Genomic DNA, 55,538 nt, shown 5'->3' on the forward strand with positions numbered 1-55,538 from the left:
ATTAGACATTCCCATACAAAATAAATCATTCTAAGTTTTATTGCCACAAACTAATAGAAATATGGTAGATGGCTCGTTGACTCATCACCCCAACAAGCTAATAGAATTTGAATTAGGCCAAATTCATATGCCATATAGGCCAAAATGAGTTAGAGCGCACTTAGGCTAGCTTATTTTTTGCGGGTATTTTTTACCCGCGGGTAGGCTGGTATGGGTAGTATACATCCATATCCGTACCCGCCATACCCGATGGGTAGAAGATTTTACCCAATAACATACCCACGGGTAGAAAACTCGTTCCATACCCGTCTTCTTATCGGGTAAAACCCATCGGGTACTCGGATTTCGGGTACCCATTACCATGTTGAATCGGATGGGCATGGTCCGAGCTAATCCATCAAAAGCAAAAGCATCGGATAGGGCCTGCTCGGATTAGCTTTTTTTTTTAGAAACCGGGAATATATTTCATATAAATTTCTGGTAGTTTACATCCCACAACTTACAAAGACAACTCTGAAAATAAAATAAATTACAACTAAGTCCTTGTAAGATCCTCCCGGTTGTCCCCGTCGCCGACGGTCGAAACTGCCGCCCGTGAAGCCGACCACCTTCCCGACAAAGTATATAAGAGATTTTCAATGGCACCATAAATAGCACATTGGGGACACCAACATGCCCTATCAACGCTGAATGAACAGGCCTAACAAGATGACCAATGGCCATCACATCGCCGGACAGCAAGGGATCTGGCGCTTCAATCACCAACAACCCCGGCACACCGGACGACGAGCCACCCCAGGCGGTGGGTGAGAAACCACCAGCAGTGGGAAATGAAAACCAACCCGATTTCTCGTGTTGGTAAACTAAACTCCAAAGATCGACGCCGGCGAGGTCCGCGACGAAGACAAAGGAGTAACAAAAGAACCCAACAAGCCTCCTCTGACCAACCGCCATGTCATTGGTGCTCCAACAAGGACAACAGACACGCCATCGATGCCGTCGCTAGACCCCGTCGTTCCCGCCAAGGAGTTGAGAAGGGGGCCCAAGATTTGAAGCCTCCGCAGCCGCGAAACCCACCAGGAGCAGCATCGGCCGCCTCCGGCGAGCGCAGCGCCAGCACAAAAGCTTCCCGCCACCGTAAAACCCAATGACGTGGGAAGAACTAACCCTAACCCGCCTACCTAATCCTAAGAAAACAGGAACATGAATATACACCGCACGGCAATTCCACCGCTCCCACCCACCTCCGACGCCGAACTGGCCGCCGGAGGCAAGGGGGAGACGATGAAATCGCCGCCGGAACTCTCGTCGCCCTCCAGTCGCCCTTTATGTACTGTAGCAGGAGAGAAAGGTCTTTGCTGCCCTGGCTTGCACAGTCGCAGTTGACGACAGGATGAGGCTACCGATCACTTCACTTCCGAACGTGAAATTGAGGACCGAGCAACAAAACGGATAAGAACGAACAAAGCTCATACCGTGGGCCGTCCTAAGCTGATTGAGGGTCTTACAGGCCCACGCTAGCCCATTTTGGACGTGGCAGAGTGGAAGCAACCGACAATATGGGCCCCAGCACGTGCTTTCACGCACAGGATCAGGACAGCGCGCGGTCGGCAGTCCGCGGCGGGGGCCAACGTGTCGAGGCGGTCCACCACCACCACCCACGGAACTCCCGAGGCGCCTAGAAATTTCCCGGTTCGCGCCCGCGCGCTCCCGCCACGTGAAACGCGCGGATATCTCCGCGTTGCCGACGCGCCAGCCACGAACCTCCCCGAGCCGACCGGCCGGCCAATTAAAAAAAAAAACAACCGCCCTGATAAGACACGACCGATTCAACCGCCTTCGCCGCCGCCCGCTCGTCCGGCCCCGAACCGACCCCAGCCTTGCGTTGCCGAGCGGCCAACGTTCCCGCGCACGCCAGCGCAGGAGAGCCGTGTCCGGGAAGGATTCCCGCCCCTGCTGGAGCCAGACCAGCGGCCCCTCCACGGCCTCTCGTCCTCAATAAATAGCGCCCACGGGACGGCCTCCTCCCCTTGCGCTCTGGCTTTTCTTCTCTACGGTGTTCGGCGCCTTGCCCTTCTCGTCGCCTCGTCGCGCTTGCGTTTTTCGCTCTCCTCGCTCTTCGTTCCGTTTCTTCTTCTACTACGGTTGATTGATTCGTTTCGCCGCCTTTGCCCTTCGGTGCTCTCAGATTGCTCGGGGCGGTCGCGCGCGCCCCTCCGTGCGGGTGTGGCGCGGGGAACGAGCCGAGTTTGGTCGAGTTGTTCGGTTTCCGGTTTAATTTTTCCAGTGATTCGATCCTCCAGTATTTTCGTTTCGATAATCGTTTTCCGCCATCTTCGCCTTCTCAGCGTGTGGGTTGCAGGGTTACCCGTCCCGATTGGGGAGTGGAGGCGGGGGTTCCTCATGGCGTCGTGTGGCAAGGAGGTCGAGGCAGGTCAGTCTCTCGTCAGATCCGGCGGTTCATTGGTTTTATCACCCGGAGGATCGGTGGTTTCAGGCTTAATCGTCCCGGTGTGATCTCGTCCTATGGCCTCGGGTTACCGAGCGGTCTTCTCCGGTAGTCTAATGGGTCAAGGTGGATTCGAGACCTCGGTCGATTCTTATTTTAACGGCTGATCTCGTTTGTGGTGGGGTGCTTGTCCTGCTTTTAGATGCAGAAAGAGGAGGGGTCCTTGCTGGTTCAGGAGAGATTAGTTGAAGGGTGGAGGTTTGCTTATGGTTTCCTTCGTCGATTTTGATTTGTTATGGTCGATTTCGTATCATGGTGGCTTGAAGGTCGCCACCTATGAACTTAACCCGTATGGGAATTGCTGTTAGCTGGATCTGCAGAGGAAACAAACAGAGGTGTAAGTTTTGGAGCCTGATTGAGGCGTTGTCTGGAGTTTATATCGCCGCGAGAACATCACCGTTTGGATATCTCTACCCCAGTTCCTTCTTATTGGTCCTTACTCTTATGTCTGTCTGCTGCAATTCTGATATCTGGGCTGCTGGTTCTTCTCCAGCAATTGGATTGTATGGACGGATGGATTGGAGGCGGGTTTGATTCTGCTTGAGTAATCGGAACTGAGAAGTGTTCCGTGTGTTTGTTCACTGATTTTTCTCTCCTGTCAACATTTTTCGGCAATTAACTTTCCCCATAGGCTACCATTGATGCTTCGTTAGTAATTCTGCAGTTTGCGGAGGCACACAAATAGAACTGTCAGCTGGATTAGTCAACGATCGACCAGGCTTTATCCCTATTCCTGCATTTTGATGATAGATTTGTTTAAGGTTCAAATTGATGGTTATCATAGAGTGGCCTCTCACTAATTGCAGATCGCTTGGTGATTGCACAGGAGCTATAGGAAGCCCACTGAATCTCTGCAGCTTTTCAAAACTATTCTCATCTTGTTTGTTGAGTGGATTCTACCTCAAAAGTAGATAATGATCATAGCATGGTCATTATTGCAGGTCACCAGCTGATATTTTTGCAAGAGTTGTTGGTGCCGATTGGAATGTGTTGGGAGTGCCTCTTAACCTATTCTAATTTAGAGAACCTGCCATATTTTTTGGAATTATGATAATTTCTCAGTTTAAAATTTGGATACTATGATGATCAACATGCAGTGGTAGAAGGTTCCGAGCATATTTGGGGGATTCAAGCGACGTGGGGGAATTTTATGGCTACAACATACTTACACTCATTTCTAAACTTTGCTCTGTTTCATCATGTTATGCTTTGAACATAGCTTTAATCCGGTGTTGCTTCTCTATGTTCGCAGATCATTTAGCCCAACTAGTTGCTAGTTCATCCATCTGATTTGGTCATAAAATGTTCGGTTTGGGATTTCTCTCTGGTTTGATTTGCTCTATCTATATTTTTGTGCGTGCTTCTTCATGTGGTGGCTGCAGGATTAGTTTGGCATTGGGAACTTCCTGCATCTAAGAACTGGTACTTGAAATTGGGGGCAGGTCAGAGTCTAGTGCACGATTTTGGTTAGTATTGGTTCCATTACTTGTATTCAGTCTTTTCAGATCTGAATGGTTGGATGATATTTTGCCTCTCCAATGGGATGATGACGAGGTTTGAGACTCTGAATTTATTCAGTATTGTATAAGCTGATCTTTGTTCTGGTGTGTTTTGTGTCATTCAGAGATGCAGGTGGGGCATTGGTTGTGGAGGTTGGTTGATGTAGAAGGTTTGGTTATGGTTGACAGTAGTTTTGCTATTTCTGTGTCATATTATGATGATATTAGACATTACATCTTTAATGCCAGCGCTTCAATTGTGATCGATGTTCAAATCTATAGAATGCTTGGAAGCAACACTTTGACTGGAAAAAAAATTATTACTTTGGATTGGCATCAATGTTCAAATCTGTAGGATGCCTGTAATTATGTGGATGAGTTCTTTTGTGCCGTAACAATTGAAATTATAAGGAGGATTCTAGTACTTGTCATATAATTTCTGCATCCATCTGTTATCTGTTATTATGATCAATCACTTAAATTATATGGATGCTTAGGAATTCATATGTGCTTCCTATCCAGTTAGTTTTTTCAACCAGTAAGGCTTTCAAGTTATTGCAGATGTGACACACTTGTTGAGCTATAATTTTCTGATCATTTGTTGCATGTCTCATGCCTCTTCTCTACCAAGCCAGGCCTATCACTATCCTAGGAACTCACCATGATTCTAAGGAACCTAAAAGAGTCCTTTGGTAATTTCAGGCTTAGAAAGTTCAATTTTTGCAAGTTAAATCCGATATATCTTCCAAATTCCACTGCCTTCTTTACTTCTGTTGACCAGAGAACTTATGGATAGTGTACATTGATGATTATTTGGGGACCTGCGGAGTACATTCTGAAGCTGTTTGAATGCACCATGGTTGCTTGATGATCAACATCTGCAAGAAAGATCCCTCTGCCCAGAGTCTGCCCAAACTATTTCCTCTGTTGTTGACTACACATTACTTTCCAGCTTGCTCGTTCAACTTCGTTTGATGGTTGTTTGGTTGGTTTCCAGTTATCTGAGAATATGGATGCTTGGTTTCGAGTAATGGAGCACTTTATAAGATTCTTCCTTCTAACCAGAGTTCACTCCTAATATCTGGAACTTCTGTTTTGGATCCACTTTGACAGCTGTTTGGTTGGTTTATAATAACTGCTAAGGCATCCCGAGAGGCTATTTTCATCTATGGATTCTTCTAGTCATTTACAATCCTTTCACAAGCTTATTGATGGTTCTGAAACAGTCCTTACCCTAGATGTCTCATCCAATGGTGCAGGTTCACTGTTTGAGTTGATTTCCAGTAAGAACTCAATTGATTTTGCAAGAAGCAGCGTAAACCATGTTTGCAGACACCTAATATCTACGCCTGACTAGTAATTTATTTGCTTTAGCTTTTTGAAAAATAATCATGAGTGTTTCTTCTACGATATTTTACAGAATGTGCAGAGTCATAGTATTACCTTAAAGAGTCCTAATTTCAAATTAGGTGATGCCTACTAACATGCAATCTGGAAATTAGGGGATGCCTCTTAACATGCAATCCGGTTCCTGATTTCATTCTACTCACTTCCTTTGGTATAACCCTTAGCCCGCTTACTATTTAATTCGTGGCTATCAAATTTAATTGTCTTGATATGGGTTGTTAATTCATTCACTAATTAATCAGTTATAAATAAATTCATCGTATCACAGTATGCTCTAGCCATTAGTTTTTTTTAGTAATCTAGTTACCACATAAGATCAGCACTATAAAGTTTTTTGTAACTGGAGATAATTGTCCCTATAGCTTCTTTGATTAGCTATATTCTCTTCTTCCTTTTTCGGTTATCGATCTCTTGGAGAGAAGCATTTCCTTCACTGCACCCTTTATGCCTTATCTTCACTTTATGCAGACTCGACTCTTCTGAACTTTGTTCTGTTATTCCCACATTTGGAGTCACATCAGTTCATTTTATCTTTATGGATCAATGGATCAAAACCAAGGATTGCTCTCGGCCAAAGAGAATCTATCTGAACTAACATGTTTGGTTGAACGATTGCTGCATTTGAGCCTATACACCATTTGGTTTCGCACTTTCTGCTTTGTGGCAAGCTTCTCTAATACTCTAAGATGGAACTGGAGTCTTCTGTTTGCTTCTTGCGTGGTGGTCATTTTTATGGCGGAGGTCAGATTTACTGGACAGTGTTAGAGGAATGAAGTCATCCTGGTTCAGATTGATGTGCTGATTTGCTGGGCTTGAAGTCGAAGAGCTTTAGGATTGAGCTGTAGAGTGAAGTTTACCTCAGAAGCTTAGGTGCTTGCTTTAAGTAACCTACTGGATTTTCCCACCCTGACTTGTATTGGTGAACTTGAATCGTGTGCTTGGTTCCATTTGTGTGTTAGTTGTTCAGATTTGTTGGAGAGTCTGTTTGGTGAAGCTCTGTTATGTTGACAATATGTTATGTGGTTGGTTGAATAGTGTTCTTAGGTTAGCTACAGACTAGGATGTTAGACTTGCAATTTTGGTTAGGCAACAGACTTCTTGTTCAAGTGGTTCAAGCGACGACATAGCAAAAGTATGCTGACATTTTAAGTAAAGTACTATGATGGCATTATTTGCACTTATTGGATCTGAGATATGAGGATGCTAAAATGAAGAATATTATTATTAGCCAAAAACAATCACCAACTTCTGAATTGGTTTGCCGGACCTGAAAAAAATATCTGGAACAGTTAGTAGGACACTACTTTTAGTCTTGAGCTGCTGCCTGTTTGTTTTCTATCAGTGGTCATGAAGCTTACCGATGATGTCAGTTTTTTGTGATAAGGTGAAACTGTACAAGATGAGGATTGCCCAATGTTGTGTGCTTGTGGACTTCTCTAGCTCTTTGTAGTGCTGTTGGTTTGGACTCTGCACTTCGAGGTGTTCTCTCCTGTGAGCCAAGTTCTGAATTGGGTTCTTGATCATGGAGTGATTTTTTTCTGAAGCTGGTCGTTGTGGCAATTGAATTTGTTCACATGGAATTGTAGAATCTGCATTGGCCACCTCGATAACTCTTAATTTTCTTGAATAAGATTTGCTAAAACCGTGTTACAGTCCACACCTTTTTCATCCTCCAGATCCAGTTATCTGTTCTTGTACCTTGGTGCCAACTGACCTGAAGTCTTACTTTTTTCCTGATTGTTAAATCAAATAAACTGCAAATGGGGACACTATTTGCCAGAGCAAACTGACTAGGCTGCGACACTCTGGATGTCTTGCTGATGTTCACAGCATGTGTCTTTTCTTGCAAGTTTAATTTAAGTTCACATTTCACAGCATGTTTTTCTCTTGCATGTTTAATTTGACTTTTCACATGTCAAAGATATGCCTTGTTTAGGCTCGAAGAATCTTTTTCATATAATTTTTTCCAAACTAGTCAGCTTTTTGTAAGCTAGGCCCTTTTTATATATGCTTATATGCGCAAGTCTTTGCATGTTGGTTGCTTGTGTTTGAGCTTAGGACCGTGGTTTGTTGTTTGTTTGTCTTTTTGATTTGTGGTTGCTTGTTTGTTTGCGGTTTAACACTGCCTTTGCCGGTCCCAAGCCCGGATGAGAAAATGTGGAGGGAACTGCAAGTGGCTCAGCTGCATGATTGGCATTTAGGAATGTTATGAATGTTATTGGGAGACAAATTGTGGTATAGTTAAAACAGCTAGAGGCTGAAGGCTTGAATAGAGGAACTACCATCATGGCAACTATGATGAGTGTCTTTTGAGTTCCATTTGATTCTTATTGCAATCTGCTCTCTAGCTGCTTATTCTGTTTATTTCAGATTTAGTGTTCTAGACCTCCAGATGACTAGATGAGGGGGAGAATAGGAAACTGTCGAAACTGAACCGGTATTTGGTGTTGAATAAAGCTGGTGCATCCAAATTGTGCTCGCTATTCAAATGGAGGAATGCAAAATTTGATTACAGAAGCTAATGGCTGCAAAACGCAGTCCAAACTGGGTCTGTACGTTGGGACATGACCGTCTTTCAATTGGTGTGCTAGACTGCTAGTACATGGTTAGAAATCAGTTTGCAGAGCGCGCGCGGTTGGAGGCCCAGCTAGATTCAAGGAGCATTTTTCTTTCTTTTTTGTGCAATACTGCTGAGATTCAAGGGGCGTGTAGCCGTGTAAAGAGTAAGAACTTGTCATTTCATCCACGATGCGCTTTCCTGTACACGGAAATGAACTTCTTAAAAGAAAACAAACTGGAGAAGAGAGGAGCGTCAAGCGTGGGACACGTGAGAGAGAGAGAGAGAGAGAGAGAACAGGGAGCACTCATGATGATTTTTTACGCGCTCCATCGGCGATCTTAACCTGTTTTAACTTAAATCTGGATTCTGAAATTTTATTTCAAAAGAGCGACGGGCCCAAGGGTCAAAAAATCCTACTAGCTTTGTCCATACTGCTTTGTGCTGATGCGGCGATCTTACTTTCCAGACCTGCTGGCAAATGAGCACGCATGATGTCCATCACCCTGCAAATGGGTTGAAAACCAAATTATATCTACATCATTCCATTCTCATAAGAGATATTATATGAACTCACTATATCCCAAACTACCACCACCACACACCAATTCAACCCAAATATTTGATCTTATAATGTAATAAACTATTAGCCAAATTATGGTTACAATCCAATAAGAACTCGTTTCTCAAAAAAAATTATAATATATATTTTGTCATACTATTTTGCACAGAGTAGCTGCCGATTATACTGAGTCATCTCAAAAAAATTTAGTCAATTTCGATTAAATTTTATAGTGCGAATGCGAGATTTTAATTTCAGGGTCCAGCTTTTAATATATGGTCCACGTGTAGGTCTAGCCACTCTACTTTGCACAGTCATACTGAGTCATCTCCAATAAATTTCGGTCAATTTCAATAAAATTTTATAGTGTAAACGCGAGGTTTTAATTTCAGGGTTCGGCTCTTGACATGGCAGCCACGTGTAGGTTAGCCACACTACTTTGCACAGAGTAGTTGTCAGTCATACTGAGTCATCTCCAACAAATTTCGGTCAATTTCGATAAAATATTATATTATGAACGCGAGATTTTAATTCCATGATCCGACTCTTGACATGGATTTCACGTGTGGGTCTAGCCACACTGTTTTGCACAAAGTAGTTGTCAGTCATGAGTGATCTACAACAAATTTAAGTCAATTCTAATAAAATTTTATAATGTGAACGCGATGTTTTAATTCCATGCTCTGACTCTACACAAAGAATTCATTTTAACCCAACACAACCCAATCAACTCCAACCCGTATTTACATTATTACATAGAACATGTTCCACCCCACCATATTATCTAATATAACACATTTCAATCCATCCAAATACACCCTATATTAAAATCTAACCCATTAAACTCATTTGAGCTCATGCCGTTTGCCTGATGAAATGCCCATAGTCAACTAGGCAACAATATCTTAACTTATCGAGGGGCAAAAAAGTCCAGCTGAAAGACAAGACCAGGCCAAGTGGCAGGCCACCATAGCAAGCAAGAAAATGAAGATCCAATCATGGTGCGCGAACAAAAGCCTCCCAACAGTGGCAAGAACTAGATCGTCCCTCTTCTTCCCTCCGGTCCATCTCCGTCCCACAACCCCTACCCTCACCACCCGTCCGATCACGTCGACGTCCATCTCCTCCTCCACAGGCACGCCCCCCTTTCCAAGATTCTCCCCTTCCGCCTCCCCCCGATCGCCGATAAAACGGAAAGCAGTGGATCGGACGTCACCAAAAAGATCGGTGGGGAGACGAGAGAGAGAGACGTCGTGAAAGGCGAAAAGGGGGAGGAACTGGGAAAAGGGAGTAGTCGGGCACTCGGGCACAAAGTTTCTCCCAGGGAGAGGCAGGCTCGGCGGCAACCGAGCGAGGCCTCTGCGGCCTGCCCGGCTGCCCCTACCGACTACCGTCGGTTCCATGTCCTTCTCCGGCTCGAGATGAGGTTCTGATGCCGGAATCCTGCTTTTCCGGCTCCTTTACCGCCTGGAGGTTTCGCGTTGGTGCGGCGTGGTTTCCAGCCCCCACGCCCTGAATTCTCTGTCTCCACGGCTTCGAGTCGGACGCTCAAACCTTCGCGTGTGGACAGTGTACAGAACACTTGTACTTGTATAGTAGCACTGGAAATTTAAAAACTGCCAATACCTTAAGACATTCTGCAAAATTCTTTGCAGGCATGTCATTGTCAATGAAGCGTAATTGATTTCTGATTTGGAATTTGTTTGTAGCCAGCTGAACTTCTCTGAGACTACTTTACTGATGAAATGCACCGCATATACGTTTGTACCCAGCTGAACTTCAATGAGACTACTTTACTGATAAAACGCACAGCAAACAGTTTAGTGCACTGATTTTACTGGGCACACTGAATTTGCTAACGATGTGGGAGAAATAGGGCAAGTTTGTGGTGTTCAACTGTTTGGAGCAATTCAGTAATTTCTTGAGTCAAATTTGAATTGAGCAGGTGTGAGGATTCTGCAGCAAAGAGCAAGGTATGATCTCAGGCTCAGTCAACGGAATTCGGTGTTATTCTGCTGTCTGCTCTCATCTGCTTTGGAAGACATTTTTTTTTGGAATCGTGCTTTGATAGAACTACTATTGCTAAATTGAACCAATGAATATATTGGTTCTGCACAGATGCACTATAACACTTCACTGGGATTACTGCTACTTGGGATTTTTTTCAGACAGCTATCTGATCTCACTAGTCTGAGATTCATACTTATCTTCAGCCTTGTTCCTATGGATTCAGCGTGCTCAGAATGTATCATGTGTGCGGTACTGGTTTGAAAAAAAATCGTAGGAAACCATGGAGCCTATAATATACGTAAGTCATGAGTAGCAGTGAAACAAAAAAGAATGATATTGTACAAACCGATATCAGAGACCGAAGATCATATCAACTGATATCGGTTCGTGCAATAATCATGTCAACTGATATCGGTTTCGTACACCAAAATGGCTGTACGAACTTGGAAGGTCATATCAACTGTTGCTGCAAAATAATCACGGGACCATGGCAATCATCTTGACACAATTTCTGCTCAGGCATTATGTATCACGCCTTCAAGTGCTTCTGTGAAACAGGAATTTAAACATGCATTGCTGTTGTCACTGCATCGGTTGCATTTTTCAGCAGTATAAATTTTGTGGTATACTATAGAAACACAATTTGTTTATATGGTTAAATGTAAACATCTGACATAATCTGGAATTACGAAAATGGAAACATGAAAGGAAATGGGGTCACCACAAATCATATCATCTTGAGAAAGTAAAAAAAATCACTATGCAACCTGAATGTAGTTTTTTACAAAGAAAACTCGGTTAGCCATTTTGGCTGCCTGAACTTTATTACCAAGAGAACAATTTACAAGGGGGCATGGAGGACTTTTTACATCTTACATGGGGAAATAAGAAGGAAGGCAAAAGAAACTGCCGATTAATCAAACATACTATCCATGATCGACTAGAGGATTTACAGGCTATAATACAGATAGATTTTGGAACAAAGCTAACTCTCTAGTCATAAATCCATGTGCCTTAGCATCTTGTTCTTGAAGTAAGAGTCTGTATTGACGTCGTTTTTATAATTCTGTCATTCTGTGTATCTTTGATTTGTGTGTGCCACAAACACTATGGACTGTCATCTCCATCATTGACAGTTCTAGAAAATATAGTCGGATTATTGATGGCTAACCACTCCTCTATGACCACAAAATCACACTTCAAAAACAATCAAACATGTCACCAACTCACCATCTATTAATTTACTTTCATTTTCACTTGCAATTACATGATATTAAAAATAAGCAGATACCTTCTCATCTGTGGATTATTTACTTTGCTTTCTAGAAAACCTCTACGGGTTGTTTAAGCAGTTGGCGGCTCATGACGTGATTTTACACCGGTGCACGTATCCAATGAGTTTTTTTTAATATCCACGTATCCAATTAGTTGACCAGATTATTTAGTATGTTTCTTTACTCCATGTACGTGTCCATTAAACGTTGCATACATGACTTTGCAACGAACAGCTGTTGAGAGATAGAATAAGCAGGTGCCAAATCTGACTGGGAAGATGAACAGTATCAACTAAGTTTACCTACGTCATGCGAATTTGTTGAGGAGGGAACGACTCTCTTTCATTCCTTAGCATATACCCCCTCCGTCCCGCTTTATCTGTCGCTAGGAAAACATATGCCTGTGAGGGGAATTCCTGTTCATGTGCGACTCTTAAATCGAGACAGAGGGAGTACATATACAAGGTGCAAATTACAAGAAAGCCCTGCTACAGTTTACTATTTACTGAGAAAGAATCACCAACAGAATTCAAAGTTCCAATTTCCAAAGAGTGCAATGGGCTTGGCGTCTTATCCGTTCTCTTTTGCCACTTTTCAAATGCCTAGACGTTGGCACGAGACGTCGAAGAGCGTCTTCCCATGAACAAAGCAAAGCACCGTTGACCAAAGGCATAGTGCTCTACTGTTCTGCTGAATGGCTTACCTGTGGACTGTGGTGTGTGTGTTCCTGTGAGCAGTAAAAGGCAACTCTAGACGAGGAAAAGGTTGAATGAAAAAAAAAAGAAATGGGGGCAACTCTACAGGCTGCTCTTCAGGGGGGATTTAATCGAGACACGGAAAATTGGCAGCCGAATGTTCCACACCATACCATGTTGAATTGTTGATGCATCGACTTTCATATGCACATCAATAATCATATGACGCAGATGCATGTTCAAACACATATTTTAAATGTATAGCATGGTAGAGCTACCAAAAGTTGGCTTCTTGACACAGGCGCGGCTCGTTTGGAACCAGCCTGACGAATTTTTTGCGAAGAGAAGCAGACAGGCCGGCGTCAGCAAACTGTTGCAAAAGAATACGCACCCGGCATGAAGAAACACCTGATTGGCACCACCCGTCACCGTCACCGATAAGAGCATTGGACAGACACGAACCCTGTAGGAGGTCGCACGCGTTGAGCATGCACAAGCCAGTCAATCTGCACAGGTACAGGCGTCCCTTTCAAGTTTCAACTTCCAGAGGTGGAGCTCCGAGCCTCCGACCCCAACCATCAAGCAGCAGTGATGCCCTCGTGTCGAGGACCAAAGATATCTGCATGCACAGGCAACCCCTCTACCGAGATAGTGATGCTGAGGCAATTTGCTTAAAATGTATAGAATTAAGAGAAGCATGTAAAATACTCCCTCCGTTCCAAATTTCAAAACATCGCAAGAATTTTGGAAAGTCAAAACAATCTCAAATTTGATTAAAATTATAGAGAGAAATATAAAAATTTATGATATCAAATTAATATACTATAAAAATATAACTAATAAAAAATATAATGATACTTAGTTTATATAATAAATATCATTATTCTATTATATAAATTTGGTCAAACATAAAATTTTTTAACTCTCCAATATTGTGGAAATGTCTTATAATTTGTAACAGGGAGAGTATTCAATGTCCGGTCCATTTTGGAACAAGTTAATCATCGCTCAAAATTTGCTACGGACAAAGAAGCTCAATCAGTAGTTCAGTACATATGTGATTTGCAAAGTCACGGTGGTCAGAACTCCGATCTATACAGAGTTGCCCATGGTGCTACTGAGGTAGAGAAGGAAAGATGTAAAACTACAGAAAGTATTCTTCATGTAGAGAAAAACTGTATGTACTGGGCTACAATTCTCGATGATGGCAGGTTCTAAAAGTCTATTTCCACGGTAGGTTGGTGCCAGTTACAAAATCTTTCCATCATTTCAAATGCTGCGCTCTCCAGTCAACCGCAAAATCTGTGCTGTCATCCTCTTCATCACTTGATGAATCGCTGCTGGACTCTGTGTCCATACCTACAGGTTTGCTATTTACTTTAGCAGTACGTGCGGCTTTTGACTCTACGAGCTGTTTCTTCAACATATCTACTCGCTGCCTGTACTCCCTGTGTACAAATGAAAAGATGATCACAATAAAAACCTTTTCACTTTGCTCAGAATGGGTCCTTTTTTTACCCAATGTAACTGGATGTGAACAAGTATCTTACTGTTGCTCTAGAGTCAAGTACTCCTCCCTCTCAGCAGCAGCATCAATCTGCAGAATAAATGCAAAGTTTGCTCATATCAGCGGTGTGGAGTTAATATATGCAATTATAGGCATGTATTCTTTTTCACCGTTAGAATAGAAAGTAGAATACAAGTTAGCCTAACCTCCTCTTCTTCAAGGCGATCATCAACTTCCTGCAGGTCCTCTTGAATTTCCTTCTCAAATTCTTTGTATGCATCACTGTACAAGAATTTTATGAATTAGCAAGATAATGTAGTGTACATAACGAGAACCACATATAATAATAATTTACTAATTCTATATCTATACTGCTGCAGATTTTGATCTTGACTGATGCAAAATGCAAAATACATGTGGAAATAACAACACATGACTTGCTTTACAAAATTATCCTCATGCTGTTAAATTATGCTAATCAGCCACTGCAAAGCGCCAAGATCAGAAAATGCTATTCAAAATATAACCAGTCAATCCTGGTTATTTATCAAATTTAAAACTACCAAAGGAACAGGGCAATGCATGATTAATAAAGGGTTCTGGTGAAAACGGCCATGGATTCTAGATGCAATGCAAATGCAAGAGGTGACTTTGTAAACTTACTTCATGTCAACTTTTTGAGGTTGGATACCACGTGCCCGGAGATCAGCATCTTTGTTATCAAAGAAACCTTCAGGCAATGATGCTTTTACTTGAGCAGTTCCTGAACTCTTTGCCTCTTTAGACAATGAACCGGGTTCACTGGATTGCATGCCATTGCCAGTTTTGTTGTTATCAAAGAAGCCATCAGGGACACCTTTCACCTGCATGTGAGTGGAATTAGCGATGTCTCCAGATGTACTAAGTTCGTTAGGAGCTGGAGCTGGAGCTTCATCTTCATCTGCATAGTCAAAAAAATTCCTGGGAAGGATTCCTTTGGCATTGGTGTTGGTATGACTCCCTTTCTTTGCCATTTGATCTGGCCTAACAGATGGTTTATCCGAGCTTGCTTCTTTGGCTTTCGGTTGAACAACAGCAACTTCACGGCGCACAGACCTTCCTTCAGGACCAGTATCTAGTATCAAAGTTGTTGAATTAGCGGAGGCATTGATCTGTGCAAAACCTTTAAGTTTACTAGGACGGCTAACAGATAAGCGTCATATTATACTGTAGCATAATAGTACAAGTAGGAAGGTATTCTGAGAATACATCTGTTATATATGTTCCATAAAACAAAATGTACAAAACCCCTTAGAAGTATAAATTTAAGATTAATGTGTTTTATTAAGATATTTGTAAAATATCTGAAACAACTTCACGATGTATTGAACCCTACACCATGTTTTACTTAACATAGTAGCACACTTATATATTTTACGATTTATCAGATACAGTTAGGAATGTAATTGCAATTTTTTGGTAGAGGTAAATAAGGTAACAATTGGCACACAGAGATTACAATGATATGCCAACACAGATGTTTTATGAGAAAATAAAATCCGAATAGATTACATTGCATAACAGACCAGTGGCAGACCAAAAGGAATAATCAGTCAATCAGATGTTGTAAGGCAAAAGAAGAAAATATATTTCCATGATAACGATAATGCATCTGACTTACAACCACAGAAACATGGCATGTAAAACAATAGAAGCAAAGTGCCCACAGAGTATACTATAAAGCCAGTTAATTTTACGCTATGTGGAGAAAGGGAGGTTGTTTGGTATTCTCACCATCATTTTGCCTTTTTGTTCCCTGATTATCAAAAAAATTGGTAGGTAGTGTGTTAGATTTTTGCTTGTGAGACTCCACTGGTTGTTCCTGCTTGGTATTATTGCCTTGAGATCCTGCACCTGCTGCAGCCTTAGCAGTTGCTGCAGCTTTTGCCTGTTATCAAAATACAAGCTCAGTTCAGAAGCAGTAACGGCAGTTACCTTCAATAGCAGATACACTTTGAAAGCAGTGTATGAATGTAATTTCACAAACTATCAGCTCATTCTTAGAGCGATTAATTATACTTAGTATCTATCTCAACACAGAAACCATGTTCAGGCAGCTCTTGTGGAAAGACGTGTATGCTGTTTGATAGTAAGCAATAACCACAGGCAACATAGATAAGGGAAAATAATGGTTTTCACCATAAATTGCATGCTATTGACTATGGTTAATACAGATAAAATATTTACCACCAAAACTCTGAACGAATAACTAGATTTTTTTATAGAAAAGAAAACCACATCAAAGCAATCCTTAGAATACTGCCATACACATGAATAAATAGGCATTAAACTTCTTCAGTAGTCTGTGGAAGTTCAGAGGTGTGCTCAAAAGGGTTCAAATTAAATGGCCAGCAAAAGAAACAAAATAACATAGGTGTCAAATATGTATTTGTACAGCACTGTTTAGTTTTCAAATGGAACTAGTGATACAGGCAGAGAAAACCATGATTTCTGCTTATATTGGATAACACTTTCTTATTTTCTCTAAATGAAGTGATGGACTAGACTAAGTTTCAAGATATCAAAGCATAGTATAACGGATTGTGTGTCACTGCCTTTAGACAACCACTCGAGCTATCCTCTGAACATGGACAGCAGTCACACTACAAGTTAACCAATGTCCTCAAGTCGTCCAAGTAGCGGCTTAGCCACGATTAGTCGATGTTCAATTGGCTATGGACCTAAGAGTAAGATTGACTAATCGACAATAGTAGTCTAAATGGATTGCTCAGTGGCCAATAATTTTACCTCATGATGTTTCCGTGACACTTGGTGTGCAGGCCAAAGTGCTTCAGACTTTAAAGTAATATTGCAGACTCTGCATATGGGCTGATCAAATTCATTATACCTGCACAAGGTTATACAACTTATAGATGTCAATTCATTAGCTCATACTTGCATTATTTAATTAAGATCCGTGGTACAATGTGAGATACATTTTCAGTTTGTAGCTATAACTTAAAACTAGTTCCGATCTTACACGTGCTGTCAAGGTCTATGACAACCTCTGTAGAATAAATGAATGATGAAAGATGCTGGAATCCACTGTCCACTCTAAAACTAATTTTCCTGATGACATTTCGGCTATGGAATGCATTACCATTAGAGTGTAAGATACTGATTCAGGGAGCTATACAGCATTCGGAACTAATGTCTACTGTTAGAGCGAATCAACAAATCTACTGGTTAGAGGTTTACGCACCACTACCTGGACCCTCACAATTTGCGCCGGCTGTTCATCAGAATGCCCTAGGGTTTAGTTTACACCTCCTATCAGGACGGCAGCCAACCCAAGCATCCCACCGAGTCCCGACCACGGAACGGAACCAACATAGCGGCAGGATTCCGAAGCCCACCCCAGAACCTAACCGAAGACACGGATCAAGACAGAGAGAGTCGGAGCGGAACCTGACGAGCGAGGGGTCGATGCGCCGCTGCTGCTTCTCCTTGGTCTCGCGGAGCTTCGCGCGGAAGATGGCCTTCCTCTGATCCATGCGAGGCAAGGCCGTCCCCCGGAACAGGAAGGGTTTCGCCCTCCCCCTCGGCGGGATACGGCAGCTGGTCGCGCGGTTCCTCGTCTAGAAGGTTCTGGAGAAACGGGAGCTGTCGCGGCAGGAGGGCACGGGCAGCGGGAGGGGGGAGGTGGGGAAGGGCCTTGTTTGTCAATGCTAGAATTCTAGCACGCACACATCCCGAAAAAAGAATCTTGCATGCATGAAGCACTAAATGAATTCTATTTGTAAAATCTTTTTAGGGATGTGTGTAACTTTTCGCGACGAATCTAATTACAGTAATTAATCGATAATTAGCTATAGTGATGCTACAGTAACCATCCTCTAATCGCGCGGTCAAAGGCCTCATTATATTCTGCAGGATCACTAGCGCGGGGTTCTGAAGTTGGTTTTGTAAACTGGCTTTGTTTGACACCGTAATTAGCGGTCAAAGTTTACTATTCATTACCATGCTACAAAACCAAACAAGACCAAGGAACAGGATGGAGACTTGGGCCGAACAGCTCCGGTGCGCCAATCAGGCGGGCTGAATTCTTTTTAATCTAGTAGCCGACTGTCTCTCCAGGATAGTCAGGCATGTTCAAGTGAGTGGTTTGATCTCTGGTTTGGCTTCACATATATGGCTTTGTTTAGTTCGCGAAAATTTTTGAGTTTTGAAATTATAACACTTTCGTTGTTATTTATCAATTAATGCCCAATTATGGATTAATTAAGCTTAAAAAATTCGTCTCGTGCTAATCAGTTAGACTATGTCATTGGTTATTTTTTTCAACTACATTTAGTGCTCCATGCAAGTGTCCAAAAATTCGATGTGATGGATACTGTATAAAAATTTTTGGGAACTAAACAGGGCCATAATTCCTAATGGAGTGGCTATGTCACATACAAGTCATCCTCACAGTATGCAGATGACACAATCATCTGCTTGAAGGATGACTTTGAAGGGGCTAGAAACATAAAGGTCCTACTTTACTTAGCTTTTGTTTAGTTGCAAAATTCAAAATTCCAAATCTATCACAACGAACGGGAATCTTACATGTATGGAGTATTAAATCAAGGCGGAATAAAAAACTAATTGCATAGTTTGCTTGTAAATTACAAGACAAATCTAATGAACTTAATTAAACCATGATTAGACACTAAATTGCTACGGTAACTATGTGCTAATGACAGATTAATTAGGCTCATTAGATTCGTCTCGTAGTTTACAGACAACTTTTGTAATTAGTTTTGTGATTAGTCTATATTTAATATTTCAAATGTGAAAAGATTCCATTTCAAAAAAATTACGGACGCAACCAAATGAGGCCTTATATGAATTAATGTCAGGGATGAAGATCAATTTCTCAAAAAGTGAAGTGATCTTAATCAATGGAGATGAAGATAAAAAAAAATGGCTTACATGGAGATGTTCAATTGTCAAGGTGGGAATTTCCCATCAGAAACCTAGGGGTCCCAATTAGGCCCTCTAGATTACATGTCAAAGATTGGGATCTTCTTCTAGAAAGTCGATTTACTTGCTCCCTCAAACTGTCATAGGAAATCTGACCTTTTTTCTGGCAAGGTGGTGGTCTGAAATGGGAGACTATCACTCTAAGTAAAATGAAAGGTGGACCGGGAATAAAGGATATTAATAAGATGAACATTAGCCTACTGTGCAAATTGTGGTGGATATTAAAAATGGAAGATGGCATTTGGCAGGAAAAAGCAAAATATCTTTGGGGGTGAGGGGGGGGGGGGGGTTGACCCTATTGCTGATGTCGGACACAGATTGGGAGACTCACAAGTTTGGACTATCTCCTCGAAGTTAAGAATACTCTCCTTCCTTATTTATAAGGCACGGTGAAATATGGCACGGTCTTCTAAACGATAATTTGGCCATTTATTTATCATATATTATAGCACTTATGATTATAAATTTACAATCACTATAAACTATATTTGATTACGAATCCAATCATATAAAATTTATATTATAAAAATAAAAAAGATATGCGTGTGTGTCTTATAAAAGAGGAATGAGGGAGTATATACTTGAGAGGGGGGGTATTCAGACTAGAAATGGGGAAAACACTATTTTCAGGATGGGTGATAAACCTATTTGTCTAACCTCTCATGTGCTTTATGACCTCTGTGTGGATAAAAATATCACCGTGTTTGAATTCTTGCGAAAAAATGGGTGCATCAGGTTTGGTAGGTGGTTGCCGCCTGTTCTCTTCAACAGCTGGTTGGATCTGGTGAATAAAGTGTTTACATTCCATTTTGAAACTCTCGGGATAAAGTTAAGTGGAAGTGGAATAAAAATGGAAAATTCTCCACTAAATCAGTCGATGAACACATTTCTCATGGGAGCCCTAGAGGTCGTTCCAAACACATCTGGAAAATGTAGATTGCCTTACAAGATTAAGATTTTCACTTGGCTTGCGAAAAATAAGGTTGTTCTGACTAAAGACAACATGGTGAGGAAGAAATGGCCAGGGGACCCAAGTTGTTGCTTCTGTTCTCAAAAGGAAACAATGGATCACTTGGCCAAAGTCACTTGGGGTACTATGGCACACTGTCTTGGGCAACTGATATACCTCAAACTATCCTACGGTATAGAGCGTGGATTAGAAAATGGCTTCCTGGTGGGTAGGCAGTTTATCATTTTGGTTTCGTTGCCATTTGTTTGGCTATTTGGAAGTGCAGAAATAGGGTCTGCTTTGACAAAAAGTTAATCAAACACCCTTCTAAAATCATGTTTCATGCCTGCTCTTTCATGACATACTGGGTAGGTCTATACAACTCCGAGCTGCAAGGGACTTTGATGGTCGGCGTCAAGGCTCAGCTGGCAAGTCTGGACAACTCCGAGCTGCAAGGGACTTTGATGGTCGGCGTCAAGGCTCTGCTGGCATGTGCTCAGCGCGCAACAACCCCAGCAATGCCTCGAGGATACTGACGGCTGCTATGGATGGGGAGAAAACTGACGAAGAAGACGATATCTGAAGCGCAACACCCTAGCAATGACTCGAGGATACTAACGGCTGCTATCGATGGGGAGAAAACTGATGAAGAAGGCGATAATTGAAACTTCCAGCCGCTGGATCTGGTCTTTTTGCTTTTATGAGTTGCCTAATTTAATACTTTCTCTCTCTTGGAATCATGAAGACAAATTTGGTTCTTAGTTATAACTAGGTGTATGCCCGTGCGTTGCTACAGTCATAAAAAATTATTCAGCGTAATACGCAGAGCATTGATGACATGGTGGTGTTGATCTTTGTTTTGGGTGGAGTAGCAGCACCAGCTTTGTTGTCCGGTAGTTTTTCTGTAGTTTGTTTGCAAAAGAAATTGGTGGGTGAGTAAAAATTATAAACCAGGGGAGATATAACGATTACAAAGGTTGAACAGAATGACCATGGGCAGAAGCCATGCATAAACATAGGAAACAAAGCTTTTGGACTTGCATGCATCCTTGTTTTCACGCAGCTCGGATGCAGTTCAGGCCCGTTTGGTTTAAGTATCAAGTATCTGTTCATTCCTGCAGGTAGTTGCATTTTCTGGAGGGCTATACTCTTTGAAAGTATAACCAGCAAAAGAAAAAAAATGGAATTCAGGCTTGGGTGAATCACTTTGCAAGATACTATAACCTACCAGAGTTAAGTGTAGCAAGTCCAGTAAATGTACAATAAAGTCTTGTTGAAAGTTGAAACAAGTATACTTTTGCTCAGTAATCGATGGTACTAGTAATTTGTCAAGTTAGGAGCTAAACTTTTGCTGCCTGGTCTCTTGAATAATTTTTAGATGACAGTGTTGGAGTCTGCAAATAAATTCAAGAAAATAAACATGACCATATCATTAGCTTATCACCATAGAAGGATGCTTTTCACACCTTAAACATCTTTTATTCATATTATTGCAACTTTATTCAGTGAATTTTAAATGCCAAAAAAATCAACACATGAGAAGGGATTGTGAGTCATTAGTCAAATATGTGTGCTTCCTTTGTTCAGGTTCGCCTCCAGCCGCTCCAGGCCAACTCCTACTTTAGATTAGAGTCATTAGAGACAGACCCATCAATTTGGGAAAATTAAAGCAACATAACAGTTGTATCTAGTAGAATTGAAAACTATGAATCAATCAAACAAAATTATATATAGAGAAGGGGGGAAGTAGTTGAAAGCTGTAAACAATGCATATTTCAAATACACAAGCCAATTTCGAACTTTAGGGCATCAACACTTGGTTCGGTCATTTATCAAACACATTGCAGGGGTTTACCTGGACGACCAGCAGGGATTCAAAGAGGATGGGTCCCAAAATAGAATACATTGTGTCAGACCATAAATTATCAATGCTAAGTGACAATATAAAAACAGAAATTGCTGCAGGTAGACAACACCAAACTCAAATACTTATTGTTTTATACTGATATCGCTGATAGGAACACATTGGCTATAGACAGGTGCACATATCCTGTGCGACAATGACAGTCAGAAGAAACAAACAATTGGCATCGTTCTTTCTGAAGCCACTCAACTTGTTTTTTGAATCAACAGAAAGTGTTTCTAAAATGCCAGCACAACGCTCATAGGCAACATATATATTTTTGGTATATATTGGTCATTAACAAAGATATTAGAAACAATATGGGCAAACTTCTTGCTCTATCCACATCATTGACAAGCAAGACCTTCGCTATATCTCTATTTCTGTTCTGTGTGGCAGAATACTGTGGTGTCCATCCACCCTGCATGAGAGGAAATTGTTTTTAAGAGGAAATTCATGTGTCCCTGAAAAGGGTTGAGATGATCTGAAAATGGTACCAACTTGCATTATCAGAAACATTAACATCAACTATGTACTTAATCATTAACTTCACAGTTTGCAGGATGCTTGCTTGAACATCATAATGGAATGGTGTGGCTCCATTCTGCACATTGGCACTTAATTCAAGGGAGAACATATACGCAAAATGTTCTTGTTCCTGAGACACCAAACCAATGCGACAACAGCTAATGGCGTTTCAACATGTTTTTCCTGAATTTGAACTGAACTTCACCCTTTGTAAAATTATCACAAGAGACTGTGCCAGCTACCCACTTACCCTATCTCTAACAAGGGGATTTGGCTGTCTCTTAGGAGATGACTAACGACATCCTCGTTTTTCCCTATGACTTCAGGATTTAGATTTAACATCCATTGCTTCAGAGAAGGGATTGCATCAACCCTTCTCAAAATTGATTTGAAGCCTGATAAATCAAGATATCTCAAAATTGTAGCAAAGCAAGAAATTTATCATACACCAAAGATGGTTAAAATGATGATATTCTAGAAAAACATAACTGATGATATTCTTGGTACAACAATTCATGAACTGTGAAGCAAAACAAGGAAGTCTCTTCATCTGAACGTGCATCACGCTTGAACTAAAACAGGGGAAGCAAACATATGCAAAATCTCACCAAGGCAATACTGTTAACACCTTGCGTGCTTAATAAATTCCGGCAAAGCATAATAGTAACACTGGCACCTGCAGCCTTATGAAGACGACCATGTGACATCACTGTGATAGTTTGGTGGCCTCCTTGGTTTTTTCTCCATCAACGGCATGATGTCAAGCTCCATAAGGCTAAAAGATACCATATATGTTCGACAAGAGGGTACTAATTAATCTAAAGAACAAGGATCCAGAAGCACAGTTTCCATATTCATCAAAAGGGGGGGCAGAGGTTTGAGAGAAATTGTACCCCAATCATATTAACAAAACATTAATAACTCAGAAAAAAAAGGAGGGATCTTTACCATTCCAGGGTCCTTGGTAGATGGCTAGCCGAGCAATGAAATAATTCTCGCACCTGACCTGGGGATGCAAATACCAAGCTACCAGCTAATCACAACACCTGTGCTCCGAATCGCATGTTCGTAGCCTCGTAGGCAGGCAGGAGCTGGTCCAGCATCTGTAAGGGACGAAGAACTTCATCAGATTAGTACAATTGCTCTGAGAATAAATTCCCCAAAATCCGACATGATCAGAATGAGAAATCAGATCCCTCACCGTGCTGAGCGCGAACTCATTTACTTGCAGACCGCCCGGCTACTGCAGCATCTTGGGGAACACCTGAGTACGTGCAGGGGCACCTGCGCATTGAAGGGGATTAGAACGGGCTCCTCGAGGATGCAAGTGTCGATGAAGAAGAGGAAGACGAGCGATGGCGAGGCATTGCAGGAACAACTCAGCGGAGAGTGGATTAGGATCGAGGAGGTTGGGTAGGGGAGCACCCCCCAAGTACGACGGGATCAGGATAGGAAGGAGGGGTAGATGCAGAAGCAGAAGGAGGCGCGGGTGGTCTCGGGCGCGCGCTCGCCGCGTTAGGTTCCTCCCGATGGTGATGGTCTGTATCTTCGCCCTCCCGTCCCTATGAACTTGTGTATTTCTAAGGGAAATGGGGTCGAGTCTGGTAAAAAAAATATCAGGCAGGCTGAAACCGCCAGCAATGACCTGTTGCGCGCGAGATTTTGGTGGATTCGTCGGCCCAGTACACACAAGCTCTGCAAGAGTCCAAGTAGTGAGGCCTTATTTAGTTGGTGAAAAATTATTAATTTTAATACTGTAACACATTTTATTATTACTTAATAAATAATATCCAATAATAAATTAATTAGACTTAAAAGATTCATCTCGTACTAATCAAATAAACTGTGTAATTAATTATTTTTTAACTATATTTAATGCTTCATGCTAATCAAAAACAATATTTTGGGGAAAATTTTTAGGAATTTGCAAGGACAACACTACACCAAGTTGAAGATGCCACCTCCCCAGCTTTCGCTCTAACTAGTAGTAACAATAAGTGATCTATTTTTTGCTACAATTTTTTGTTACGCTGCCCAGATCAGTCCTAACAAGTTCATCCACACTGCACAAAAATGCAACCCAACATGAAAGTCCAAAATCAACTCCGATAGAACTCAGCAGAGTGCAACAGAAAGTGAGCTGCATTCTTCAGTACTCTTTGTCCGTATTATCCTTTGCTTGTGGTTCCCGTCTCCGCTCCTGGCAATTTGCCCCAAGGCCTGGCAGTACACGCTCAGAATTTTCAGACTAGGAAATAAACACATCCAGCTAAACGTGCTTCGCATCTTTTAGGCAACATACATCCGAGTAAAATAGCGCTAAAACCTAGAGGCAGTAGCTTGGAAATGATGGCATACTATCAAGTTCAGAGTAACAAGACTGACCAGACACACTAGGGCTGTACATGCATTCCAGTAGCATTTGCAGGAGCTAGAGAAACTGCTAGCAAGTCGACAGTTCGCTCCATCGACAGCAGTTGAGTGTAAATCGGATAAAAGTTCAAAAACAAAAAAGAGGCAAACTTTTTCAGCTTGTACTTCTTGTCCGATGCACTAGTACGCAGGTGTGCAGGACAAACTCATCACCAGCCACCGCCGCCACCTGAGCCCCAGCCGCTCCCACTGTCATGTGCTGCTACGGCTTTTTTAGCGCTGTCCCATCCTGAGTCGTTAGAGCCACCAGCAGCTTCTCCCCAGCCCCCTCCACTTCCACCACCAGCACCGTTTGTACCACCAGCCGCTGTTCCCCAGCCGCCTCCACCACTGTTGTTATCACCGCCAGCTCCACCCCCCCATCCAGCAGCATCCCCACCCCCAGATCCTCTGCCATTACCACCAGCACCCCAGGAGGAGCCACCACTGCCGCCTGTGCCCCATCCACCTCTGCCACTGCCAATGTTATCTGTCCAGCCTCCACCATTGTCCTCATTGCCAAAGTTGCCACGACCACGCCCACGTCCTCGTCCACGACCACCAGAATTGTTCCTTGAATCAAACCTCCCTCCTATTTTAGCGGGAAAAAACAAGAGATATAGAGTGCTCATGAATTTCTGAGGATCTACTAACAATTTCTGAGGATCTACTAACATTTTAATAAATGTTGGTCAAATCAGATGCAACTGTCAGAAAATATATTTCAGATAAAGATGGTTATTTTCCTAGATAACATTTTAATAAATGTTGGTCAATTCAAATGCAACTGTCAGCAAATATATTTCAGATAAAGATGGTTATTTTCACGCAACCAGATGAGTAGCATGTTCTTCAGAAAAGGTTTCTAAACATCAGACTCGCACAACAGAAGTGGCATGGGAACTAAAAATAAAAAATGCCACTGCTAGCTTTAATGGACTCCAGCAAACCATAAGAACAATAGTACCAAGTACTTGATGAGTATAAATCGTAACCCATGAGAGGCAACTTGAAGAGTAAGATGTCTAAGAAATTGATGCATATAAACTTGGTGAACATTAGTGAGCAAATAATCACTGACCTGATCTTCCAGAAAATGATCTATCCCTATCATTATTGCTATCTCCCCTCCATCCATCGTTTGCACCACCTGCACCACCACCGGAACCCCAAGTTGAATTTTTCATAGGCACCATAGCCGCAACATTTCGCATGGATGGTCCGGCATCTGGTGGTGGTTTATCAATATTCTTCTGGAAATAGGACACAAGGCGATCAATGTTGTCAAAGTCTCTCTTCCGGAATCTGAAGCCCTTTGGGTATAATCCAACATACTCGTGATGTGGATTTGTACTCCTAATATATGACAATATAAAGGTGCCAGGATGTTCATGAGATATGCCAAAGCTATATACTATTCTCATAGGGTTCTCTGCCTTCTCTGCTCTTAACAACTCATCAACCTCATTTTTTAACCCTTTCCTGAATTTACGGTAGGAGAGCATGCTTTTCAGGTGCCCTACCAACGGGTCCACATATCTGTCTATAACCTGTAGATTCATATAAAAAGTTATTCAGCTAAACAATGAACGAACACCAATGTAACTGCAGTAAAATTTTGTCAAAAAGAAGAATGCGAACAACTGGATCTGACACAAGTTATGAGAAGAGGCTGGCGAGAGAGAGGATTTTCAGGTGCACCAACCTCATCAAGGTCTTCGAAAGTTTCATTGTCAATTGTTAGTGTTTTTCCTAGGCGAAGCAAACTTGTTATATCTTTGTGATCCTTCCCACCTTCAGTTATCTCCTTGTGTGCAAAAACACCATCAAAAATTTTCAAGGTAAGAGTCAAAAATGATGGTCCCCGAGAACTTGGCCGGATGACCTTCTCACCAGGCTCTTTATCTGATAAGAACTGTTTCAGTAGAAGAGAGTTCTGATTAGATACACATGGAATACCAGAAGAGAAGAAGTAAGTACAGCGTGCAAACAGATTCAATTTAACAAGGCCGCAAACCTGCATGGCTTCTTCAGCTGTCAGGTTCTGAAAGTGAGGGTGGACAATCATCCGGGGCTTGAAATGTTTCTTTGCAAGTTCCTTTTGCTTCCGAGCCTTATCCTCTACAGTCTGTGAGGTCATGGCTTGTTCATGATAATAGGGGTCTTGATCACCTCTGGAGAATGGTCTTCTCCTCATTTCACTAGCCTTGCATGTTAGGTAAACCATGAACCTATTTTTATTCACATTCCTAATCTTGCCGGTTAACAGATCACCTTCATGTAACTGCGATGATGCTGGATCAAATCCCTCATCAGAATAGTTGTCTGCCATAACTATGGCCTTCAGACCAGAATCAAAGGTGCAGATAATTTTGCTCTCTTGTATATTACGAACAGTTACTTGAACAATCCTTCCCTCAGATATCATATCCTCAGTTTCACCAGAAAGCATCCAGAATTCCTCATCTGGGCTAGGCTCGGTATACAGGGTCCTCCAGTCAGAGAATCCACACTTCAGTTCCTCCCTTATGGCCTCCAGTGTTTCCTTTTTACGGAATTCCTCTGGAATACTCTTTATATATTCGTCAATGACAAGACGATTAAGATAACATGGGTTTTCCCTAACATGCTCAATCGCCATCTCTTGTTCATCGTCGTCCATCTCATTCACTTCATGTGGTGCATCCTCAGCATAGACATCCTTAGCCAAATTTTTTGCCAATACATATGATTCAGGATGGATCCTTGTATCCTCAAGCAGATCAATGATCTGAGCACTGGCTGCAGCTGCACCACTCCGCCGTACACGTAAGAACCCAGAAGCATTCATGAATACTTTCCTGCCTAGAGGCTTTACAAGCTCCTTGCGACTAAAAATTGATCCCTCTCTTACCAGATCTTTCTGCAAAGCTGAAGCTTTGCGTGGACCCAGACCAGCAATAAATTGTAAAGTCGAGAAATGCCACTCATGGCTAGCAGCAAGATTAACATCAAAACCCATCTGATTTGTTGCATCAACCATTACTTGCTCAACAATATCATACTTCTCATCAGGAGTAAGAAATTGTTCAAGCACGTGCAGTTTCCAAGAGAGTATCTCTTTTCCAGGTCCACATAGTGTTGCAATCATTGCCAATGGATTCTGAAGATAACGTCCAAGCGCCACAGCACGCTTCACAATACCTGTACCATGGTTGAGACATAAAGATAGAATGGCTGTTAATAAGGTACATCAGAAGAGAACAGTAAATTACCATGTTCCTACTATACCTGATTGGCCAGGAAGTTGATCTGAAGATATTCGTGAGTTCTCATATAAGCGAGGCACAGACTCGTCACCATAGACAATGGCTAAGTTTTCCATTTGTGGGTTAACGTCTCTTGGATGATCTTCTACAATTCTAAAAATAACCTAACACAACGATAAATGAAATTTAAAATAAACTTGCACAACAGCTATTTAGAGAGCATAAATGAAAATTTCACCAACCAGTTACATACCCACAAACAATGGGATATGGTAACTGTACCCAAATAAGTTCGCATTTAGAGCAACTGTAGTCGGCGCTACAAATGCAAAGCCTTATATCCATGGAGACAACCACGTAGAGACATACTATGCTACCATAATATCTAGCAACGTTTGGTATGCTACATAGTAGAACCAGGGGCATAAGCAAACTAAACAACAACAATCATGCCAGGAAATATGCAATTAGAATTTTTCTTACTATCTGTGCAAAGCATGCAATAGATGGATGAATATAGGTTGAACTCCCACCATTACAAGAAAAAAAGAATAGAGAAATATGAAATGGGAAAGATAAAAATCAACAAAGGACAACCTAAAGTGAACTTCCAATGAAAAGTGTGTACCCACTAGTTGAACCCAATACATTTCATCAGACCTAGGCCCTGTTTAGTTGGTGAAAAGTTGTGGATTTTGGTACTGTAGCACATTTCGTTGTTACTTGACAAATAATGTCCAATCATGAACTAATTAGCCTTAAAAAATTCATCTCGTGCTAATCAGTTAGACTGTGTAATTAGTTATTTTTTTCAACTGCATTTAATACTTCATGCATGTGTCCGAATATTCGATGTGACGGGTACTGTAGAAAATTTTTTGGGAACTAAACAGGGCCCTAATAGGTTGGCATGCTGCATCTAATAAGGAACAATATTGGGACAAGCCTACAAGGAGAGACAATAACTACACAGAGGAAGAAAAATGCTGCATGGAGCAAAGACAATAACTGAACATATATGGAGTTCTGGAAGGCAAGGTTAACACAGGAGATTATAACTACAAACCAGCTGCAACAAAATGTCTGCAAATGCTGCTAGTAACACATCTCCATAAAATGGTAAATTCATTATATGCCACTGGGATAAACTCTAATCCCAGATCTGCCACAGCTAAAACAAATATCCCATACTGTGAAGGCGCAACTATATCCAAAAATAAGCATTGTACTTGTTCTAACATGACTAGAAATTTATTTACATACATGCAAAATAAAGGCCAATTGATACCTCATAAATATCATCCTTGAGTTGTCTGCAATTGTAGTTTGATGCTCCTACACATACAACATGTGGTTGATGATCAGTCATAAACTTTAAAACTCGCTGCTGGTCATTCTTCTTCCGCTGCGTTTCAGCAATTCCTTGAGACCTGTTACTGATAGAACCTGCATATAGAACATCAACCAATTCTCCTGATGAGTCTAGCATTACAAAGGTAGTTGCTGGCTTCCCAGGACCCCAGCAGCAGGCCATAACTCTCAACTCCGATTCATCATCCAAATCAATGTCAGAATCCCTCTTGTCTGCATCCTTCTTCTTCCAAGGAGCAACAGTAACCTTGTTCCACAACTGTTTCCCATATTCCATATAGAGCCAATGTTTGGCTTTTGCTGTCAAAAGCGATCGAGCCTCCTTTTCCATTGATGGAAGGAGGAAATTAAAGAAGGCATCATCCAGTATCATCTTCCGTTGCTCATCCCACAATTGTGCAGTCTTACTGACACAATCACTAAGGTAATTCTCGCGTGCATCAGACATGAGTTCTTTCTTTGCATTTTCAGGCAGTTTTATGGTAACCTTGAGGAGCTTTTCTTCCTCTGCTTTCTGAATAAGTAGCCACTGTGCATCTACAAACTTGCACAGTGGTTTCTCTCTCAGCCACTTAACACCTGATAGTTGATGATATGGATCTATGATCGTATTGCCCTCATGTGTGGGACTCGTTGATACAACTGCTTTCTCCATGAAGATGCCTCGAATATGCTTTTTTATAATTGGCTCACAACCTATCTCGACTGCTGCCTGATAACAATGACAAGCCAAGGGAAATGGAATATTGTTGTCAGCTGAAATGAACCTAAATTAAGTTTTACATGCTATAAAGAATGGTCAAGATTGTGGGATCTATTGGGTACCATGTGTCTTGCACCACGAAGAACATCTTGTGCTGTTTCAAACATTGCACAAGTGAAATTTGCAGCAACATCTTCAGGCGAACCTTTCCCACTATCAAGCTCACCAGCTTCCTGAAAGAAACACATAAGCATATGGCGTTAAACACGAAATCATTTTTATAGAACATAAAATATATGCAAGCAATGGATAGGTTGCGCACACAGCACTGTCCCAAAATAAAATGTCAGTTAGGTCACATACAGGTATTTTTGTTAATGTCAGATGGTGACCTAATTGCTCAGCACTACGTCCAAATTGGCTGGCAACCTCCCATAACCCTGCCTTGTGACAGATACTGTACAAGGATTTCCTTTTTGGCCGTTTAAATTGTCCTTCTTCTTCAACTTCACCTGGAGGGAAGTGTAAATTGAATTTTGCATCAACATCCTCCACCTCTTTCTCAGATTTAGCATCCTTTAGTGCTTCAATGATGGAATTATAAAGTTGCCGGTTTAGTTCCTGCCTTGTGACATCATCTATCCTCCGCTTCTCATCATCAAATCTCTTTTCATAATACAACTCTAAAGCGACCTTGCGCTTCTGAAGAAGTAGCCACTTTCTGTCTAAGGTCTGAACTGCCCAGAGTAGCTACATAGAACATAAGAATTGTGTTAACAATTGCAGATATTCATGGTGAGGAGATAATATTTGGTGAATAATACTTACTTTATGCCACCTCATTTCGGGACCCTTTTTATTATCCTGGTCATTGTTTTTAGTATCCTGGTCATTGTTTTTATTATCCTGGTCATTGGAATCAGGATCTCTTAACAGGCTTGGACACATCTCTTTTCTATACATTGCAATGAATGGAATCTGACAGGTAATAAAAACTATGTCAGGAATGCAACATAACAGATTGTTAAGCGAACTAGCATAATTTTCCATACTTCAAATTTGTTGACATGCAACATGTTCAGGACGTTAACAATATCCTTCTGGTCAATATCCTTGTTCACATGCTCATTGCCAAAAAAGGAAAGAAATCCATCCCCAGTTAGTTGGCTGTGTATCCATACACTTTCTTCCTCTACCATCGTGGTATCCGTTGGAGGATAGCCAGTCAATTCTTCAGACAGCTGCCAAAAGAGCAAAAAAAATTAGATGTTGCAAACTTCAAGATTTGAGTCCAAAATTAAGTTGAATGGTACATACCTGTATCCTCTCAGGCACATCATTTTCTTTTATTTGCTCATCTTTTGTTGTCATATACTTCTCTGCAAGAATAAATGGCTCAAACTCATCTTCAAGCCTCTTGCCCCTCAACTCACCGGAGTTAATAGCCTCCCTCTCCATTTCTTGCTTTCTTCGTGCTAGCAAGTCATCAACATCACCAAATATGTCTTGGGCCTCTTGCAGGGCAGATGATGATACACCAGCAGTTTGTCGTGGTACCTTCTTTTTAAATTTCTTCCTTCTAGAAAATATGACATTGTAGATTAGTTGGAGTTGACAGAGTATATAGACATCAACTGGTTGGTAAAAGATAGGAACACAAAGACCCGCACCTTACAACTTGGCCGTTCCCATCAATTTCATCTTCCTCCACAATGAAATCTGCCATTTCATCCTCATCGTCATCTGGTTCTTCAGCTTCATCTACCTGCTGCTCGTCCTCAATGATGTCCTCCTCATAGGTGACAGCATCTGAGGAAATAGAATTGCAGTTGATATGAAAATAGCTTAAGCTATTTCGTGGAACGATAGGGGGGGAAAGACAAAAGGCCTATTGCGGTGCAGCTACCTTGAGCGTCACCAAATAAACTGTACTCAACTCTCTCCTTGCCAGTACGTTTTTTCCCAGTTCCATCATCATCTGACAAACCACGCTCATCCATTTCAGATTCCCTTCCAGCTTTCTTCAAGCGTTTAAACTTATTTCCCTACAAGAAGACTCGAGGCTTTGATCAGAATGAGCATTCTTCAGAAACAACCTAAAAAAACTCAGACAGACAAGCTCAAACATTGACTATGTAAACATACAGGCTTCGGCCGACTGATGCCAGTGATGTTATTATCCTGCAGCAACATGTAGTCATCCTCATCAAGCATGAAGTCTTCTGATTCCCTGGTCACAACTCTTGCATCTCAGGACAGTGGAACATAATAGACTGCATCTATTTTGAGTAAAATGGAAAGCAAGTACCTTTTCTTCTTCCTTTTCTTCTTTCTCCTCTCATCATCACTTTTCTGTTCTTCTTCCTCTCCATCCTCATCCTCCTCATCTTCATCATCAACTATAAAGCCATCCTTCTCAAATTCATCCTGCCCTTCTGCACATGAACATATTTATGAGTTGTTACTTTACTGCATCAGAAAAAATAATAATAATTGTTTCAAATAGGGAAAAAAAGAAGACAGCTGCAATCTCCACCCAATAGCAAAGCAACAAAGCAAAGAAACTGAATAATTGGAATGACAAATAAACAAAAATTAGTCCCGATTGAGAAGAAAGTTCCACTGCCCAAACACCCACAGACGCAATTGAATAAATCGCGAGAAGAATCTGACCTTCGTCATCCTCCTCGTCTTCATCATCATCGTCCCCATCCCTCCGCGAGGACCGCGGTTCCTCCTCCCCGACCTCCTCGATATCGTCTTCTAGGGTTCCAACAAAGCACCGATTTGTTCCATCAGCAAACGCGCACAAACCACATCGAAAGTGCTGAAATCTCGCGTACCTTCGTCATCGGAGAGCACCGTGCGTCCCATTGCTACCGAGGGATTCCAACCTAAGCGAGCCACCGACAGAAGAATTAGGTTAAGTTCGCGGGGTACCAAGCAGCAAACAAAGTCCGCGGCAGAATGGAGAAAACGCCGGACTCGATTCCTCAATCACGGCGAGGAAAAGACTCCCCCGATAACATAGCGTAAACCTAAACAAATCCGTCCAATCAAGTTAGGGTTACTCACCGACGAACGAAGAAAACGATCCAAGCGCGGGCGGATCTCCACACCACGCCGGTCAGACACCGGCCGAGGGCGGAGGTCGAGGGAGAGGGAGAGGGCTACGCTTCTCGGCGAGAGAATAGCTCTCGGCGGAAGGAGGCCTCGCTTGCTGCGTCCCGGCCCACGACGATGAGGCACAACAATGAGTTGCGGCTGAGCAGCGGTAGAATACAAAGGCGGAGAAGGGGAGAGGGAGAGAGAAGAAACCCTCGAGTCGGCTCAACTTCACAGGTTTCCGTTTTTGCCCAATGGTCCACGGAATTCGCAACCGCCTTCTCCGGTTTTTCGTAGGCCGGTTCAGCTAAACCGTGTGCCCTTTCACGAACAATGTTGAACCTAGGTCCGGTCCACTATTTAGAAAACTTGGATCCAGTCCACTCGATCGGCACAAAATGGATCAAGGAAATCACAAAAAGAAGTTCAAATAACTAAACTAACAACGAAAATGCATATGGCCGGGATTCAAACTCGGAAGTCTTCAAAAGGTGGAGTAGCTGAGTTGCCTGAGTACTTAAGTCTTCTGCCTGATCTCACTAAACATTTACATGATGGGATCAAACCTAGTGTATTTGCTCCAAAAACGAAACATGTTGCGCCATCCAAGTCTTTCGCTCAGTCTCATTGAAATTTGTAACACGATAAATATATATATTTATAAGGATAAGTAATTTTTCTAACGGCATAAGGATAAGTAATTAGTATAAGGTGAATGTGATTATTCGGTTTGCAAGGATGTATACTTGTATCGTATGGATGACATGTTGTGTAAAAATATTATCCGGTTCGCATTACCTTTATGCTCGAATCTCCTTTGGATGTTTGGTTTTGAGAATACTTTTATATTTTAATGGATAGTTTTTTTACTCTCTCAGCCCAAAAGAATGCAACTCTGGCTGTGTATCTGGACAAAATTACATTCGTTTCGGAATGGATGGAGTATCTATTTAGCGTTCTTAATCTTAACTCACGTCATTCGCGCACAGTCGTCAGCTGGCCTTATCCACCACAACAGTATCTTTGTTGTTGTCTGCAAGTAGTTGCCTGCCGACTACTGACAGACCTGCAGTAGTAGGTGTAGCCCTGTCATCCACACTGCAGCCGAACGGTGTGACTAATTCCTCTGTGACCTTGTGACCTCGTGTTTGGCAATCGGCAAACTCAATCTTTACTACCACTATCAACTTACTCCCTCACCATCCCAAATTATTGGTCATTTTGGCTTTTCTAGATTCGCAGATTTTATTATGCATCTATATATATTATGTCTAACTATATAATAAAGTCCATGAATGTAAAAAACCAAAATGATTAATAATTTAGGACGGGGAAGTATCAAGCTAGTGCGCAGCCGTACTTACATGGCACTTGTTGAGTGAGAGCAGCAAGCATACTCATTGAGTCATGATTACCCATAATAGACACTTAAGCGCTTCCGAAATGAGCGTAGTCTGGAAGTTGCTGCAGCTACAACAAAGCAGCTCGACAGTCTGAAGATGTTACGATGATGAGCTTGCCATGGACCAACCTTGATAGTACTAAACATCAGTATGAAAAAAGGATCTATTTCTTTCCATCTCTAACGAACGAAATCTGCCCCATGGACTCGAGCACCTCATTCGTCCACGTCACCTCTTTTCACTCACCGTCGGATTTCAATCGGGCGGCCAAAAACAGGAACTATGGCAGGCGTCTCCCGAACATTCTTGAGTGTCCTCGTCCTCGCAGTGCTTGCCTCCTCCTCCAGGCCAGCACGCATCCTCCGCCCTCGGCCAACCCCGCCGCCGCACCTTCCTCTGCCTGTCGGACCGCCCGCCTTCACGCTCCTTCCACTATGCTAGCAGCTCGAGAAGCATGTTCTAGGGCTGAGACCACATCACAACTACTAGCAGCCAACTCCTCAACATGCGTGCCTCCACCTCCTCCTGCGGTGTTCTGCTCCCTCATCTCAGACCTGGGAGGCTTTATGAAGTGCAGCAGCTGCCTGGCCAGGAAAAAGGTTGAGCCCCTACGGATGCGTAATTTGGATTTGATCTTTCCTCATGTTCACTGTATCTGAGGTTCCTCTACTCTGGCATCTCTAACGAACGAAATCTGCCCCATGGACTCGAGCACCTCATTCGTCCACGTCACCTCTTTTCACTCACCGTCGGATTTCAATCGGGCAGCCAAAAACAGGAACTATGGCAGGCGTCTCCCGAACATTCTTGAGTGTCCTCGTCCTCGCAGTGCTTGCCTCCTCCTCCAGGCCAGCACGCATCCTCCGCCCTCGGCCAACCCCGCCGCCGCACCTTCCTCTGCCTGTCGGACCGCCCGCCTTCACGCTCCTTCCACTATGCTAGCAGCTCGAGAAGCATGTTCTAGGGCTGAGACCACATCACAACTACTAGCAGCCAACTCCTCAACATGCGTGCCTCCACCTCCTCCTGCGGTGTTCTGCTCCCTCATCTCAGACCTGGGAGGCTTTATGAAGTGCAGCAGCTGCCTGGCCAGGAAAAAGGTTGAGCCCCTACGGATGCGTAATTTGGATTTGATCTTTCCTCATGTTCACTGTATCTGAGGTTCCTCTACTCTGGCATGTTTCTAAATTAGACTATGCAAGAGCTCATTTAGACCAATAAAATTCCGTACACCAATACTCTCTGGTCTCTGCTTGAACTCACTAAATGTTAGGCCAAAAAATTTAGATGGAAGGGAGCTTATGTGGTATTTATCTCGGAATATATTTTTTCGTTAATAGCAATTGGTCTATATGCCTTCAATTTCATATTAAGTTATTAATCTTCCTATGCATTAACTGGAATTTCAACATTTGAAAAAAAATACCAACTTAAATTGGTTTCGAAAGCTTATGCAGAGTTTCGGAATCATGAGGGATCCAAAAAACCAATCCATGTAGGTGACGATGACTAGCTCCTGTGTGGAGAACAACTCTGAGTTGCCTGATGAACAGTTAATCACTTAATCACCATTAGGCTGAGATGTTCAGATACCCTAAGGTCTTCTTCCACCCTTCTTTCATTGGTATGTAATCACCTGAAATCCATAAAACCACCTACAATGCTACACAACGTATCATGAAGCACGATGTTGACATGAGGTAGGACATTTATAGTAACATACTTCTTCCCTTGGACTTGCATCACTCCGAATGACAAATATTCTATGTTGGAAGTAGTTTCACAATATTTTTCCTCCACCGGTAGCAATACTAAAAGTATATATGATGTTTATATGACAGGTGGATCTCAAACAGGGGCGGAGCCAGGATGGTGATTTTTTCATTGTTAGGGGGGACCAACCATACAAATTTATATAAAAATTTAATCAAAATTTAAATTTGTAGTGTAAATTTGGGGATCATAGGGGGCCAGGCCCCTGCCCGCCCCCCTGTCTCCGCCCCTGATCTCAAAAGGTAATGTGACTCAGGCCCAATGATTGTTCTTGAAAAAAGAGAAGTTAATGTGTTGCTCCTCTTTTCCTTCTCTTCATAACAGATGACAAAAATTGTTCGTAACAGATGACAAGCACTACGAACCGAATTTCAGAGAAAGAGCTTGCAGGATGCAAGAGATACATACATCACTGAAATACATATTGCAGCAGATGCCACATTTTGCAGAGTGTTAATGGAATTTCTCAATTGCAGAGTGCTATCTGCATATAACCACAAAATGAAATGTAATTTTACCAACACATTACCAACGTTGACTACAAGCTGGCTAACTAACTGAACCACGAGGTAGCTTGCTCCATAGAAGGCGTGGCAAAGCCACGCCTATGTTTCTAGTTAGTAGTCACTAATTGTACAACAAAAAAACACCGACCCCCAGTACATTAAAATCACAACACATTACACAGATGCACACAACAGGGAAAGCAAAAGGAAGAAGAAAATGAACTGTCCAACAAAACAAACACGGGCCACAGTTACACGCCCAAGTCAAAACCGAGTCCCACACTGGTCCACTTGACTGCCTACCCCCGCTAGCGTGAATTCCCATCGCTGCCCTCGGCCGCCGCCGAAGCCTCCTTGTCGCCGCCGGCAGCCGTCCTGCGATCCCCGGCCTCCTCAGGATCCACGCGGCGCCGAGAGGCCTTCATCAGGTGGAAGGCCACGAGCTCCGCGGCGGCGCCGCCGGGGTGGTTGAAGGACCCGAACTTGGGCGTGGCCTGCGCGCTGGAGAAGCCCCGCGCGTGGAACGAGAAGGACTCTCCCCCGTCGCAGCCGCCCGCGGTCTCGGGCTCGGGCTCCTCCCTGCTCGCGGCAGCGGCAGCGGCCGCGGCCGCGACTTCCGCCGCGCGGGGCACGCTCTCGAGCGCCGTGATGCGCGCGCGCGCCCGCCGCCGCTTGGGCTCCGGCCGCCCCTCCCCGCCCTGCTCCTCCTCGTCGCGGCCCGCCGGCGGGCGCTTCTCGGGCGCCGCGGGGGCCTCCGCCTCCCCGGTCCGTGGCGGCGGGGGCGAGGGCCCGTCCGCTGCCTCCGCCGCCATTCCCGATCAGCTCCGGATCGGGGATTTCCGGGGCCCGGTGGAAGGGGTTGGACGGGACGGGGGGACTCTGCAGCCTCGGCGTCGCTGGCTCGCTCGCGTGGGTGGCGAGTGGGGGCCGGTCAGATGGGTGACACACTCACATCACATGGCCTCCCGATCCGGGCGGGGGCCGAACTCTGGCTGGCGTCACGCGCGCACAAGCGAGCGCCCGCGCCCGCCCTGACGCGCTGCGCCCTCGCCCACTGGCCACCGCGCGCGTGCGCCGTCCAGGTCGCACGGCCTCGCCGGGAAGGACGCGAGCTCCAACCAGAGGCGCTTAGGGGGGCGGCCAGCTGCTGGCTGTTGCCGCAAGTCAAAGTCTGCTACGCAGGGGGTCACTGTCTCATTGGTGAAGTGACCATTCATGCTATTCGGTCTGACAAAGTTGCGACACGTTGGCCCCATTTGGTTTTTTAACGATCCAGTGGACAGTGACACTTTGACCGCTTTACGGTGTCAAACAAACTCAGTTTATAAAATCAACTCCAGAACCCCGCGCTAGTGACCTGAAGAATCTAATGAGGTCTTTGACCGCGCGATTAGAGGATGGTTACTGTAGCATCACTGTTGCAAATCATCGATTAATTACCGTCATTAGATTCGTCGCGAAAAATTACATCAATCCCTAAAAAATTTTTGCAAATAGACTTCATTCAGTCCTTCGTGCAGAAAAGATTTTCTTCTAGCAGGATTCTAGCCGCATCCAAACAAGGCCGTTGCGAAGCCCTCAGTCTGGTCGAGGTGGTCTTCCTCTTCTACAAGTTTTGCTGGCGGTGTTCCCGTTGACTTATGGTAGTGGAATCGTGATGAACAGAGAGACACACCGGAGGTTGGAAGGGCACAAGTTGGGCCGCCGAACCCGAACATGTTATTCACAAAAAAGAAAACCGAACTGTTGATCTCCTGCTTGGAATAGTAGGCGGCAGTTGCAAGTTTCCAAATCGGGGGGGTCGACGATGATGAAGGCCTGATCGAGCTGGTGGGCCGTGGGAATGGAGTATCGAATCGGCCCAGCAAAAAAACCTAGGATGCATTTTGGTAGTGGACTACTGGGCCAGATTTCCGCAGTACTACGTGGCAGCAGATTTGGGCCGGACTTGGTGTTAAACTAGGATTGATTTGGGCCAACTCTTCGGCTTCTAGCATACTGCAGTCGTCCAATGGAACTCGCAACTCATCTAGATCCACATATTCGTTCCCAACTCTGATCATTCCAGCAACTCAAATTGTTTTTGAACTTGAGCCCAAAATCGTACCATTGCTGAGGCGGAACCAACCACCATTGCTATCCCGTGAGAGCTCTGCTGCTTGTGCTTGTACTAGTTCACATTTACCCTTCCTTGCAAGATTTTCAATTCCAGTGCCCCCGATGTGAGCGTACTGGCATCAGTTAAGAACCCACCGATCCGTCCCCGGATGCTTCCTGCTGGCTATGGCCCCGTTTAGTTCCCAAAAATTTTCACATTCTCTTTGAACACATGTATGAAGTACTAAATGTAATTAAATAACAAAACTAATTACAGTTTGGATGTACACGACGAGACGAATCTTTTGAGCCTAATTAGTGCATGATTAGCCATAAGTGCTACAGTACACACATGTGCTAATGATGCGGTCAAAGACCTCAAAAAATTCGTCTAGCGGTTTCCAAGTGAGTTCTGAAATTAGTTTTTTAATTAGTGTTCGAAAAACCTTCCCGACATCTGATCAAACATTGACATGGCATCCAAAAATTTTCATCAAACTCAACTAAACGCCCCCTACAGCTTCGGGGCACTTCCCGATCCAATCCATCATTCCATCACCACCTTTTTTTTAAACGGAACCACCGGACACAACAGGATTGACAGGCACCAACTTACTCGTACTCAGTACTGTACTGCTGTAGTGTCATGTCACGACAAAACAGGCATCATTCGCAAATGCTAAAGCCCTTTTCATAAGATCTCCGAATAATCTCAAAATGTACGAGAAAATAAAATAAAAAATGGGGAGACATCAGCTGAGAATAGAAAAGGCGAGCCAGCTAGTGCGCAATGCGTCCTGGCCGTCTACGTGTGCGGCGGAGATCGCCTCACGTTTCGGCCCCTATGCGCCCCACGAAATCCTTCCCAGCTCGGGCGTCGCGCCACGCGTCCCCCAGCCAATTCTGGCGCGCCACGTACCCCGTGATATTTCCATCGCCCGGTGCCCGTCCGCGCTACACGTGTCGCCCCGGCCGGCCACCCCGAGGGAAGCAACCCGATTCCGGTAATAATTGGGTGCGCCCGCCGGCCGGGGCGCGGCGGCCCCCGCGGACCCGACGGCGAGCGCCGGCGCGGGCGACGCGCGTCCTCCACCGGGCGCCGCGCCGGCACGTGACAGGCTGGCAGCGAGGTACGGCCGCGTGTGCCGGGACACGTGTCTTGGCGTTGTCTGGTTGCGCAAAATTCCTAGCGCGCACGCTTTTCGAAAAAATAATTTCGCATACATGAAGCAGTAAATAAAGTCTATTTACAAAAATTTTTTAGAAATAATTGTAATTTTTCGCGACGAATTTAATAACGGTAATTAATTGATGATTTGATACAGTGATGCTATAGTAACCATCCTCTAATAGCGCGGTTAAAAGTCTTGTTAGATTATTTATGGTCACTAGCGCAGGAGTTTTGAAGTTGGTTTTGTAAACTGACATTATTTGACACCATAATTAGGGGTCAAAATTATTACTATTTCTAACGCAGTACAATTTTAGCACTAACCACCCTTGTCGCCCCGAGTAGCTCCCTACGACGGCAGATCGGGTGGGGGCGAGGGGCGCCGCCGGGATACTTGCCGAGCCCTGTGCTGCGTGCCGTGCGAGCGTCAGTACGCAGACGCACCAATGGTTGCTGGTACTCCGTAGGACGCTGGCCTGGGACTGGTCGATTCAGGATTGAGAGTCGGGACGCACGGCCGAGACTGTTCCAGAAGCTTTTCGCCGTCAGCGCGTACGCTCGCACAGGGATTAGCGCGTAGCGCCGCAGATATTTAGCCGGGGAAAGTGCGGCGAGACATCTCTAACCCGCACCGAGACGCGCACCTAATTTGCTACTCTACTAGCAGCGTCCTGACGCTGGGGAGCGCTCCACTTGTCGCTCGGGCGCCGCGACACGGCGGCGCGGCCGGGAATCGGGCGCCTGACCGCCGCGAGCGCAGTCGCCGTATATAACCGCCTCCGACCTCGGAAAACTGGCGGCACGATATAATTGGCCACCGGCCGGCACCGACCGCCAGTTAGGCAAGGGGAACGCTCTCTAGTCGGCGGTCACTCGCGCGCCGCGGCGCACGCCGGTGCGCGCCCGAGGTTGATGGGCGCGGCGGGATGAGCGAGAGGGGCCCGAGCATGAGGCGGCTGAGCGGCGCGTCCAACGGCGGCGGCGGCGGCGGCGGCAAGGCGGCGGGAGCGGGGTCCGGCGGCGCCGCCGGGCCGTGGGAGGGGGGCGGCAATGCGGCGCGGATCCGTGGCGTGAACGTCGGGATCATGGACGAGAAGGTGCTGGAGCTCGTGTTCCGGGCGCTCAACTGGGACCCGCAGGCGCTGTGCGTGGTGGCGCGGGTGAGCCGGCGGCTGCGCGCCGTGGCGGAGCGCGTGCTGTGGCGGGAGCTCTGCGTGTCGCGGGCGCCGCGGATGGTGGCGGCGCTGACGGGCGGAGCCCCCGCGGCCGGGCGCATCGGCGGCGGGTGGCCGGCGCTGGCGAAGCTGCTCCTCTTCTGCTGCGGCGCGGCGGGGGCGGCCGTCCCGGGCCACTTCGCCCCGGTGTCCCGCTTCTCCAAGACGTCCGGCCGGAGTTTCCTGTCGCGGCGGTGCGCGGGGGACCTGCTGTACGTGTCCGACCCCTGCGAGCACGCGGTGGCCGGCGCCGCCGACGACGTGGGCGCCTACCGCGGCGTGTTCCGCGGGTTCATGCGCTCCCGGACGCGGGCGTGGCTGGTGGGCCACCGCGCGCCGCTGGAGCCCCGCTTGCGCTGCCCCTACTGCGGCGCGCGCGTCTGGAGCATGACCGCCGCCGGGCTCGCCCCGCGCAGCGCGTCGCGGCGGCTCGGCGCCAACGACGGCCGCCTCGAGTACTTCGTCTGCGTCAGCGGGCACCTCCACGGCAGCTGCTGGCTCGCGCGCCTCTCCGACAGCGAGGGCGCCGGGCCCGACGGATCCGACGCCGACGACTCGTCCGCCGACGAGGGCGACGTCGGGCTGTGACTCGCCTCGCCGGTGGATCCGACGTGGACAGAAAGTCTAGTTTAGCCTCAGCTTAGCATTTTTCCTCTTTTCTTTCCATTCATCTTTCTAAATGTGGCTGGCGGCGTGCCGATGTCTGTTGCATTTACTTCGGTGTTCGCCGGACGCCACCGGATCAGGCACAGGCACGAGCCAGCCTTGCAGCGGCGGCGCGCACCGACGCGCCGTGCTTTTGACACCGTGGCCTGCTCGGGGCTTCACATGGGCCATGGCAGAATCTTTAAACCGGCAGTGGACTAGTGATATGCCTATCCATGCTTTCAAGACGGCCGATCTGACTTCGCCGCCGTGCAGCATTGATGCGTTTATGAGCTGCCGCCGGCGATGCCCAACCGGCGTCGGCGTGGCCATTAGCCCCATGCCACCGAATGGTCCCGTCCGGCCATGGCACGGCACACACGAGGCGCTCCCGTGGCTGCGACGGACCGACGGGTCACGGATGGGGAGGCTTCCGGCCTTCGAGTCTCAGCGGCCGGAATTCTGTACTCAGAATTGTCCGTCCGTAGCGGGACAGGGCCCTTGTAAAACGAAGATAGCGATCGCCGCTGCAGAGCTCTTGGCTTTCACGACGGATTTGTGCCTTCGTTCTTGAGCTCAGTACCATCCCGAACAGTTAAACAGCTCGCAAACCTTTGTTTGTCAACCAATGGATGTGTTCCTCTCTTCTTCTTCCTTTTTTTTTTTTGAAACGGATAGCGGATGGATGTGTTCCTTTGAAAAACTCGCTCAGCATTTTTTTTACTGAAACATGTGGCATTCCTGGGTGTGTTGTCTCGGAGGAGAAATGTTAGTGACAACGGCCAGGGTCTGGCTAACTTAACACTAACAGACACATGGTTCGGTCGCAAGGAGCTCGCATGTTGGTCGTTGGCTCGTTGCCTTGTGATCGAAGCGATAATGCTTCGGATAAACCATTAGATTGCACATGGCCCTGCTCCATTTGCACCAACGAAGAACGACAGAAATGGCTTGCGTAGCGCCGCAACAACAGAGCAGATCAAATCTGAATCTGATGGATGTTAACATATGGGCTCTGTTAGCAACGAACAAAGGCCCAGATCACAGGCCAGACAGCTATCTAATTCCAGTAACAAAAAACAAATCTAATACTGGCAGTTCGTAGATGTCGGTTCCAAATTATCCTGAACTCTTAGCTCTTACTGCGCGCTACCCAAAATTCTGAAATAAACATAGAACAATTACCAAGAGCACGGTTCCTGAGCCCCACAAAAAAAAGGGGCAATCTTGTTGCAGGTAAATGTTGTGACCCTTCCGATGTTTCTGGTTCAACAAACTAAATGTACTACACCAATTAACGAGCTACTAAACTCTCAAATGGAACAACTATAGGTCAGAGTGTCCAGGACAGTCAACAAGCAACAGAATGTAACAATATCCTATCTTAAGCTGCCACTCGAGCAACTAAACACAGCTGAAAAAAAAAAACGAACACAAACAGACAAAAGACGCAAGTTGGTACTACGAGATCGCTTGTCTACCAGCCTTACTGTAACACTAGATTTGAAGCAACTGTGGTTCTAGGCAACACTAGTAAAGACTACCCTACCCGACCGAACCTGATTTAAACTTGGATTGAAGGCTTAACATGTTGAAACTACTACGGCAAGAGGGGGTACCACAAAGCAATTGGGAGTTGGGACATGCAGGGACCGAAGGTGATTAATAAGTAAGCTGAGCTGCAGTATATGTCCTTATCATGTTAACCAACCAACGCTAGTTCAATCATCAGTGGACCAAAATGCAGATTGAAATGCTTTACAAATTACAATGTTTGATCTCAACCTAATAATAGTTACACGCGAAATCACAAAGTTTCACCAGAGAAAGATTTAGCATGTAGATTACAGTAAGCTCATTATATATAGAAAATAACCACCAAATTACCAATCTGCAGCAGTACATCTTTAGTCCCTAAGCTAGTAGAACAAATAAATTTAGGCAATGGGCAAGTGATGAGTAGCAAGGCGTGCCTTTCTGTGGAACAAAAACAGCTAAATAGAACACAGGGTAAAGCTCTCCAGGAAGCAGGTGCATAAGCCCTAATCCAATAAATATTTGTGATTTGCTCTTCAGATCCATCTAAAGTTAAAGGAGTGCAAGAAACTGCCATAGACCTCTTTGGAAGCAACCGTAGACCAAACTACAGTCTTTGCACCTTGCACCAGATCCCCTGTACAATACACCAACATAATCAGAACACAAGATAACCAAGCAGAATAACAAAATTAGGAGTTTTTCTCAGTTTCAAACTTTTGGTAACCTTTTCAGGCAACAATTTCTGTGGCATTCGATTTCATTAGTTGCAACAGAAAAGATGTATTTAATTTCCCCCGGTCCACAATGCAAGATGAAGTTTGGTTGCAACAAAAAGATATCACACACACAATCTGCTCAATGCAACATCTTTCTCAAAAGGAACTCTTGTAGCACAATTCAAGCTAAGAACAAATACTTCTTTCGCATGTAATTGACAATCATAACACGAATGGATCAAGAACCAACCAATATGGGGAAGCCAGTATCAGATCTGGCACTCTAAGCCTGGTTGTCACTCTTGCGATCACCGTGCCCATCGCGCTCCTGCAACAGCGAACCAGCCTCCTCGTCAGCCTGTGCAGCCTTCTTCTGCGCCTCCTTGGCCTTGAGCGCCTGCAACTTGACGTGGTTGTAGTAGGCCACCCCCAGGAAAGCGATCCCGTAGCCGAACAAGTTGATCGGGGTGACCGTGTCCCGGATCACGGACCACGAGAAGGCAATCAGCAGCCAGTCCTTGACTACTCCGGCAACGTTCATGGTCAGCGCGGAGGTCTTGCCGACAAGCAGGAAGACAGCGAGATTGAGGGCGAAGGCGCAGAGTGAGTTGGTCCCAAAGACGAAGAAATCAGGCTGGAACGTGCCGACGGCGCGCAGCCTGGGCAACTCGACGAAAGCCCAGGGCACGACGAGGAAGCAGAGGCAGCACGGCGCGACGTAGTAGAGCGAGGTGATGGGGTTGAGCGAGATGCCCTTGGATGTAAGCAGGATCTGGATGAGCACGAGCCGCGTGGCCTCGAAGGCGACGGCGGCGAGCTGCAGCGCGACGCCGCGCAAGTCGAAGCGCGCCTCGCCATAGGCGGCGATGGCGACGCCAAAGGAGATGGAGAGCATGTTGAGCATGGAGGAGGACCGGAAGGTCTCCTTCTTGAAGAGCACCCCGATGGAGTAGACGGCGACGGGCATGAGCGCCTTGAGCATCTGGATGAAGGACACGGAGAGGTAGATGTAGGCGGAGTTGGAGAACCAGAGGGACATGGCGTAGAGCGCGCCGATGGGGACGACGGAGGAGGTGTAGAGCTGCGGCGTCATGGCGGGGGAGGTGGGGAGGTCGACGACGCGGAGGACGCGGACGAGCGCGACGGCGAGGGAGGAGCAGAAGGCCATGTGCACCATGGTGAGCGAGATGGGGAAGGGCCAGTTGTACATCTTGGGGTCGAGGATGTACTTGTTGTAGACGATGACGGAGAAGGAGAGGAAGATCCACACCGCGACGTAGCAGTAGGAGAGGAGCACCTTCCGGAGCACCGACTCCGACATGCCGCCGGCGCCGCCGCCGTCCCGCCCCATGGCGCCGCCGCCGCCGCCCTGCTGGCTCTCGCACGCGGTGGCGGTGGAGTAGGGGCAGCAGCTGGAGCAGGAGGTGGTGGCGGCGGATCTGGATCCGGGCGGAGGGGAGGGGAGGCGCGGCGCGAGGGGGGGAGAGGCCCGGGCCGGGAGGAGGTGCTCTGGGCTCTGGAGGAGGCGGATCTGAGGATTTGGGGAAGAGGCGGGGATGGGCCGGGGGTTTAGGTGGGGGAGCGTGGACTGGGCGCGGTGGCCACGTGGAAAATCGCTTCGCGTTCGCATGTTCGGTGGGCGATGTTTATTTCATTTGCCCATTTTTTAATGTGAAAAAGAGCGATCAAGGATCTGGTTTACGGCCAAATTTTAATCAAGGGCTTTGACTTGTCTTTCGTTTGTTTTGGGCTCTCTTTTTTTTAATCAAAATATGAATTTCTGGTGGGTCGATTGGCATCGCGCAACGTGAGCTACTTGCAGGAGTAGTGGCCAAGTGCTTCGTTTAAGTAGCTGACCAATTGAAGAAAGCAAAAGGAAAAACTGTAAAAATAACCGGCAGGAAGTTAAAAACTTGCCCCGGTAAGTTTCATTCACTGTGTTCGGCTGGTCTTGTAGCCTCCAACTACCAGCCAAATAACAATATTTTTCTCTCATAACACTCCAGCTCCGACCTCCAGCTCCATCCACCACAATGATTAGACCGACAGAAAGATCGTGGTTCGTTGCCCAAATGACCTTAGCGTGACTTCATTCCACACGTACTGGTCCGTGCTTGCTCGCAAAAAGAAGGCATTTGCATGGCGGGCAAAAAGAGCTGCTCATACGGGTGGTTCCGCTCCGTAAACGGAGGTAAATCTCGTAAACACAAAAAAACTGTCAAATCGAATGTTTCGAGTATTAAATAAAGTCTATTTATAAAACTTTTTTTCATAGATGAGTTGTAAATCACGAGATGAATCTAATGAGCCTATTTAATCCATGATTTGCAACAGTGATATTACAGTAATCATTCGCTAATTATTGATTAATCATGGATTAATTAGTATCGTTAGATTCGTTTCGCGATTTATAACCCATCTATGTAAAAAAATTTGTAAATAGATTTCATTTAGTAAGATTCCAAGAAAATTTTTTTTTGCGCTGTAACTGTTTCCTCAATCGACAATCGAGGTGGTGTAATGTAAACTGCGATGGAAATAGCAGTACAGGTGCCATCTTTTCCTGCTGCAGGGCCTGCGTAGCCTGTGCACCTCTACCGTCCGGCGACCGTGACAGGCCAGGCATCGAAAGGCCTACACATGGGCGCACCTTCTTGGATCATCCCACGTCGCGTGCGCACGGGTTAGAACCGGTCCGGCCCCCCGCTGGCCGCTGGCCCGGTCACGCACGACGAAAACGATGGTCCGTGCTCGCAGTCGTAGCACAGTGATGACGAGCTCTGGCCGACACCCTCACGGAGCAACAGGGTCGCGTTGGCCGGGCGCTGTGGAGCGTTGCTCGCTCTGGAGCGATTTTCCCTCCGATTTTTAAACTGATTTTTTCGGGCTGATTGTAGCGTCGGAGTATGAATGCCCGGGCTGCAAATTGCGCTGGCTTGGATGCATTAGGCGACTCGTCCGCGATAACGACAGCAACCATTCGGTAGTGTGTCAATAATTGGGGAAAAAAGAAACCTTACAAGTCGTATCAACTGACCTAACCATAAGAGATAAGTGAAAGCCTATGCCTGTCCCTGTTCGTACTGGACTGTCAAGCCCCGGTCAGACCTTTTCCTTTGCTTGGCCGTTGAAACGAAACTTCCCGTCACCGCGTGACGAGTACAAAAGGGAAAGGCACTCGGTCACTCTGGTCGAGTAGCTAGACCATGGAGGCATGGACACTGCTACTCCCGGTGCGACGAGCAGCTCCGGCGGCCAGGATATTCCTTCCTTGGAGCCGTCACGTTCCGCGGGACCATCCATCCCCGGGGCATCCGGCCGGGGGCAAAAGAAAAAGGAAAACGCCGCGCTTTGACACGTTCCGTCGAGGAAAAAGCACGAGGATGCCGCGCTCGCGCCGTGCGGCATACTCGCCGTAAATGTTCTAGTGCGCACAGCGGCCCGTGCCCACGCGGTATCCAAAGGCTGGGATCAAATCGACGCGCTAAGATTCGTGCGCTGCGCCTTTGAGGTTACTGAGTACTAACTTGTCATTGTAATTTTAATCTCTTGGTGGACGACACAAAAGTCAAAGAAGTGAGAACCGTGTCCATTCCCAATGGGAACGCATTGACAATTGCTAGTCTGGCCTCCTCGTTGGCCTGTTTAGGCAATTTCGGGGACGCGCTGGCGCCGCTGTTTGCCGTGTTCGACGACTGCTCCGACGACGAGATCACCGCCTGCTTCTCGACGTTGGCCTTGACCTCGGCGCTGGAGAAGCCGGCCTCGCGCAAGACGCGGCTGACGCCGGGGTCGTCGAGGATGTAGATGACGAGCTGCTCGACGCAGTTTTTCCGGTTGAAGAGGTGAGTATTTTTCCGGTTTTGCATCATTGGGTAAAGTAGGATTTTGGTGATGATGATTGCATGAATGCAATCAGAGGACGGTGTCAAAGCGATTCTTCAGATCAAATCTACACAAGGGATATATGGAAGAGCCAGGACAAATCGGGATGGCAGAGGCTAGCAGGGATGGTGAACCGGGCGGTCATGAGGTTATTGTGAACTCGACGTTGGAAGAGGGATCATGTACATGGAAAATAAGGTATGGTAATTGGGAGCTAATATAGTAAATTGCTGGATTTGGGGTGATGTCATGGACTCGTTTTTTGCATGTTATGTAGTAGGAGGGAGGGCAATAAGTGGTCCAGATGCGAGAATTGCACCCTGGGAAGAAAGTGCAGTTAGCAAAGCATTGCGAGCAGGTGAAGGGAGAAGTAACAAACCCGTGTTTGAGCCAGTTGTAGGAACCAGTTTTAACAGTTGTGAGGAGGCCAAGGACTTCTACAACTTGTATTCCTGGGAGATTGGTTTTGGGGTTCGGTATGGAAGGAGCAGGAAAAATTCAAACAAGTATCGGACAAGGCAAGATATTGTTTGCTCATGTCAGGTGACAATCGACAACTTACAGGTTCTTTTTTTGTTGCGAAGTTTAAGTTGTGTTTGTGTATTAAACAGACAATTTGCTTTTTCAATGCAGGGGCAAAGCACGGCAGGGAGCACAAGAACATGTCGCAGAGGGTGTCCGGCAATGATAAGGCTGCTAAGGACTCATGATCATGGTTGGTATATCAGCAGAGTTGTTAAGGAACATAATCACGACTTGTCTGATAGTTATGCTGAAAATAAGCAGTGGAATTCTCATAACCAAATAGATGCATTGACAAAGGATTTCATTAGGAAACTAAGGAATAACAATGTAAGCATAGGGCGCGTGTGCTCTCTTGTTGGTGCTGGTGGGAATGTTGATGCAGTGCCATTAAGAAAAGAAACAGTTAGGAATGTGTGTGCTAAGCTGTCACAGGAAAATATGAGAAATGATTTGGGCAAGACAATTGAGCTTCTGCAGCAGATGAAGGATGCAGACCCAGGAATGTCAGTAAAATTCAGAGTTGATACAGATGGGAGGCTTCAGTCAATGTTATGGTGCACGGGGAAGAACAAAAGTGACTATGAGCAGTTTGGAGATGCCATAACATTTGACACCACGTACAGGACAAATCTTTATAAAATGCCGTTTGGTTTGTTTGTAGGAGTGAACAATCATTTTCAATCTGTTATATTTGGAGGAGTTCTATTGACTACAGCAATTAGAATTTACGCAGACGTCCCCTACAAATAAGGCCATAATGTTAAAATGCCACCATTTTGCCTTTGTACTCATATGTATGGGGGTGCACTGCTCTTTATTTTCTATGAAACACATTTGGAAATAGTTGATTCGATGCACACTTTCCTTTTTTCTTCCTGAGGAATTAACACTACTTATGGAATCTCATGTTTGACCATATTTACCGTCCCTTTCCGGGTTTTTTTGACATAATTACAAGTGCAACATTCAAATTTTGGGTGAAGTTCTACCATCACTACTACAACAATACATCTCAGACCCATTCCAGACCCATCAGAGGCATATACTCTTGCCGTGGACGAAATGGAATTAAACTATCTTCGTGTGGATTTTATTATTCTGTTACTGAATGGTGTAGTGGGTTACCTTGTCAACGTCATGCTGGACCACATCATGGTCGCCCGCATCCACCCGAACCCCTGCATATTAACAAGTCTCTATATATGGCTAATCATATTAACAACTTTATATATATATATGCCCAATTATATTAACAACTCTATATATAAGGCCGAAAAACAGATTGCTCCTCAATTCTTTAATGAAAATGATGTCTGCAGGAATAAGAGATAAGTTCAATATAAAATGGGAACTCCTGACGATAATGTTTTTGCCTCCAACGTTTTTTTTAGTCACCTTTCCTGGCGGAACTTGAGGCTTTTTTTCTAGCCTTCTATACATGCTTGCTTGTGTTATGTGTTAATTGCAAATATCACATTCATTTCTTTTTTGGAACAAATTGGAAGTAATGCATCATTTTTGAAATTAGGATATGTCCCAGTTTATACTAAACCACGTTTTCCATGAGTAAAATTAGGGTAGGATCTTGTCTGTCATTACAGACAATTATTGGCAGACATATGCCAATATCAGGGGGGGGACCATCAATGAATGCTGCTAGTTGTATTCAAACCAAAAAACAAGAGCTACATGTTACGAATTCTACATTTTCTGGATTTCGCACCTACAACATTGTTTCAAAGCCAATGTGTTATGCCCACTCGAATTGCTATAACGAAGGCCCAGTGTTATAAGACAGGGCATCGTTGCCGACAACAACTTAGACAAATTTGATCAGACGGATACCATGTTCATTGTCATAACATCCCTAAATTTTCTAGGCATATACTTGGCTACTCACCAGCACTAAAGCCACCCCTGCATCTGCTACATGTTCCAGCTACTAAAGTCCATGCTCATATTTTTTTGTGCTCGTCGTACTAAGCCAACTCGATCTGCTACTGGGCATAAACAGCATGCCCACAACAATACACATACAGCCAATTATTGCTACCACTAGTAATTGCCTTTGGGTTTCTAATTTCTTCAGGTTGCCAGTTAATGAAAAGACTTCGGACTCCTTATCTGCTAGAGCTGTCGTCAAGGCAGTCCACTACAGTGTCCCAAAAAGCTGTTGTTCCGTTCCTGATCTCGCGTCAGCAAAAGAATCTCTCAGTTCTGCGTTCTCTTTAGCCAAAGCCCAAACCTTGTCCCTCAAATCTATCAGCAATTGCTTCACGAATGGGGTAGTGCTGTCTTCATCATGCCACTGCCAGAAATCGCATCCGCCCGCCTGTAGTAATCAGATCTACATTCAACATTTTGGTTGAATCGGAAAACAACCAAATTCTACTCTCGTACAGGAGGTAAAGCACCTACCCGGCGGTTGATGCAGGCATAGTACCTCCTCCCAGGGTTCATAATGCTCCAGGAAATCCATCTCGGCGCTTTCTTCTTGCACTTGCAGTACACGGCTGGTTTATACTCCAGGGGCCCCTCCCGATACGCAATAGGGGACCAAGAAGTTCCTCGATCCGCATCGCCGCCGCGTCCTCCACAAGCGCTGGATCGGGTTGAGCTTCTGCCACTGCTTGCGCTCGCCATTCTTTGTTTTCTCGAGGTGTCTTTGCTATGGGGGCAACGGAGACGGAAAGATGTAGGCACAGGAGAGCAGACGCCGGCGCAGGTAGAAGGATCTAGAGAGAGGTGATGACCTGTCGCCACAGTGGACCAGCTTTTGTGTGAACGCGGCAGAGGCTCCGTGTGAACGCTTTTTCATTTGCGCACGGTTATGACTATTCTAATTGACGATTCATCTCTTAGGTATGGGGCGTCCGCGAATCTTGAAGTCCATCCAACGGCTCAGCAGCTGGGTGGGCATGGGTCTCCTCGCTTCGGCGTCGGGTGGGCACGGACCCCTGAGTGGAGGCCGACCCGCCAACGCCCCCCCCGGCCGCTACCTCACCGAGAAATAGAAGCCACGTCGAGTGCCAGGCCACCGGCTCCCGCACTAAAAACAGCCGTCGCGTCGCGTCGCCGGCGGCCACGGCCCGGCGCGCCGCTGTCCGACGGTCTCCGGCCGGGGAACGGACACCGGTGGGCGGCGGCGGCCACCCCGCCGTGGAAGCCGGCACCGGCAGGGGAGGCGAAGCGCGACGACCGTGTCGCGGCCCGCGCGCGCTAGTAACGAGTCAAACGGCTTGCTCCCAATCCTACAGATGGTCGCGGGGAGGCGTGCCCGGCCGGAACTAGTGGCGGATTAGTTGGGTGCGGTTCGGTGGCGTGGCCCGGTCATGGGAGGGAGCGTGCGACTTGCTGTCGCTGTCGCCGTCGCCGTCGCCGTCGCCGTTCGCTGCTGCTCACCCCTGGTGGCGACGGCGTCCGACGCACGCCGGGAATGGGTGGCGTCCGGTGCGGTGCGTGTGGGGGATGTCTGGGCGTGCTTGGGAGGGTAGGCGGGGCCGTGGACTGCCGGCCCTCGTCGCGGTGCGGACGGAGACGTAGCGACCGCGGTCTGGTCTGGCCGGCCTGGTTTGAGTGACTTCTAGTGCTCGCGCGTTCGGTCGTGCTGGCACTCGGCTCCAGGCGACGCAGGGAATGGGGGCGGTCTGCTCCAAGTGGAAGTTTTTTTTACAGTGGCTGTGTTGGGTTTCTCTAAAATTTTCAAACTTTCCGTCACATCAAAATCACATGAAAATATTAAATATAGCAAATAACACATGTACGAAACACTAAATTTGAGTAAACAAAACAACTCATTGCACAGTTTGAATGTGAGATAGATTTTTTGAACCTAATTAGTCCATAATAAAACAATTTATTATATATAAATGAAAAATGCTACTGTGTTTTTCGGCTTTATTTTTCACAAATTTTTCGTATCTAAACACAGCCAGTATCTACTATTTATCTGCTTGAGATGTGTCTGCCGCTGCGCTGTGTGTCCGCCCGTCGCCTCCCTCCGCAGCCTCTCGTGTTTCTGCCGCGCGGATGTGTCCGCCCCCTTCCTCCGCGCCCGCGCAGTCGTCCTTCCTTCCTCGACCGCCCAACCCCACTCCTCTCGGACGGTTCCACGACCCGCCTCTCTCGCCAGCTCGGTGTTGCCGCCCGAGCTCGGCGTCCCCGCCCCGCCTCCTCTCCCTCGCCCGAGCGCCTCCCACCTGCCCTCTCGCGCGGTCCTCTCCCTCTCCCTTGCCCGGCGCCGATCCCGCTCGTGCCGCACTCGCCTCCCTGTCTCGCTCGCCGACGCCGCCGGGCCGCCGTCTCGCTCGCGCCACCCTCGCCTACCCGTCTCGCTCGCCGACGTCGCCGCCAATCCCGCTCACCGGGAACGAGGAGGACCAGAGGGCGTCACACCGCCCTCGCTCTCCCCGTCGAGCTGCCGGCCGGTCGCGCCCCCTCCCCCGCGCCCGTCCCCTCGGTCTCCGCCGCGCTCGACGACCTCGCCGCAAGGGAAGGCATCCCGGCGCGGACCACGAGAGACGCGGTGCGCGCGGCCGTCCTCCCGGCGCGGATCCAGCACGCGCCGTGCGCGTGCCGTTCAGCCGCCGCCACACCAGGCTTCCTCGCCGCCACACCAGGCCTCGTCGTCGCCGTCAGCCCGCTTCGTGCTCACCCCCCCCCCCCCAAAACCGCCGCCGCCACACCCGGTCTCCTCGCTTCCGACGCCGCCAACAGCCCGATTCGCAGCCGCCGCTGCCACACCCAGCCTCCTCGCCTCCGATGGCGCCGGCAGCCCGACGTGTTGCCTCCTCGGGAACTTGGGCAACGCATGCTACTGCAACAGCGTTCTGCAGGTACGCGTACGCCGCCCGGGGGCAGCCTGATTAATCTCTCAGCTCCTAACCTCGTGGCCTCCCCTCCAAGGCGTGGGGATTTGTTGGTCTCTTCCGTGCAGGGACGGTGAGGAGTGATGTGTGTTTTGCGAGATCGTAGCGCGGTGATTGCATTGCGCTCGTGTGATGCGTCTGACGAGGATCGCGGGTTTGCGCCAGTTTTTCTGCGTGCCGAATTTCTGCTACAAATTTTGTAGCATGATCATAGATTGTAATGTTTCGTGTGAACTGAGAGACGGCGAATTTGGTTTGGCATCAGGGAATTGAGAAACCGAGGTTTCTCTCTCTGTTGAAATGCATTTATAACATCACGGGAAGCTCCTTGCTGGATATGTGGGGGAGTTTCCTTGGATGTGGGATTATCGTCAGAAACATTTGTTTGACATGTGGGATTGTGGGATGACTCATAGTTTCCAATTTCCATATGTGCTGACAATTTAAAATGTTTATGTAAGCATCATGGCAAAGCTCCTCATTCAGACGTAGGATTGTTGCCATCGATGTTAGACATTTTGGTCAGCAACATTTTGAGAAAGATGTGATGTGATTATGCTCTCATAATATGGGTTCTAATTGTTTCCCGTTTCAGGCACTTTATTTTTGTGTTCCTTTCCGTGATCAATTGCTGGAGTACTATGCAAGCAATAAAAGCAGTGGAGATGGTGAAGAGAACATGCTAAACTGCCTGGCTGGTCTGTTCTCTCAGGTACTACTGCATGCAGAGCTATTCGTTGTTGCAATTACTATTTCATCTCAGCTTTTTGTAAATGCTGCCACATGTAGGGATCACTGGTAATGAAACTTATTTAGTCTTGAGCCAAAGTGTATGAGATGCTGGTTAATTAATCGCAATTTGGCCCGAGGAAAGCTGTACCTAAAGATGACTCCTATAGTTCTATTGAATACCATGGAACTTCCTCCAAGAAATTTAATGGTTAACTTGGCAATTTCAATGAAATGCCTACAGTTCTACTGACCACTCATTATATTTGTAATGCCCACCTCAGTAGAAATCATAAATATAATGTTCCAAGTTAAATTTCTATGACAACAGTCCTCAGCAATAAACTGGCAAGTTTGCCTTACATATCTTAATTGCAGCCAGGTTTGTAAGCTCATTCTAGGGCACAGTATTTTTACTTCATTAGCCTGCTTAGTTTTCCACAAAAGATCAGTGCAAAAGGACTTTACAATTCAAATTCCATTGTTATGAACTTTATGGATTCCCTTTGATTTGATGCAGTAGCTGTACTGTGAATTTAGTGTTTTGGCCTTGCCCTGGAAGAATATAGTAATCATATTTATCTTCTATTTTTTTTGGATTTCTATGATTTCAGTAGTATTTATTTTGCAGCAATAGCTTCATTTTATTCTTAGCAAACCATAGATGTTTAATAATGCTCTAACAATGGAAAGATTTTTGGCCTTCAGCTATGCTAATTAAGGGCGGTATGTCTGAGAAAACTTGATTTCAGAAGGAGGATTTTGAAGGGAAAAAAAACCTTTTCAGCATCATGTTAACATTACCTAGAATCTATGCTTGTCATGTTAAATATATGCTGTTTAGAATAGTCAATGTCTTTTGTTTACCAAGTAGTCGTGATCATTTTGGGCGCGCCGCCGGTGCCGGCACCGTCCACGGCGTCCTCTACGTGCGTGGCACACCGAGGCACAGCATCGTCTGCTCCCACCAGCGTCAACGAACGTCTGATTTGCGCTGTACACGACCGTGTCGGCAGCAATGATTTAGTTTCGTTCTTCTGTCAGCTGCAACAAATCTCCTCGATTAACTGCTTGGCAGCGGCAGCCGGTAGCCACTCATCTGGTTTACATTTCTCTATTTGCTGCTCGCCGGCCAACAACTGCAATCTATTGGCTTTGACGTTCCGCAACATTTTGATTGCAGCAGCAGATTGGCGTTATCTCTGATTTTAAGCCACGACAGCA

General features: G+C 45.7%; 6 protein-coding genes and 1 long non-coding RNA gene across 8 annotated transcripts in view; 3 read left to right on the forward strand and 4 right to left on the reverse strand.

The window, feature by feature from the left end:
• The first annotated feature begins 2,023 nt into the window (after window positions 1-2,023).
• Window positions 2,024-7,711, forward strand: LOC120698264. The gene is made up of 2 exons (XR_005684779.1): window positions 2,024-5,291; window positions 5,884-7,711. It is a non-coding gene; the product is annotated as an uncharacterized LOC120698264 (long non-coding RNA).
• A 5,769-nt stretch (window positions 7,712-13,480) lies between these two features.
• Window positions 13,481-17,710, reverse strand: LOC120698265 (zinc finger protein 830-like). The gene is made up of 7 exons (XM_039981798.1): window positions 17,468-17,710; window positions 16,808-16,907; window positions 15,794-15,947; window positions 14,684-15,134; window positions 14,227-14,302; window positions 14,064-14,110; window positions 13,481-13,961 (listed from the first exon to the last, which is right to left on the reverse strand). Exons 1-7 carry the CDS (start codon window positions 17,551-17,553, stop codon window positions 13,778-13,780), a joined length of 1,098 nt encoding a protein of 365 aa, XP_039837732.1. The 5' UTR covers window positions 17,554-17,710; the 3' UTR covers window positions 13,481-13,777.
• Window positions 17,711-24,668: 6,958 nt separating this feature from the next.
• Window positions 24,669-33,504, reverse strand: LOC120698266 (transcription elongation factor SPT6 homolog). 2 transcript variants are annotated; one of them, XM_039981800.1, is made up of 18 exons: window positions 33,214-33,504; window positions 32,982-33,032; window positions 32,812-32,898; window positions 32,447-32,573; window positions 32,284-32,368; window positions 32,045-32,183; window positions 31,809-31,947; window positions 31,456-31,717; window positions 31,191-31,379; window positions 30,967-31,116; window positions 30,502-30,888; window positions 30,261-30,371; window positions 29,353-30,147; window positions 28,087-28,228; window positions 26,834-27,999; window positions 26,522-26,731; window positions 25,898-26,366; window positions 24,669-25,408 (listed from the first exon to the last, which is right to left on the reverse strand). In XM_039981800.1, exons 2-18 carry the CDS (start codon window positions 33,010-33,012, stop codon window positions 24,987-24,989), a joined length of 4,911 nt encoding a protein of 1,636 aa, XP_039837734.1. In that variant the 5' UTR covers window positions 33,013-33,032; window positions 33,214-33,504; the 3' UTR covers window positions 24,669-24,986. The 2 variants fall into 2 exon arrangements, with proteins under 2 accessions (XP_039837734.1, XP_039837733.1); XM_039981799.1 differs by having other exon boundaries at window positions 32,812-32,901; window positions 33,214-33,447.
• A 3,307-nt stretch (window positions 33,505-36,811) lies between these two features.
• Window positions 36,812-38,097, reverse strand: LOC120698267 (triple functional domain protein-like). The gene has a single exon (XM_039981801.1). The coding sequence runs from the start codon at window positions 37,735-37,737 to the stop codon at window positions 37,234-37,236; it is 504 nt and encodes a 167-aa protein (XP_039837735.1). The 5' UTR covers window positions 37,738-38,097; the 3' UTR covers window positions 36,812-37,233.
• Window positions 38,098-40,758: 2,661 nt separating this feature from the next.
• LOC120698269 (EID1-like F-box protein 3) lies at window positions 40,759-42,327 on the forward strand. The gene has a single exon (XM_039981803.1). It carries the CDS (start codon window positions 41,120-41,122, stop codon window positions 41,993-41,995), a length of 876 nt encoding a protein of 291 aa, XP_039837737.1. The 5' UTR covers window positions 40,759-41,119; the 3' UTR covers window positions 41,996-42,327.
• A 1,457-nt stretch (window positions 42,328-43,784) lies between these two features.
• On the reverse strand, window positions 43,785-45,843 carry LOC120698268 (probable sugar phosphate/phosphate translocator At2g25520). The gene is made up of 2 exons (XM_039981802.1): window positions 44,558-45,843; window positions 43,785-44,225 (listed from the first exon to the last, which is right to left on the reverse strand). Exon 1 carries the CDS (start codon window positions 45,656-45,658, stop codon window positions 44,591-44,593), a length of 1,068 nt encoding a protein of 355 aa, XP_039837736.1. The 5' UTR covers window positions 45,659-45,843; the 3' UTR covers window positions 43,785-44,225; window positions 44,558-44,590.
• Window positions 45,844-52,049: 6,206 nt separating this feature from the next.
• Window positions 52,050-55,538, forward strand: part of LOC120700708 (wiskott-Aldrich syndrome protein homolog 1-like) — a 5,321-nt gene continuing 1,832 nt past the window's right edge. Inside the window, exons 1-4 of the mRNA XM_039984947.1 lie at window positions 52,050-52,207; window positions 52,649-53,552; window positions 54,181-54,297; window positions 55,498-55,538. The exon at window positions 55,498-55,538 is cut by the window's right edge and continues 1,832 nt beyond it. Coding sequence (XP_039840881.1) covers window positions 52,050-52,207; window positions 52,649-53,552; window positions 54,181-54,297; window positions 55,498-55,538 — 1,220 coding nt within the window. The remainder of the gene's footprint in view (window positions 52,208-52,648; window positions 53,553-54,180; window positions 54,298-55,497) is intronic.

Source organism: Panicum virgatum, chromosome 3K, assembly GCF_016808335.1.
Source record: "Panicum virgatum strain AP13 chromosome 3K, P.virgatum_v5, whole genome shotgun sequence".
Taxonomy (NCBI): Eukaryota; Viridiplantae; Streptophyta; class Magnoliopsida; order Poales; family Poaceae; genus Panicum; species Panicum virgatum.

Excerpts from the sequence above, each read along its gene's own strand:
- LOC120698265 (XM_039981798.1), bottom strand. The coding sequence starts at position 17,553 with ATGGATCAGAGGAAGGCCATCTTCCGCGCGAAGCTCCGCGAGACCAAG. Across the intron at positions 15,135-15,793 it reads AACAAAAAGGCAAAATGATG|ATACTGGTCCTGAAGGAAGG; the intron begins GTGAGAATACCA and ends CTTTGATACTAG. Across the intron at positions 14,303-14,683 it reads CCTCAAAAAGTTGACATGAA|TGATGCATACAAAGAATTTG; the intron begins GTAAGTTTACAA and ends ATTCTTGTACAG.
- LOC120698266 (XM_039981799.1), bottom strand. The coding sequence starts at position 33,012 with ATGGGACGCACGGTGCTCTCCGATGACGAAG. Across the intron at positions 28,229-29,352 it reads TCAAGGATGATATTTATGAG|GTTATTTTTAGAATTGTAGA; the intron begins GTATCAATTGGC and ends TCGTTGTGTTAG. Across the intron at positions 26,732-26,833 it reads CAGCTGAAGAAGCCATGCAG|TTCTTATCAGATAAAGAGCC; the intron begins GTTTGCGGCCTT and ends CTACTGAAACAG.
- LOC120698267 (XM_039981801.1), bottom strand. The coding sequence starts at position 37,737 with ATGGCGGCGGAGGCAGCGGACGGGCCCTCGCCCCCGCCGCCACGGACC.
- LOC120698269 (XM_039981803.1), top strand. The coding sequence starts at position 41,120 with ATGAGCGAGAGGGGCCCGAGCATGAGGCGGCTGAGCGGCGCGTCCAAC.
- LOC120698268 (XM_039981802.1), bottom strand. The coding sequence starts at position 45,658 with ATGGGGCGGGACGGCGGCGGCGCCGGCGGCATGTCGGAGTCGGTGCTC.